Source organism: Desmodus rotundus, chromosome 2 (assembly GCF_022682495.2).
Source record: "Desmodus rotundus isolate HL8 chromosome 2, HLdesRot8A.1, whole genome shotgun sequence".
Classification (NCBI taxonomy): Eukaryota; Metazoa; Chordata; class Mammalia; order Chiroptera; family Phyllostomidae; genus Desmodus; species Desmodus rotundus.
Window position 1 is genome coordinate 8,692,188 of NC_071388.1, and position 62,903 is coordinate 8,755,090.

The following is a 62,903-nucleotide window of genomic DNA, read 5'->3' on the forward strand; positions in this document are numbered from 1 at the left end:
TGATTGTAAAGAATTGGCTCAAGGCATTGTGGGTGCTGGCAAGTCTGAAATGTGCAGGCCAGGTCAGCAGGCAGAAAATCCTGGTAAGAGGTGAGGTTGCCATGGTCTGCTGGTAGAATTCCACAGCGGATCTCAGTCTGTTTTCTTGTCAGGCCTTCACCTGATTGGATGAGGCCCACCCACATTACAGAGGGTAATCTGCTTTACTCAAAGTCTACTGATTTACATGTTAATCGCATCTAAGAAATACCTTCACCACAGTGTGTAGATTTGTGCTTAACAACACGACTGGCCCTGACTGGTGTAGTTCAGTAGATTGGGCTTTGTCCTGCAAAGCAAAAGGTCACCCGTTCGATTTCCAGTCAGGGCACATGCCTGGGTTGCCAGCCAGGTCCCCGGTGGGGGCCATGTGAGAGGCAACCACACATTGATGTTTCTCTCCCTCTCTTTCTCCCTCCCTTCCCCTCTCTCTAAATAAATAAAAAAAATAAATAAAATCTTAAATTTTTTTTAAAAAGTAGGTGATTTAAAAAAAGAAGAAAACACATAAATACAGTTTAAAAAGAAAACAATACAACTGGACACTCTAGCTCAACCAGGTTAACACAACCCTGACCATCCCGGTTCGTAGCTCAGGAAACATCACCTGCCCTCGCACAGCTGGGGCTGCCCAGGGCCAGCTGCACGCACTTTTGTCACTTCACGGTCTGGCTTATCGCGCTTCCTTCAACCTGTCTGAGCCGGCCAGCAGCCTCCCGAGAAGTGGGAAGCGCTGGCATCTGGCTCCGTCAGTCCGGACCCCCAGCCTGCTTTCGTTGTGCGGTTGCGCGTCTCCATCGCGACTCGCTGCATCCTGTCGCTGGCTATCGTGTTTCAATGGTTCACTGACCTAGTGAAGAAATTCTCTCTCTTTACACCCATCAGAATCTTTATTCAGCCTTAAAAGGGAGGGGAATTCTAACCCATGCACAACATGGATGAACCCCGAGGACAGCATGCCAAGTAAAATAAGCCGGTCACAGAAGGACAGACGCGGCGTGATTCCCCTCAGAGGAGGCGCCTGGAGACAGAGAGCAGAACTGTGACAACCCGGGCCTGGGGGAGAGGGAGGGCGGGGGAGGGCCTGCTCCCCGGGCGCTCGGCCTGCTCGGTGGGGGAGCTCCGCAGCCGGCCGCGCGGCGCTGTGAGCGCGCTCAAGGTCGCTGAGCTGTGAGCTTAGGAGCGGTCCCCGCGGCGAACTTCATGACACGCGTATTTTACCGCAGCTGTGTCACGTAGCTTCCCAATGTCCGGGGATTTTTCCCAGTTATCTTTCTGCTCTTCATTTGTAGTTCAGTCCCATTGCGGGTGGGAGGACAGGCCCTGTATGACTTAGATCCTTTCAATTCGCTGACGCTGGCTGGCTGGCTCTGTCCCGCTGTGGGTTATCACATTTCAACGGTTCACCAGCCTCATCAAGAAGTGTTCTCTTTGAAGAACTGGCTTTTAGCAAATGACAGATTCCCGTCATTTGGAGAATTCTTGGAGCGTACACTTTATTACAACATTTGAACAGTCCCTGGCTGCAGTGCGAGAGGCCCTGGAAGACCATACACAAACTGAATTCCAATCAGAAGAAAAGGCAGGCGAGTGGGCACTGACCGTGTAGCACCAGGTACGGGTACAGGATCTCACACCTTGTCAGGTCTCCATTACGAATAATAAGCAAGGGAGAGACGTCAGTGAGGGAAAGAAAACTCTAAGAAGAGGCCCTGTGACTTTACTAATGAAGAATCAGTTTGATGAACTTCACTCTTCTCTGCGGTTAAACTCTAACCAGCTGCTGCTCTCAAAGTGTGGTCCAGGGACAGAGGGCCCCCGAGACCCACTCAGGGAGTCTGCGTGGTCAACATCATTTTTGGACTAATACTAAGATGTCACTTGCCTTTCTCACGGTGGCATCTGCAACGCTGGCACAGATGCAGCGATGGGTGAAACCGCAGGCTCCTCTGCACAGATGGATCGAGGCCGTGACACCGAATTCTGCTGCTCGTCACTGTGTTCTCCACGACCAGCGCTCGCTGTGAAAAAGGGCAGTTGCCATAAGAACGTCCTTGTCAAAGCAGAATTTATTAATCTTTTTAAGTCTTTGACTACTGAGCATGCAACTTTTCAATGCTCTGTGCACAACAATGGGCAGGACTCATGGCGTGCTCTGCAGCCCCAGGTCCCGCGGCTGCCGGACGGAGCAGCCCCGGTGTGACTGAGTTGGCCTAGGTGTTGTTTTTCATGGAACACTTTTTTTTTTTTTACCCGAAAGAACAATGGACAAACTTCTGGTTATTCAGACTTGGGGATTTGGCAGGTATTTTCCTAAAAATGAACAAGTTTGTCACTTCAAAGAAACCAACACACAGTATTTGCTTTCAGTGACCCAATTTGAACTTTCAAGTGAAAACTAGGATTCTGGAGAACTTGTACCTGTTGCTGAACCTGATCACGGCCTAATACTTAAAGCCTTCTCTGACGAGGCAGGTGGTGACATGACAACTGTGGTTTTTTACTGTCTAGTGAAACGTGCCAACGTTTGGAATATCTGCATAACGTGGCAGATTAATATTTTCCAAATGGCCAAATGGCCCCGTTACAAAGTCATGTGTGGACAACAGAGCTATCTAAAGTGCTAGCAAAGACCAGGGGGTCTCAGTCTAACAGCACGTAATGTCACTGCTATGGTGTCACAGTTCACACTGCAACGAACCTTCAAGACACATCCACATGTCAGTTTGGGCGGAGGATGTACACAAACGCCCCTCCGTCTTCCTACTCCACTTCTCAGCAAGGCCAAATTTCTTCACAACAGACTGAACACAGACACAGATGCGAGAACCCAGCTGTCTGCCAGTAAGCTAGACATTAAACAGATTCCCCAAAATGTGAAACAAGGCCACTATCCTCACCAATTTTTTTGAAAATAATTATTTCTCATGAAATGTGTTATTTATGCCCTGGCCGGTTTGGCTCAGTTGGCTGGAGTGTTGTCCCATAAACTGAAAGACTGAGCATTCGATTCCCAGTCAGGGCACATGCCTGGGCCGCGGGTTCAGTCCCTAGGTTGCGTACGAGAGGCAAATGATCAATGTTTCTCTCCCTCTCATTCTCCCTTCCTTCCCCTCTCTCTAAAACCAATAAGCATGTCCTTGGGTGAGGATAAAAAACAAAAAGTTATTTGTATTGCCATAGAACAATATGGAATAGGTTTCTTAATGTAATTTTAAATAAATTAATATAGATCTTTAAAAACAATTTTGCCCTGCCTAGGGTGGCTCAGTGGATCAAGTGCTGGCCTGTGAACTGGAGGGTAACCGGTTCGACTCCCAGTCAGGGCACATGCCTGGGTTGTGGGCCAGGTCCCCAGTCAGTGGCATGCAAGAGGCAACCACACATTGATGTTTCTCTCCTTCTCTTTCTCCATCCTTCCCCTCTGTGTAAAAATAAATAGATATAATCTTTAAAAACCACTTCCCAGTTTTAATGTGTAACACTGTATGCTTTTGTCGACCCAAAGCCAGCTGTGAAATGTGACATGGCAGTCTCTGGAGAGTCAGGGTGGGGCAAAGGGCTCAGGTCGACTGCTGGGGGGAAATTTAAGTTTAAACTTCACAATTCTTCATATTTAGGAAATTCCTCACTTTATAAGTTTCATCTGAGCATTTCAGACGGTAGGAGGGGCAAGAAAACAGCTAAGGAAAACGAACCTGGTGGTGGAGAGACGGCCACCCCCTCATGCCCCCCGGGGTCCTCCCACTCAGAGCCAGTTTGGCACAACTTGCAAGCTCCTCCCAGTACTCCTGCCCATAGCTGCGTCTGCTCTTCATGGTGCTCTTTGACCTGATGGTAACATCTCAGCAGCTCCCGCATTCAATGAGCAAGTTCAGTGAGCTATCTGCCACATGCTGGTTACATGTATGAGACTCACGAGCCTGTCTTTGGGCTACATGATTTCCTGGTGCTGAGCCCCAAATCTGGCTGTGGCTGCCGTTCCCCGGCTGCATGTTGCTGCAGTACCTCCGTTGAAAGTGCAGCCAGTGGGGCCGTGTCTCCCACCCCAGTCTTGTTCAGGGACTTCACCGCAGACACTGGTCTCTTGAGAAACTGGAGGTTTGGCAATGAAGACTTGTGGGCCGCCTTCACCCTGGCCTGGTTCTTCACAGGCTCTTCTCAGCTGGGACACCTACTGTGCGCACTGGGTATTTTCTAGCAGCAGCCTCGTTTCCTCCTCTGCATAATCCTGAGATGTACCATTGTTCCCACTGAAGATGGAGGACACTGGACCCCAGGGAGGGGGACCGGCCCCATTCGACTTCATGTGGTAGGTGGCAAGGACAGACTTCCCATCCAGGACTTTGGAACGAAAGCCCAGGGCTCTTTTGATGACATCCACAATGGTCTCTTTTACACAGAAAAAGGAAATGGGCAGCATGTGAGATGGTCCCCAGCGATCCTCTCCTAGAGTTTATGTCTTTGTGGGATCCCTGCCCTTGAGTGTGGACAGAGCCTGTGGCTTGCTTGTAACCAATAGAATAGGCAAAAGTGATGGAATGTCACTTCTGGGACTACTTCATATAAGACGTAACTTCTGTCTTCCAGTCGGGCTCTAGTCTTTGGTGGCTTTGATGAAGCAAGCTGCCATGTCGTGAACTCTGCTATGGAGAGGTCCCAGTGGCAAGAAACTGAGCATAACCTTCTGTCAAAAGCCAGCAAGGAGCCGAGGCCTTCAGTCCATCTGCCACTGTGCACTGGATTATAAGCTCTGCCAGACAGGGTCCAAGTCTTACTTTTCTTTTACATTAATCTTCAGGGTTGTTCCAACTCCATACAGCCACAGGCAGAATCTGTGTGGCCCCACAGAACTGCGTCTTCCAGCCTGGGACAGGCTCGCTGGCGCCTTAGCAGAGTTCTCTGGGCCTTTCCCTGTGGCTTCTCTCAAAAGTGCTCTGCCCATCTGACTGCCCCACCTATGTGCCCAAATCCCCCACCAAAGAGAGTAGCCAGAATGCTGGTTACATACAAATGTTTTGTGTGTGTGTGTTTTTGTTTTTTTTGTTTTTTTTTTGTTTTTTTGTAAAGAAACCACCTGGTCTGCCATGAGTAGAGGCAAAGGCCACACACCTACCTAATTTTGATTTTTTTTTCCTAAATAGGGCCTCCCAAATGTGTGAGCATCAGAGCCACAAAACCTGGGGGTGATTACTGATGGTGCTTCAAGCCCTTCCTCTTTTTTTCTGGAGATAGCCCTGTGAAAAGAAGGAAAGACAGATCATGAAGGTACAGAGGTGAAGAAGACCAGAACACAGAGGCCAGATCTGATGGTGGGTGGGCAGGGCCTGGGCCAAATCTGCCTGTAACTTACACCACACTCTAGGGTGACTGCATACACCTATGTCTTCCCAGTTCCCAAACCCCTGCTGCCTCCCTTAATGGGAACCAGATGAAAGCTTCAGACCAGGGCAGAGACCAGGGTGAGGTGAGTGAGGACAGGGCCACTTAATGGCTGTGTGTGACCAGTGCAGTCACATAAGCTCCGCTCCTCAGAAGGGCCCCACACTTGGTGGGCATCTCCATTCTGCACTGGGCCCTGCACATTACATAGTGGGTCTGATTCACTGAGTTTTTGGTGTCACCTCCATCTTTCCACCCAGGCCAGTGGCTCACTGGACTCCCCCTCCTCAGGGCCTGATAGTACTCTCTGGAAAATGCGTTTCTGCAACACCATGCAGACTCTGCCTGTGAGTTCATGGGTTTATGCAGCCCTGAAGATTTATGAGGAATGTCTTCCTGGACTGTTTAGGACAGACCGACCCCAGGCACCCTCCAGCCGCACATTCCCATCCTGGCGAGCCTGACGAGGATCCCTTCTCCGAGCTGTGTATCAACTTGGTACAGCAATCCCACCTGGTGGGAATGTTCCTGCAAAAATGGCCAGTCTGACAAACCCTGTGTTTCTGTACTAGGGTAGGTGATGCTTCCCTTGACGCTTTGGAGAGCAATGCTACCGACGGGACCCGTAGGTGTACTGCGACTTTGAACGTCTTTGAAAGTCCACCTTGAAATACAAACCACACTTTCCCTGTCCCCCCAAAGGAGGCCACTTCACCTGCTGATAGGGCCTGCGCGGGTCACCTGGGGTACAGGTATACTGAAGGCAAAGCGCCAGACCAGGGAGGCGTGCCTGCAGCAGTGGCTGGAAACCGCACCCCCGGGACATACAGTGCCCGGGGCCAGGCCGGTCGCTGGGCAGAGACCGCGGCTTCGGGCACACGTGCGCACCCGCTGTGCGGTCCCCGCCCGCGCCCACGGGGAAGACGGCGGCGGCTGCCGCGGGCCTGCACACAAAGGAGGAGCGCGCAAGCCAAGCGGACTCCGAGCCGACACCTGCGCAGCCCGGCCTCCAAAGGTTTTTGAGAGCAGTCGGGGTCCGCCCAGGCCCACCTGCAGCAGGACGCGCGGAGTGGGGTCAGCACCTCTTCCCGCACGGTTCGTCCCACCCAAGCCCGCTCCACAAATCTTTCCCAGCCGCGGGAGAGCAAGCGGAGGGGGCGTGGCGCGCACCCAGGTCACGCCTTCAGCTGTACAGTCAGGAGGCGGGAAGCTCAGCCAGCTGGGGGCGGGGCCTTGCTCGGGCGCGAGGCGGGGGCGGGGCCGGTCCCCCGCCCGCCCCCGCCTTGCTCTCCACCCCCGGAACTCAAGCCACGCCCCGCGCCGCTGTGGCGCAGGGGCGGGGCGGGGCCCGGCCCCGGATGGCCCCGCCCCGTCTCTGAATATTGATGCTGCGCGCGTCGGCGTCGCCCTCCTCCCATTGAGCGAGGCTGTGTCGCGTGGCCCAGCGTCGGCGTGACGGTTGGACGCGGGCGCGGCACTGCGGGTCCCGATTGCTGCAGCCGCTTGTCAGTGTGATGAAGATTGGCACCCAGGTAAGCTGTCACTCAACCGCTCCGCCGCCGCCGCCGCTCCGCCGCCCCGTCCCTATCAATCACGCCGGCCCGCCGGCGCCGCGGCCGCCGCCCCGTCGCCACCGCCTAGGTCTCCGTGGCCCGCCGCCGCCTGGGAGGGCCGAGCTGGACCCGCCGCCCGGGGCAGGGGGCGGGGAGGGGGCGCGAGTGGGGGAGGGGAACCAAGGCCGCGGGGAGGGGCGCTGTCTGCTGGGCAGCCGCGGGGGCGCGCCCAGCTTGTTTCTCAGTGTGGGTTTACGGACGCGGAAATTTCTGGAAGGCTCTGCCGCCGCCGCTGCTGCTGTGCGGGGCCCGCTGTGAGGCGCGCGCTCCTAACCGTCCCTTAAGGAACGCGGCGCGCGCCCCTGCGCGGACGGAGGCGGGGCAGGAGTGGGGGACGCGCGGGCGGGGGCGGGGCCGAGCCAGGGGCGCGCAGGTGGGCGGGGCCGGCGTGAGGGCGCGGGGGCGCGCGGAGGCGGGGTCAGTTTACGAGCCGCCTGGGCCCCGTGGTTCAGCGGCGGTAGGGGTGCTCCGCGGGGTGCTAGGCGGGAAGATGGCGGGTGCGGCTGCTGGAGGGTTGAGCTCCGGCCAACACCCGCGCGCTTCAGGCAGTGGGGGTCTCGCTGGCCGTGCCGGGGTCGGCGAGGTGGAGCGGGGTCCGGTGGAACCCTGGAGGTGTGGACTCAAGGAGCCGGGCTGTGTGCCCCGGGCCAAGGTGCCTGTTTCGGAATTCGTTACGGAGATAGCGCTTATATTCAACAGCCAGTTTGAAATAGTGTGTACAAGTGTCGGACACGGTCAAGCGCTCGCCGGAATTTCACATTCCTTTAGAAAGAAGTGAGTCACTTCAGAAATATTAGGAAAAGTTGAGTCTGCTTTATTTCACACTGATAGCTCTGGAAATGCTCTCTGTTAAGTGGTTCTGCCACACCAGTTAGGTCTCCTTCGTGAGCTGTGACCCCCCAAATATTTCTTACATGCGTTGCTGGCATCGGAATCCGTGGTGAGGGCAGAAGGCAGACAGTTGGTGGGTGTGGGTTCGGGCGGGGGGAGCTGTCCGTAACCAGATGTGCGTTTGTGAGCTAGAGCGCGGCCGTGCAGCCACCCAGGATGTATCTGGCGTCAGGGGTGTAATTTAATAACTTAGAAGGTAAGAGTTAGTTTTCTGTGAAAGCTACTGGTTTTTTTCTTAGGAAGTGAGCACTTTCCACTTTAGGGTAAAGGAAACCCTCAGCTTTAGTTGGGTGTAACTTGTTTTTTTTCCTGACGTATCAAAAAAGGTAATATTTTGCACATTCAATATGTTCACACTATACATCATGTTTTAGTAAATTACATGTTTTACAGTATATTCTAAATATTACAAGGAAGAATTGAAGTGAAATGTAGAAATGTTTGCCGGCAGTTACTGGCGATGCACACACATCTGGTGGATTTGGAAGATGGCAGAGTGACTCACATCTATGTGCCTTTCGTCGCTTTTTCCTTAATTTACTGTGTGGAGAGTGGTACGTGCATCCTCCAGTTACAGTACTCGGTGGAACGCACAGTGTGCCATTGTGTGCTACAGACGGACGTGGTGCTTTTTCTTACGCAGCCGTGGAGGGAGCTGCTTGTTCAGAGGCTTGGAAGTTGGACGTGGGAATGGGTGAACCGAGGTCCAGGACTTGACAGATCAGGTTCTGGGCTTGTGATCTAGGTGCCAGAAGGTAGCATGGTGAATGATGCTGTGTGCAAACCTGTGTTGTTGGTTCCTGTCCTCTATTTACATTTGTCAGTGTAGTGCAACTGTAGAAAAGTACTACCAGAGCAGTAACATTCTAATTATGACTTTCACTTTTGTTGCAAATTGATAAACATTTTGAAACTGTTTAGATGAAAACCCTGAAACTGCTACTGATGCAAACCATTTGCCGTCAGGGGGGTCTTTCCTGTGTTCCATGTGGCCTCCGGGCTCTCCATGAAGATGCTTTAGATCCAGTGGGATTGAGAAGAGAACACAGTATACTGAAATGCAGTTATCAAAATATTGAGCCAAAATGGTGATAAAGTTTCTCGTGTTCCCTTTATTAGCTGAATTAGTAACAGACTGCATGCTGGCTCCAGTAATTAATTCCTTTGCAGTGGTGATAAGCAGAACTGACAATTTCAGATTTTCTGGAGCAACTGTAATGCTTTGTGAAGATTTTAGTGGATTCTCTTGGCGAAAAAGCCCCAGGTACTGCTGAAACCCCAGGATTCAATGTCTAACCTCATAATTGAGTGAGGACTAGATTTCAGCCAGAGGTTATTGCAAATAAAGATGTGATGTTTTTTCTCGGTCAGGTTCACAGACATCAAGTTCAGAACTTCTGCATCAGGAGTCAGATTGCTCTCAGCCCGTCCGTTAGTGGGAATATGTGTGTGTGCCCCTTTCCCCTTCCTCAGATAGTTGTGCCGATGGTAGTGGGGTGAGGAAATGGAAACAGAGCAGATAAGAACTTAGCAGTGTGGGGTTATGGGGTGGGGGTGAGGGCAGCTGCAGGAGCCATGTGGGGGTGCTGTCTTAGACCAGTGATTGTCAGCCTTTTTCGTGTGATGGCGCACATAAACCAAAAAGGACATTTTTTTGCCTATCTGACAAAAGCCAATAGGTATAATTTTGATTCATTCACACTGGGTGGCTTTTCTTATATTGGCTGTTGTCGTGTTTTAATTTGACAGTCCAAGCGAGAAGAGGTCAGTGACCCTGACTAAGTAGTCAGGTACTGCACGTGCTTGAAAAGTGCTTGCAGCTCCCCGGTTGACCACCGCTGTCTGAGATCACTGTGACGATCCCCAGCTGTGATGAGTTACTCTTCTTTCCGTTTTTACTGGCTGTTTAAGAAGACACTATTGGGGAGGAAAAATTGTCCTCTACCCTTCAAGTTCTTCTGGATGGCCTAATAATAATCAAATTAACAGAAGAAAGATTAGTAGGAGAAAAACACAGTAAAGTTTAGTAACATGTATACATTGGAGAGACCCAGGAACGCTGAGTAACTTGCCCAAATGGTGGAAGCTATCATCCTAGGTACCACCGGTCAGCTAGCGACAGACAGCAGATGATGGAGAGTCAGTCAGTTATGGGAGGTTACCAGGCAAAGCTCTGAAAACCTGGGTAAGGTGGTTATGCAGATTTAAGTCCCTGCCTTTTCCTCTGACAGTGTAGGGAGGCCGGGTACAGTGATGGAGATTGCCTTTACAAACCTAATTGTTTTTTAGGAAGGGTAACTTCTGGGTTTTCCGGGCTTCTCCCAGGTCTGCTGTTTCTTAAAATTAATTGGCTGAAAGTAATCAGTATCCCAAAGTGGCATATTTTGGGGCTGTAAACTCTGCTCCGCTTCAACACAGAAAGTGGAAATATAGTGTAGAAGAAGTTCAAACTGGGAAGCAGGCGTTGATTGACATGATCATTTGGTGGGAAGGCCTGGCTGCGAAGGCTGTCAGACGAGCCTGCCGCATCTGCCACGTTGCCCAGCCCACCGGAGTGTGCGCAGAGTAGTGCCAGCCGCCAGCGGCCCCTTGTGTTGGGCGCATGTTGCCCACCCCAACTACCCCACCCCCGCCAGCCAGTCTATTAACTGTTTCTGGGACGTTACCTCGGAGGCCAGGGGACCTGGGAAGGAGACTGAGCAGTTGCTTAACGCTGTGTAGGATTCCCTGTTGGAAAAGTTCAACAGCTTTTTCAAAATCTAGAAAACTGCTGATGTACCAGGTTGAGAGACAGGGCCTGTGTGAGCTAGCTAGCTGACATTTTGGATTCATTGTATTGTCTTGGATCTTTCTCTAAATGATAGGATCAGGTCCAGTTACCAGGCCCTGCCTTCCCTTTCCTTAGGGCAAGCTGCTCAGCGTGGAGTGATGGTACTCCTGTGTTGGGAGGTTGTTTCTGCTCAGGGTGATGTCATCACCCAAAAGGCAGGTGTCTTGCACTCGTCTGGTCCAGTAAAGCCATGTGAGGTGAGGTTGTGGGCATGTTTGCTGGGAATGCTGCTCTTCTTGTTTGCCACCTGTGACTGGCACAGAACGATAGTTTTAGTCAAGTCTCAGAATGGCAGGGAGTGGGCTGACTTGAAGTCCAGGGGTCTGGGGTCCATAAAGATAAGGGAAATTGGAAATCTAGAGGGATTGCTGGGACGACTACAGTGCTGAGCCTTGGGGCCAGTGGAGCTGCAGTTTGGGCCCTGGCAGGATCTGGCTGCCCACCTGGGGTCTTGGCCTTCTGGCTCTGTTGGACTGCAGCTCTGCCGCCTGCTCCAGCACACCGTCAGGTGCATCTTCCCTCCCCACTAACCATTAAAACCCCAGCTCTCCCACCTCTTCTTCCTGTCTCCCAGCACACCACAGGGAGAGTGCGACCGTGACCGAGCTCTCTTTCACTCCACCCTCCTGGGAGCTGCGCCTTGTCCTGTCCCAGGGGAGGGGTGGGCTCCTGCCATCTACACAGCTGCCCCCTTTCAGCGGGGTCTGCAGTGGGGCGGGGTCACTCAGAAGAGACTGTGGATTGGTAGGTACTGTGATTGCAGTTTCCAGAACAGTCTCAATGAGACCTTGTTAATCCGTCAATAAATGTTATATTTTGTCTAAGACATTTTATCAAGGTTTGTACTTTCTGCATTAAAAAATTAGGAATTTTGTATTTCTCTAAATTCAGTTGTGTATTTATATATACTTTTTAAAAAACAAACATTTATTTCAGCAGAATTTGCTGCAGCACAAGTGGAAATGCCCCTGCAACCCTTCGGGGCAGCGGGAAGTAAAGGGCGCTGTTGACACCCAGGGCTGGCGGCGCCTGTGCTGTGTGCTGTGTGTGGAGGCCGTCCTGCGTGGTGTGAGATTTTAGCGGCATTCTTGGTCCGTGCCCATGAGATGCCGGTGAGGCACCAGCCCCGGCTGCAGCATCATAAAGGTCTTCCATTGTTGCCCAGTCTGTCCTGGGAGACAGAATTCACCCCTTGGTTCATCTAGAACAGCCTTTCCCAAAATGTATGGGGTGGAACCAGAGTCTCACGGGACGTGCATACACTTTTATGTATTAATCAGTTGAGCTATTTTGTATTTTTAGTCAGCATCATTATGTGTTTTCATATATTTACATAATCCAGGCACATATGTTTTTCATTTTAAATATTTCAGGTAGCTTCACGATTTTGTGGTGGTTTTTCTGATTGTTTTATATCCACCCCTGATGTTGCAGAGCCTTTTGAGCCTCTGGTTTTTGATAACTTTCTGTGTTTATTTTACCTGCTGGCCCAGCAAGCTTAGTCAGACCCCAGGGGACGTGGGTAGGGTGGTGTCGACGCCCGGCCCACGTCTGAGGTGCAGTCCCCCAGCACAGACAGTGCCCTAGGAAGAAAGACTGTGTGAGGGACCCTTGCCTCAAAGGAGTGGGGCCGACATTTTTCATCAAATGTATTCCTTGACCCTAACACGTGCCTCATGAAAGGGTCGAGCGTCAGCTTTTAATGACTGTCGATGACAGTCAAGGACTTAAAAACAGAGCTGTGGTGTGGATTGAAAGTCTACTACCTGTGACAGGCCGTCTGGCTCAGAATTTCCTGAAACAGGTCCTAACCATTAAAACCCCTGTGCTCAGCATCTGCTGTGTCATTAGTGAACATATGTGGACCTTTGGCTTGGAACCATGTTTTTTGGAAGGTTTTTGTTTTAACAGAATGTAGTATCTATGATTTTATTTGAATATGAAACTTCAAGTGGTACTTCCCCGAACCTTGTTTGAAAAATAAAGTGACTTCTTGGCACACGTTGTCCTCGGAGTGCGTCATGGGGTGAGGGGTGTGAAGGAAGCCAGGCCAGGAGGTAGGGGACAGGTGGATGGCAGCTCACTGAGCTGTAGTGACCAACAGTTCAGTGTCCTGAAAGGTATCTTGGAAAAGACCTCTTTTTTTGAGTGTGCAATTTTGATAGTTTTCTTGGGACTCTTGAGAGCATTCTTTATTAATAATATTTGCAGGTTTAGTTTGGAAAATGATCCATTAAATGTTTTGAGGAAAGATTAGTAACCACAAAGAAACTGGGGATGTAGTTTGCCAGTGTCTCTTGACTCCTGCTGTGTGCCCAGTCCTTTCCTGGCTTCATGGCACCCTTACAGATGGGAACGCTGCAGTGACCCTGGAATTTCCTGCACTTCGGCAGTGGAGCTGGTCAGGCCCGTGAGGTAAAGCAGCTTTGAGATCAGCAGGGGGAATCTGGGGGAATTTGTAACCCTGCTGAGAAGGAAAGCCCTTGCTAGGTGTAGCACCTCCGGAGGAGGGAGCCGCTTTACTGCATCCGGCAAGTCTGTAGATTAAATGAAATATGCAAGACTCATGTCCCCAAAACTGAGCAAATTTTTGATGGGTAAAAGCAAGAACATATCTCTCTGGACAGCTATATTTTAGGCCAGGGTTTGGCGAATGACAGGCCGCTAGCCCAAGTGCAACAAGAGCCATTCACGATAAATTGTAAAGGAAAAAATGTACGACAGAGACAGTATGGGGCCCACAAAGCCTAAAATACTCACCAGCTGGCCTTTACACAAAAGTTTGCTGACCCCACAGTCAGTTCTCAGCTGAAACAAGTCCAGGTCAGTCTGGATAAATGGAATCAAACACAATAAGTCTGTTGGGGAAATATGAGTAATAAAGGGGAAGGTAGGGCGTTGTCCCTTAGTAGGCTGTGTCTTGCTGTGACTGGTATGTACTGACACCTGTGTAAAAATAGGGCCTATGTCGGTAGCTCTTGAATTGTAAGTAGAATCATAGAGGAATCCATGTGAGTGAATGCTAAAAGCTGTGTCTAGAAATCTTTGCTTTTATGACCAGTTCTCATGGCTTCATTGCTCCCTTGTTTTCCCCTTTTGGTGGCGTCTGAGCCCTCAGGAGCTCTGCTTTGCTGGTGAAGTTAGCGTGTAGTTGAACACTTTGTTATGGGTACCACCTTGTCAGAAGCAGTTGTTCTGAGACCCAGATGCTACCCGGAAAGCAAAGAGGGCTCCTTCCTCAGGGGCTCTTCTTTGGGCCACCCTTAGGGCCCGAGGAGCACAGTGTGAATAGGCCGCTGGAGAGCAGGCCCCCGCTGGGCTGAGAGGAACTGGGGGCTGTAGGGCCAGAGGCCAGAGAAAGGGGCTGCACCTCAGTAGGGCTGGGCCAAGGCTGCCTCATTGGTCTTTGGGTTATCAGGACTTCTTTTTTTCTTTCTAAAATCCTCTCTCATACTTTTGTCTTCACATCTCTTTCGAAGGTGAAAATTAAAGTGCAAAGAAAGCATTTGCATATTGTCTCTTTGTAGCTGTATTCTCGATAGGGTGCCATTACCCGAAGTGTACAGACTAGTCAGATAGTATGTTCAAAAACAGCTACGGTAAGATGCTTTGCTAAATCTGATGCTGTCTCCCATTAAAAGGAGGCATCATAACACCACCGTATGACCATATAGAGTATTGAAGGTATATGTATGTATGTGTCTATTTATGGTATTACACAGGTTACCTGGCAATAATTGGGAGTGAAGCATTATAGCTAAGTGAAACCCACAGATAATAAAGTTGAACCTTTAAATGCCCTGAAATTCATTTTAAGGTTAAAAAAAAAGTTCTCGGATGATCCTGGAGATTGCCTCCCTGATGACTGCGTGCTCCCTGCCTGCACGGAGCCGTGAAATGAGTGAGTCTCAGTCCCCGGCATGGAAGAGTGCGCAGCCGGGGGCACGAGGAGGGGAAGTTTGCATTTCATGGACAGAGCAGGGATTGCTGAGGAGATCGGCCCGGGTATCAGTGTTAGTTTTAGGCAGTGTGAGAGTCAATCCCAGAAGACTGAAGATATTTTCCCCTGGAATACCAGAGGGGAAGATGGAGCAATGGAGAACTTAAATCATTTCCACAAAAGGGAGATAAGGAGAAAAGAAAACAAGGAAGCTTGCTTGGTATATTAAAAAACAACTAAGTGTGAACAAGCCCACATTTCTCAGTAATCACAATTTGTGTTAAAGGGCTAAATCTCCTAGGTGGTAAGAACTCCAGATTTAGTAAAAAAGAAAGAAATCTAGCTAAATTCGGTAGGTAAGTGATACATCCAAAACTAACACGAGGGTAGGGAACGAAGGGCTGGGAACCTGTAAGCCCTAACAGAGAGAGCAGGCTTAGCAATATTAGTATCAGATAAAACGAGACGCAAGGTGGAATGCATTGCAGAAATACTTCAGACTACCCAAAGGTGTAGTTAACCATCAGAAACTAATGTAAGGAATTGTGGAAATACAGAAAATAAAGGCTGATGGGAAAGGGGAAGTCGACGGCTCTGCACACAGGGTCAGGTGCTACTGTAACCCCGAGCAAGCCACAAACCACGTAGCACAGAGGTGAAGGGGTGTGGGGCAGGGGTCCTGGGCCTGGCTCTGGTGGGGTTGGGCCAGGTCACTCTTGTCGGGGAGCCATCCCCTGCACTGTAGAATGTTCAGCAGCATCAGTGGCCTCTACTCACTAGATACCAGTAGCTGTCCCTTCACCTCTTTGTGATAACCAGAAATGTTTCTGGACATTGCCAATGTCCCCTGGGGGCCACACTCAGTTCTTGTTGAGAACTACTGATAGAAAGGATTTAAATAATATGGTTGATGGGTATGTACAGAAATTTGTGCCCAACAAACAAGATATAGATTCTCTTCAATTACATTGGACATTTAACAAAACCAGCTACATAGAAAAATCCCATTTCAAAAAGTAAGTTCTATAGGCCAGATTCTTAGAACACAATGCAACCTAGTTAGAACCAAAGAGTGAGTGGATAGCTAAAAATATCTACCTGCAAATGTTAACCCCCTCTTATATCTCTTAGATTAAAGAGGAGACTGAAAACTATTTTCAGACTCTATGAATGAATGACAGAGCACTGTATACCACAGCCCATGGGATGAGGCAAAAAAGGTTACCAGGAAGCAGGAAGTGTCTCAGCTGCGTTCCTTACAGAACGAGAAAGGTGATGAAGCTTTCAGCTCCAGATACCAGGAAAATAAAATGGAAGGAAATTGTAGTAGTCTGTAGTAAGGACCGTTTCTGCTTTTGCAAATTTGATTATGAAGAAACGAGAACACAATATTTATAAAGGGTATGTAACTACAGATAAAATTTTACAGAGAAGAACACACCATGTGTAAGTTGATGGCAATAATTTGAAGAGCTGTGGATGGTTTTTGAGGAAAACATAAATGACCAGAATTGGCCTTGAAGGTGGAAAGTCTGTACAGATCAGTAACTTTAGATACAGTTGAGAAAGTTGTCAAAGATTTATCTCTTCAAAAAGGCACTAGGCACTGATGTGTTAGATCAGACTTTTCTTGGCACACATAATGCCTGCACTGTATAAGTTGTAGCAACCATTCGCTGAACAAAAAAATTATTGAGCGCCTGTTGTATACCAAACAGGGTCCCTACCTGCCAGGAAGCAGTACAGGTTAATCAAAGATACATCCAAATACGTGGAAGGTAACAACTGCATAGTCAGGACTGTAAATGGGAGGGCGTACTGTGCTCTGAACTCTGGGTCACAGGTTAGGGATAGCCTTCCTAAAATGCGTATGACTGTCAAGGATACAGGAATGGGCGAGAGGACGAGGAGGAAGAAGGCCATTCCAGACAGAAGTGGGATAGTGTATTAAGAAGTGTGTTGTGGGGTGGGGGTGGTATAGGGCTCCAAAGAACCTGGAAGGGCCTAATGTGGGGGTTATGTGGTGGTGGGGCGGGAGGGAGGAGGACAGGTAAGGGCCCAATCATGCCAGGCAGCCATTGGCTGTGTTAATTTTTATGATCTGTGTCTGGTAGGCAGTAGGAATCCCCTGGAGGGTTTTAAATGGGTGTATCATGATCAGATGTAGGTTTCCAGAGGATCCCTTTGAAGACTTGGGAATACGGCCATCCCCACGGTAGGGGACTGGCCGAATAAGCCATGGCAAGCCTACACCTTAGAGTCCTCACTCTGCAGCTTTAAACAGGAATCGAGGTGGCCACTAACCTGCTATGAAGCATCTTTAGGATACAGTAAGTGGAAAAAGTAAGGCTCACAGCCGTGAGTAGAGTGTGCACGTTTATCTAAGAGAGGCGTATGAATATTTGCTTACAATAAAAAAGGAAGGTTAAACTAGACTAGTTAAAATGGGGTTCCGTATTGGAGAGGAAAGGGACAGGGTCATAACTGGGTTTCTGAACACATCTTCTGTTCATAGAACCACATGAATGTCTTACATAGTTTTTAAATAAAATTAAATCAAAATGGTGGGGGGGGGCACTAGTACCTAAAAATTAAAAGCAAAATGAGTCAAAAGAACCTAATGATACTGAGTTGGGAACTACACAGAGAATTATTCCAGGTGACCTCAGAACAAATTGGATCGTCCATCCACCCTGGTGGGTAAGTCCTAAAGACGAAAGAACTGCAAAGAAATCTTAACCAGGTTTTAGCGCTCATCTTGTTAGTAATAATGTTCACATCATCATTTTGAAATTATATATATATGAACCTTGTGTGATAGATAAGTCATTATGTTACTATCTTTAGGAAACCTGATTTTCAGGGTAAGAAAAAATGTACAAATATGAAATCAAAGCAGTTAATACTCTGTAATCCCAAGTTTGAATTGGAGCTCTCTGTGTTAACTTGGGTTTTTGAAATTTTTTATGAGAAATCTTTTATTTCTGTCAATTGAAAAGGCCTAGAAACAGTGACCAATCAGTAGCAGCGAGCATACGCAGCACCCTGTCCCCCCCTCCCCCTGCAGTCTTTTGCCACTGTAAGGGACCAGAGCCTTTTGGATGGATGGCAGAGTCAGGGTTTGGTGCAGTAAATGAAGATAAGCCTGGAGTGGCTCATGTTACCGGAAAGCAAGAAAGCTGTGAAGAATTACTAGGATGGTAAAGGCTCTAGGGGGTAACTGACGGTGTTTGCATTGGCCAAAGACGGGATAATTTGGAACATAAATAAATATAACTGTACTTATTTTTAAAATGTTCAAACCCGTGAGGTCATAATGCTAAAACAACCTTACTGGTCACTGTTGGGGAGGGCGAGGGAACCAGCACAGTGTTGTGAGAATTGGTAAGTGGAGGGAAAGAAGCAAGTCTTAAGATAAGAAACCCCATTATTGGGGCTGCAAGGTGGAGAATGGGCTTGGGTGGAGAGCATGTGGGTGGGGAAGAGCAACCACGGGAGACAGGTCTGGGGCATCGTGGGAGTTCAGAAAATGGAGATGTGATGGGGGAGCTTCACTCCCTCTTTAGAGAGGTGATTGCTTCATTTGCTACATCATACATATTTTTTATTTTTTATTTTATTTTAGAGAGAAGGGAAGGGAGGGAGAAAGAGAGGAAGAGAAACATTAATGTGAGAAAGAACATCAATTGGTTGCCTTCTGCAAGCGCCCTGACTAGGAGTGGAGCATGGAGCCCACAACCCAGGCATGTGCCCTCACCAGGAATCAAACCTGCGACCTTTAGGTTTGCGGGATGATGCCTAACCAGCTGAGCCATGCTGTCCAGGGCTATGTTATATATTTCTTGCACATGGTGATGGAGCATGAAGGAGGAATCCCTTTCCTTTTCAGTAATTTGTGTTTCCATATTTTGGAGATGCCTATCTTCCAGACCTTATCAGGAGACGCCACTTCTATACACAAGAACCAGGCCGTCATTCTCCTTAGACTTGTTAATGTTTGCAGAGCAGAGTTACATGTGTGTGCAGTGTTGAATGTTACATTTTTGCCATGATTGAAAGTCATTTGTGGTGTTTACTTGATGCGTCGCTTTCATCCATTCTTTTAAATAGTGTTTCCCATTTTGAATGACACCATAATTCGTAGATTGAATTGATGAAATTAACGTTTGTAGGAATCGAAGTTGAACAGATTGTCAAATACTGTCCTGATTTTCTTACAAGTTCCACAATTATCTTAGAAACAGCGTTAGTGTCTTCTCCAAGCGTGTGAAAGAAACAGCAGGGCTTCAGAGCCAGAGTGACCTCATAAAGGCGCCTTCGCTGCTTTGTGCCTCTGTTTCTCGTCAGTAATCTGAGGACGGTGCTACAAAGCATCTGCTAGAGCGTTCTGGGTACTACCAGTGGGAACCCAAATACTCTGCTAGTGGCATGAAACCACCACTTAATGATGCTCTCCAATTTGTGGGCCAGGAATTTGGAGAGGGTGCAGTGGAAGCACCAGTGTCTGCGTCACAATGTGTGGGTCCCCAGCTAGACAGAAGCAGAGGCTGGGGGTGGCTTGATGGCTGAGAGCGAGGCTTTGGGGGGAATTTGCTCAAATTTGGAAGTTGATGCTGGCTGTCAGCTGGGACTCGACCAGAGCACCTCTACGTGGGCTCTCCATGAGACCCGGGCTTCCTCACAGCACGGGCAGGGGAACCTCACAGCACGAGAGCCCTTCTGCGTAGTCTGACTTCTTACCTGTGGGCTCAGGGTTTCAGAAGCGAATGTCCCAGCACAGACGGCAGAGGCTGCTTCTCGCTTCTGACACAGCCCAGGAGTCGCACCCCGTCTCTCCCCTGCATTCCTGAGGTTCCAGGTGCGGCACTAAGGTCAGCTCCTGTTTAAAAACCCCTCATGTAGGCCTTGACCTACATAGCAGATTCAGGGTATCTTGAAATGGTCTATTTCTTAAATCTTTTTAAAAAGATTTTATTTATTGATTTTTAGAGAGAAATGGGAAGAAGAAAAAGGGAGAGAAACATCACTTGGTTGCCTCTCACACACCCGAAATGGGGAACCTGGCCTACAATGCAGGCCTGGGCCCCGACTGGGCATCGGACCAGCGACCTTTCAGTCTGTGGGACAGCGCCCAGCGCACTGGGCCATACCAGTCAGGGCTATGTAGCTATTCATGGACCGTGATTCCTCCGTACACATTTTAAAATAGTTCTTTTGAGTTTCTAAAAAACATAAAAATGTTCATTGGGATTGCAGCTACAAGGCCCACAGATAAGGACGTACCAAGAAAAATTGGTGGACTGGCCAGAACCTGTTAGGACTGCAGGCCCCGGTGAGGCTGATAGGTGGGCTTAGTCCCCGCAGACCGGGGGCATTGACCGCCCCTCAGGCTCCCAGGCAGCACCATGCCAGTGAGACGGTGCTGGCCATAGTGGGGGCCGTAAAACACCTGGGGGCTGGCTAGCCGCGAGGACAGGAGCCCCGCAGTGAGGCCATCAAATGTGACGCGGGTGCAGAGACACAGGACATCAGACGTGATGCGGGTGCAGGCGAGCACCGTGGCTCGGGGCAGGCAGGCCCGGCCCCCCAGAGGCGCCCGCTGTCCGCACTAACGGGTCAGGACTCCTTCAGCCCCCGCCTAAAGGCATTCGCCGTTGTGTTCGCTGCTCCCCCACACTTAGAGCCCTGCGCTCAGACCACCTTCGGTGAGTCTGTGTGCGCTGGATGGAGGGCACGGTGACGCCCAGCGGGCTGTGGGTCCTGCGGACTGTGCGTCACTCGGCAGATCCCTGGGCGCCTTTCTGTGCTGCCGCTGGGCTTACCCCACCCCCCCACCGTGCCGACAGTTGACCCGGGCCCTGTGACTGACTCCGCCGTCCTCTACGGATAGAAAACCGTCGTAACACCTAGCTTTTCTCGCCACATTTAATGTCCTTTCAAATGAGACTTTTGAGCACAGAAAAGATTATTTGAGGTTATTTTAAAATCAAAAAGGCTACAAAGTTACAGGCCAGTTTTTTATACTTTTGTGTAGAATTTACAGATTTTTAAAATTCTGTTCATAAATTTAGTGTATTTTAACTAAACTCCACTTCTAAGTCAGCCTTTCATCGACTCAAGGTGATCAGACTAAACATACCATTTTTAATGATTAGTCCCATTCACAACTTACACATTTGGAGCTATAGTTTTAAGGTTAGTAGATTTAATTGTCTTTTCTTTTTTTTTTAGAGATTTTATTTATGTAATTTTAGAGAGGGGAAGGGAAGGAGAGAGAGAGGGAGAGAAACTTCAATGTGTGGTTGCTTCTTGTGTGCCTCCTACTGGGGACCTGGCCCACGACCCAGTCCTGTGCCCTGGCTGGGAATCAAACCCGTGACCGTTTGCTTCACAGTCCAGTGCTCAATCCACTGAGCCACACCAGATGGGGTTAGTGGATCTGATTTTCATTTAGTCACTTTATATATCTGCCTACGCAAGTAAAACCTCAGGTAGGTCTAATAATTTAAATGAATGTCGTGTTCTCACACCTTCCAGTCCTGTCCCCCAGACGGCGAGCTTTGCGTTCAGCGGCTTGGTCTGTTCACTGCTGTAATCCGGGGACCTAGAATTGCGCCTGACAGTTGATGACCTTGCATAAATGAGGAAATGTCTGTAATTTTTGTTAATTTCTCTCCTATAACCTTTTCACTAAAAAAGAACTCATGTCTAAAATCAATAATGCAAGTATACATTTTAAATTAAAATCAAGGCTAAGCTTTAAGATTAATTTGCTAAGTTTTCTTAACTATTACAAGCACCTTGAATGTCAAGTAGGTTATTCTGAAGCCGAATACCAAAATATTAACATCTAAATCTTCCACAGGGTTTAGTGATACCATTAAGGCACTCAGTCATCTTGGACAAGTATAAGGGGACCCACACTGGCCAGAGAGTTGTGGCAGGGAGGAGAGATGAGGCCCTGCCAACTTCAGGGCCTTCCCCTGCCCTCTGCCCCACACACTGCACCCTCTTTTCTAGCCTCTGTGGGCTTAGCCAGCTGCAGCCTTCCCAGATTCATCCATATGGTCTGAGCAGGAAAGACTTCACCACCAGATGGGATTCAACCAGTCTGTTTATATCTGATCCATTTCTGATAAACTACTCTTATACTTAGAGTCAGCTTGGACTAGAAAGTTGAAAAATATTTGAAATGTCAGCCTCTCAGATTTGGCCCATGTTTCATATTTTTGTCTGCCTTTAAGGTCGCAACACGAACGCTACATTCTCTGGTTGACTTGAGAAGGCTGTGACATTTTGTCACGACTGACTGCGTGTGGTCTCGCTGCTTTCCAAACCAGTCAAGCAGTCTGTGAGTCCTAGGACTCCTGCAGAGTTCCAAGTTTTACTGCATCTTTGTTGGCAATGTGGTTGTTTTAAATTTAGTAATTGCTGGATGGAAAGTATATTATTTTAAAATTAGCCCTGGTGGGTGTGGCTCAGTGGGTTGAGTGCTGACCTGTGAACTGAAGGTCACCGGTTCGATTCCCCATCAGGGCACATGCCTGGGTTGCGGGCCAGGTCCCCCGTTGGGGGCATGCGAGAGGCAACCACATTGATGTTTCTCTCCCTTTCTTTCTCCTTCCCTTCCCTTCTCTAAAAAGTAAATAAGCCATGGCTGGTGTGGCTCAGTGGATTAAATGTTGGCCTGCAAACCAAAGGGTCACCGGTTCAGTTCCCAGTCTAGGGCACATGCCTGGGTTGCCCGCCAGGTCCCCAGTAGTAATGCACATGCCAGGGGTGCATTAGAGGAAACCACACACTAATGTTTCTGTCCCTCTCTTTTTCCCTCCCTTCCCCTCTCTCTAAAAATAAATACATAAAATCTTTTCAGAAAAGTAAAATCTTTTTTAAAATTAGTATTTCTTTAATTACTAGTAAGTTTTCATATTTCTGTGCATAAAGATTGGAAAGTTGTACTTCTTTGTATTAGTCTGGCTAGAACTCTTGAAAGGGCACCAGTGACAACTTCAACAAGTTGTATATCCTTTTTTAATTGAGCGAAACTTGTAGAAACAAAATGGACAAAAACTGTCTGATCCTTGAACACCATGGTATTTATAATAAGTACATTGGGTTGGCAATTCTTGGACTTGGATTTTAGAGCCCCAGGTGATGTTAAGAAATTAAGACACTTATTTGAGTTTCAACATAATAGGTACTTATTTTTCTAGGTAATGGGGGTAAGAAATAAGGATTGATTGTTTCTAAGTCTTAGTTAGCCTTTGGTTTTTACATGTTGCCCCATAAAACAGATTTTGACAAAGGACGATGAGACAGTTGACCGTCAGTCATCCTCGGGTCAGAGGCTCTCGGTGGTTTTTCCGCTGGTGATAGGTGTCACTTGGCCACTCAGGTTCTGTCCTGGGCCAGCAGTCTGAGGACCTGTGGCTGAGCAGACTGACAGAGGCCTCCTTGATCAGAGCAGAGCGCCACCTCCTTAGCCCGAGCAGTCTGCTGGGGTGAGCGCTGAGACCTGTTCGCCGGCCTGCCTGCAGGTGCCAGGTGATGTTACCACAAAATGTGGTATGTCATTTTGCTCGAGCAGGACTTGGAAAGCTCTACAAATTGTGAGTGTTGAATTTGCAGATGGCTCTTCCCTGTGGTGGCGCTGGCTGCCTGTCCACTCCACCCCTTGCAGCCGGTTCTGAGCAGATGGCGCCATCTGCTGATAACTCCTGTCGGCTTCTTTGGGGTCCCTGTAGGAATATTGGTCACCTTGGTACTCTGCCCCCTATGTTTACCAACCAATATAAATACGTTAGTCATATAAAATTGCCTTTAAAAAAAATCCTCACATGGTGTTCCATTGTAGAGAAAGCACATATTTTCAAAGCTTTTGACACAAATTTCAAAATTTTCCTTTAGAACAGTTGCACCAATTTATATCAGATATCGAAGTTTTAACCAGTTTTGATAGAAAGACTGTTAATTTACACGTTTTTGAAATAAAAAACCGATTTCAAAATTTTGAGACACACAAAGTTAAAAGTGGAACAGCGATCCCCCCACCTCCACTCAGCAGGTGCTGACTTTGGCCACAATTTGTGTGTGTGCCCTTTTGGACCATTTAAAGTAAACGGTGGGTACCGTGACCGTACCCCTGAATACCTCAGCCCTTGCTCCTCACAACAAAGATGTTGCCATGAGCGTACAGCATTAGCCCACCATCGCCACGCTCAGTCTCTCGTGCTGGCCCGTGTCAGCCTGAGATCCCATCTCCCCTGGGCTGCCTAAGCTTTCTTTCACAGCTGCTGTTTGTTAACCCAAGATCCCATGCTGCATTGGTGGCTGTTTTTTCCGTCTCTTTCAGCTCAGAAGAGTTCCCTCACCTTTTTGTTTCGATTTGGGGGCACCTCCTAGGACTGGGCAGGTCTGCCCAGAAGTTCTCTTCTGTGCCCCTTTTGGGGGGCCCCTCACGTTCACTTGCCTCATTGCTGTCGATGTGACTTTTCACCTTTTGGTTGATGTGTTTGCTGCCAGGTCTCCACTGTAGAGTTACTGTTTTCCCTTGTAATTGGCAGCCAATATCTTGTGGCAGGCCTTCTGGGACCATGTGTCTTTCCGGTTTCTCACCGTGCTTTCGCTGGCTGGTATGGCCATCCGCAATACTTCTTGCCGGGAGCAGTAATTACTGTGCTGGTCGCCAAATGGTGACGATCGAATTCTATCCTCTACCTATTGTGGGAACTCTGCTGTGATTTAGAGCCCCCGACCTCCCCCATTTACTCATTCGTTCATGTGTTGCTGTCAGCATGGACTCGCGGGTTTTTCCTGTACTCCCAGCTCCCATCGTATCTTGTTGCTCAGGTTGTCCCAGACTCAGCCGGTGAGGGCGCCTGCAAGCCGGCTCGTCTGTCCTTTTGACAATCCCCATAATTTTCTGAGCACCAGTTTCAGGCACATCTTGTATTTGACCTGACCCAGCCCTAGAATCAAACCAGCCATTTCTCTGAAGAGTCTTGATTCTTTTCATTGAGAATGATATTTGTCAGCCAATAAATAGATGCTAAGTGCTCACTGCTGCTGGGTGTCATTGCCTCCAGGCCATCTCAGTGGACACAGCAGGGAAAGTATGTGTTTTCATGCATGTGTCTACGTACGTGCATGTATGTTTGCATGTACATATGTGAGATACACGGGTCTACATTATTTCTCTTTGTTTGTGTATGTTAAAAACTATGAATTCATACCGACAACTCTTGTTTCCAACTGGTGGGTGGGGCGAGCCACAGGGAAGACTTGGGGAAGGTGGTGTGGATGACGATGTGTGTGCACCAGCTGGCCACGCTCGGAGAAGGCCAGAGTGCGCAGAACTACCAGGCTGGGCAAGAAGTCGACCTGCTGCAGGAGCTACAGATGACCATCCCTTTAACTGTGTCCACACTTAGAGCGGAGGAGGGACTGGTCAGGGTTGGGGGGCTGCTATGGAAGGGCAGGGGCGGGCAAAGGTCGGCCCTGGGACTTGATCTGCAAGGGCGGTTTGAACCTGATTTGCACTTTGGAAAGGAGAACGGAGGGAAGGAGGATAAGAAAGAATAAAGGCCACAAGAGCTCCTGCCCTGATCAAGGTGTGGACTGTGGTATGGGGCAGATTGGGGCACTCTGGGGTCACTGCCTGGGGACACTGCCTGGGGACACGGGCAGATCGGGGTACTGGGAGGAGGGCCAGGTTTTGGTGAAGGCAGAGACTTAATTTCAGGCTTACAGCTGTGTGTGGGGGCATGTCTCTCAAGATTGGGAGTCTCAGAGGGCAAAGAGGGCAATGTCCTGATGACTGCACACGGGCCCCTCCCTGGCAGTGGGGATTCCAAGTCCTGCTGCCCCACGTGGGGCAAAGATGTAATGGCCACTTCAACAAGAGGGTATCTGCAGACTGAGACAGAGGAGCCAACTCCAGGGGCCGTAATGGAATTATAATACGGTACTTACTTACAGGAAGACTGGGTGGGGCTGGAGCAGACGGGACCCAGCATTTTGTGCAAATTATCCGCCCCCACCCCCCAGCACTCCTGTTACTGCGCTGTTTCATACTGTAACTCAGGTGCTCGTGGTTGACGGGACAAGGGGACAAAGGATGCAGTAGCACCAGGGCCATCCCTCCTGATGGTCGATACTGTCACCAGTTTGATGTCAGTGGTCATCCTGGCCATCACCAACAAAAGGACTTATGGTTACTTTTAGAGACCCCAGGGGATCACTAACTAGAGGGCTTTGATGTGCTCACTAGAGGCGGTGAGGTGGGCCCAGGCCACAGCATGGGAGGACACAGATGGAGATGGTCCTGGTTCACAGGTACATCTTGCACCAGGTTCTCTCGGCTCCGCTCAGCATGGGGCTGTGCTCAGCCTCTCTTTTCCTTCTCCCTCAGCCTCAGGATCATGGCTGACCCCTCCTTGGTTCTCTTCCAGTGGCACGAGTGGCATCACTTGATTCTACTCTTGTCCTGCTGACTGCTGCTCCTCATTCTGTGCTGGATCCCCAGCCTTCTTACCCTTCTCTTTCTTCCTGGTGGTCTCAGCAGTTTGGTGGCTTTATTTACTGCCTTAGGGTCCTGGGGTTGCCTGACCAAGTCCCACTGACTGGGTGAATGGAAACAACAGGAATGGATTTTCTCAGGGTCCTGGCAGCCAGAACCCAAAATCAAGAGGTCATCGGGGCCATGCTCCCTCTGAAGGCTCGGGCCTTCTGCCGCCTGGCGGCCAGGTGTTCTTGGCTTGTAGCAGAATCGCTCCAGTCTCTGTCTCCGATTCACATAGCGATCCGCTCAGTGTGTCTCAGATCTTCCCCTCTTAAAGACACGTGAGTCCCATGACCTAGGCCCTCCCTTCAATCCCAGACGGTCTCATCTCGAGATTCTTAATAATTACATCTGTGAAGATCCTCTTCCAGATCATGTCCCATTCACAGGCACGGGGGGTTAGGATTTGGGCATATCTTACACGATACAGTTCAACCCCCTCTACACATACTAACCACACCCTGATAATTACTGACCTTATATTTCTGGCCCAGACTCATTTGTTCAGAATTTCCTCTTGGATTTCTGGGAAGCAACTCACACCTAGAATGTCCTCACTCCTGCTTTCTCTTCCAGGCCACAGGACCTGCTCCTCACCATTTGCTTCTCACTGGGACATGTGGCTCGGCTCTGCCAGTTGCTCAGGTGGGAATGCTGGACCCTTCCCTGTGCCCACACCCAACCCCAGGCCACTTGCAAACCCTGTGCTCATGCCCCCCCCCTTGTCCACACCCCCCCATCTTCTGTGTGTTCCCCAGTCACACAGCCTCTCCTTAACAGTCGGGGGGCCCTCCTAGGATATGAAGTCACCCTTCTGCTCAGACCTTCCCAGAAACACCCACAGTCTTCACTGTGGCCCACGGGAGTCTGTGAACTGGTCCCGTGTCTCCTCTTCCCTTCCCTTCCCTTCCCCCTTCGCCACTCTGCTCAGCTATATCAGCTGTTCCTGCAGGCATTGCTGGTCCCACTGCCTCCAGGTGTCAACAGGCAGCTGACTCCTCCCCCTGTCCCATGTTTCTCCCAGGCACTCACTGTCAGTGGCCCTGCCCTGGGTCATTCTGTCCCCACCTGGTTTTCCTCCTCTCCGCTCCTCCTAACATTTTTACCCATGTGTTTTGACAGGGAAACGAACCATGGTTCCCTTCCCTGTGTCACACGCAGATGTTGCTCAGCCTCCCTGAGCACACCTTTGTCATTCCTGTCTGTGCTCCAGCCTCCCTGTCCCAGCAGTTCCCGAGTCAGGTGCTTGGGGTCTCAGTGCCCATGCCTTCTCAGAGAGCCTGCCCTGGCACACATCGGGGTCCTCACTCACCTCCGTCAGGACACCAGGACACCGTGGGAGCCTCCCGGCCTTCCTCATGCTTGTGGTCCCGCAGCCCTGGCCTTGTCTGCCCAGGAAAGCAGGGCCCCCCTACAGCAGTGTCCCGCATGTGTAGACACTCACTAGACATTTGGGCGAGTGAAGGAACACATCCAAGTGGCCGAAAAATGTGATAGCAAGTCGGGCCCCTTGCGTGCAAGAGCAACAAGCACGTGATTGCCAAGTACGTGGGTGGTGCTGAGTAGGATTTGGCTTCTAGCACCAAGTTAAGGGTTTTTTCCTCCACGTAAAATAGGTATTTAAAAAATTAGTCCTGGCTGGTGTGGCTCAGTGGATTGACTGCCAGTCTGTGAACCAAAAGTCACTGGTTCAATTCCCAGTCAGGGCATATGCCTGGGTTGCGGGTGGGTCCCCAGTTGGGGGCACACAAGAGGCAACCGATCGATGTATCTCTCGCACATCGATGTTTCTCTACCTCTCTTTCTCCCTCCCTTCCCCTCTCTCTAAAAATAAATAAATTTAAAAAAATTATATGGATGCTGTGGAGTAGGGGGACAAAAGATGCACTGCAATTATTAACTGACGCTTTTCTGCTTTTGTTTTCCAGACACCATTTGCTTGTGACTCAAGATGATTTGATGTTTTATAATAAACTCATTAACCATGATGGCTACACAGACATTAAGCATAGACAGCTATCAAGATGGGCAACAAGTGAGAGCTCGAGTTACCTGTGTTTTAATTACAGTCAGTTGACCTGGCACTAAAACACAAGCAATGCTTTGTCTATTAATCGTTTAATTTCCCTGAGGTTGCAGGTTCAGCTTTAGTGTATTGTGAATTTATTTTATGTTGTTCAAATTATTTCCTAAGTGATACCAAGACCGGTAGTAATTTTGACTCCCTTAAATCGTACTGTCGTGGGAATTTTCCATTTTAATTTCCGTGTTAGCAAGTATTGTCGCTCTTAAAGAAAAGCTGGGTGTTCCCTGACCAGTGTGGCTCAGTGGGTTGGGTGTCGTCCCACAAAGTGAAAGATGGCAGGTTCGATTCCCAGTCAGGGCACGTGCCTGGGTTTTGGGCTCTGTGATCCATCCCTGGTCCGGGCTCTTGCTGAAGGCAACCAATTGATGTTTCTCTGTCACATCAATGCTTTTCTCCCTTTCTTTCTCCCTCTATTCCTCTCTCTCTAAAAATATGTAAAATCTTTTTAAAAAATACAGAAAGAAAAGCTGGGTGTTGTTGATAACCACGGGTTCCCACGTGGACAGTTCCAGTCTGAGTGGGAATTGTGTGGTTTCGTAATCCCAGGTGTGAGCGGCTGGGGGATGTCCTGATGTGTAAGTGGGGAGAGGGAGACATCCATTTGTTGTTCCTCTTGTCTATGTGCTCACTGGCTGAGTCTTGTCCGTGCGCTGAGCAGGGATCGAGCCCACAGCCCTGACGGACTGGGATGATGCTCTGACCTGCCCGAGTGCCCTGCCAGGGCGTGGGCGGCTTTCTTGGCAGTTCTCCCACTGTCAGATCACGTTTCCTTCGAAGCCACTCAGGTGTTTAGTGTTCTGTGACCTGAAGGAACTGGGGGGGGGGGCTCGAGGAGGGGCTCGCTGAGTCCTGTGCAGCCTCCCTTGGGACACCTGAGGTCACGAGAAAGTCCTGGGTGCTCCCAGTGGGGGCCATTCCCCCTCTTCCTTGGAGTCTGGGAGCCGATTTCCACGGAAGACATTCAGCCCCGCCTTTGCTCCCTGCCATCCCCACCCCCATCCCCACCCCCACCCCCACAGTCAGCAGACAGGAACAGAACGCCAGTGCCAGGAGCTCTCCTCTCACCCTCCTTGAGGGTTTTGGTGTGCACAGACAGCTAATCAAATCCCAGTAGGGTCGACTCACCCGCAAGAGATCACAGCCCCCACTGGTGAGGCTCTAGCTGGGTTCCAGGTGGGCGGTTAGGACCTCAGGCTATGCCCCCGAGCCTTGGAGGCGCTCGTGTCTTTCCTGGATGGCCAGTTGTGCGCTGCTTCCAGTTTGCTTGCTCTTGCAGTGATTTCGTTTTTGTAGGCTTTGAAAAAAATGTTAAGTGTTTTTTGCTGCTTACAGGAATTGAGATAGAGAATTCTGTTCCAGCCTGCTCTTTCACCTGCAAGTCCTTTGGGTTTCCTAAGTGACTGTGTTTCTCCAGTACAGATGTGATGATGATTCCCCCTCTTCCCTTGCCAGGGCCTCCCCTGAGAGCCCCCTCCCCCCCTTGCCTCAGATTCCAGGCCCACCCCACAGCCCCTCTAGTGCACTGCACTTACCCCACCCCACCTCACCCGCCTGCCTGTCCCACTCCTGAGCACCTCTCTGCCCTGTGGCCCTGGACCTTCCCTTCACTCTCTTCCCGTGGGCAGCAGCTTGGCCAGCTCCTTCCTGCCCTGCAGCTCTTTGCCTAAGTCTTTGCCTTTCTGCGAGCACTCCCCTGCCTGCCCTAGTCACTGCTGCAGCTCCCTCCGATCTTTTTTTCCTTCCTAGCAGTGATCACCTTCTGACATTCTGTTACGTGATAGCCTTCCGTCTGCTCCTGTCTGCCCTCCTCCCTGCCTGTGCCCTGATGCAGCCGAGCACCTGAGCACCCAGTGCAGTGCTGGGCACAGCAGGAGTGGTGGGCTGGTGGGGGGTTCACCACCTGATTTTTATAGCCAAGCACTTGCTCACAACATGGGAAACTCCTTGAGAATGTTGTTTTAAATAAGTACTTACTACCATTCAGTATTGATACACCAGATTTAGGTAGCCTCTGAAGTTGACCATTTAGATGTCCCTTTTTTCACAGTCATTAAAAAAGAAACCTTGAAATACATACCATAAGGCCTTTTTATAATACTGTCAGATTTCCCTGCAGAAAGACTTTGTTTGAGTGGGCTCGAGTTGCTTTAGTGCTTTGTTTTGCTTCTTTTAAGAGAGAGACACACACACACAATTTCCCAAGTACACTGCATCTTTTGAAGGTTGCAGAACAGAAGTGTCCTCCTTATCAGACTGTTGGAGAGCCTGGGTCTGAGGATCCCTGGGCTGCAGCCCCGGGGTATCAAGGTGGGGTTCATGACCGGGCTCTCCCATCTCCTGGGGATGATTCCCCGGCCCCAGCTCACCCAACAGGCTGCTTCCTCGAGGCCTGTCAGCTGGGATTAGGCAGGAATGGGAGGTAACCTGCTCGTGGATGATTACTAGTTTACTGTGGCAATTTTTTTGTAAACTGAATTCTTTACGCTTAAGGATTTAAATACTTTTTACCTAACTTACCAACAACACAGCTAGTTTAAAGCAATTTAAATGATAATGTTTTAAAGACTTCCTGTTATACTTAATACTGTTGTTTTAAACACAGAAAGCTGGTTTTTATTTTCAAGATACAGTGACTTTTAAAAAAAAATTTATAGTTTATGTGTTACTGAAGTCTGGGGGGGTAGATAGGGGAGAATTTCAGCCCCGTCGCAGACCTGTAGCGTGTTGGGTGAGAGTTGTTTCTGTTGACTAGGTGAGAAGAGCTTGGACAACTTTGTTATTCTTCTCTTACTGTGATGTTTTCAGCGTGAGGCTGCACCACGGGCAGGACAGAGTGAGACCGCATATGGACCAGTTCCCGTCAGTAATGTGTGCTGGCTGTGACTTGGAAAATCATAAGCATTTCACAGATCAGTTCTCTTTGTTTCTAAATGACTTGGAGATTTGATCTTTAACCACTTTACAAACATTAAACTAAAGAGGAGTTTGTGGGTAGCATCCGTTTGTATTGTTGCCAGTCACATAGCTGGCAGTTTACCACTCCCCCTCGCCTGTCGCACTCCTGCTTGAGAATAGAACATTTAGTAGTAGTTTGTTTCCTGTTTAGTAACAAAAATTATCCTCCTTTCACAGATGCAAGTAGTAACAGAGTTGAAAACGGAGCAAGACCCCAACTGCTCTGAACCCGATGTGGAAGGAGTGAGCCCTCCCCCCGTGGGGTCCCAGACACCGATGGACGCAGACAAGCAGGCCATTTATAGGTAGTGGAGAGTCGGGAAGCGCGTGGGCTGGGGGGTGGTCATGAGAGTAGAAGACTTTGTTGGAGGGACATTGGAGCTGTGGGCCAGGCAGAATGAGAGGTGACGTGCTGCCTAGTGGTGAGAAGATACTTTCAGATTCAGATGTTATTCTACATTTTAGTTTACCTTGCAAAACATAATTTCCAGGCCCAGGCGATTTTACTGGAGAATTCTACCAAAATTACAAAGAAAAAAAGCAGCAAGTCTATACAGTCTCGTCCAGAAAGTAGAAGATGAAGGAAGGAATGCTTCCCAATTCACTTCACAAATTGAGCATCGCTCTGGTACAAAAGCAATAGAAAAAATATATACAGACAAGTCTTCCTCATGAATTTGGACATAAAAATCATCAATAAAATATTAGCAATTGAATCCAGCAACAAAAAGCAGTAGAATAACATTAGACTGATAAATAGTGTCCGAGTGGAGCTTACCCCTAGACTAGATAGTTCGCTGGTCAGAGACCAAGCAGGGTGGCCCACAGCGCCGTCGCGTCGAGTGGTGCAGGAAAGCACTTGGCAGCAGCAGCAGCTAATTATTGTTAAAAACTGCCAGCCAAAGGGAGCTTTGAAACCGGTGCAGGGGAACTACAAAAGCCCGCAGCTCCCGTCAGACTGGACGGTGAGAGACTGACAGACTGACTGCGGCCCCCTAGGACTGGGGACGAGGCAGAGCTGTCCCCCCGACCCTCTCACTCAGCATGTAAAGGACGTCCTAGCCAGTCTTACATAGCCAGCCTTACATCGTACATAAAAATGTACTCAAAAGGGACCAGAGAACTAAACGTCAATTTCAAAACTGTAAACCTGGCACATCTATTATGATGGAATATTATCTGGCCATAAAGACGAATGAGGCACTGATACCTGTTAACAGCATCAGTGAGCCTTGAAAACATTACACTAAGTGAAAGACGCCAGATGCAAAAGGTCACATGTTATATGAAATGTCTAGAATTGGCAAATCTAGAGAGACCAAAAGCAGATTAGTGGTTGGTCTGTGGCTGGGGCTTGTGGGTAAAATGGAGAGTGGCTGCCAGTGGCTACGGGGTTTCTTTTAGGGATGACAAAATGTTCTAAATTGACTGGTGATGGTTGCACAACTCTGTGAGTGTACTAAAAATTATTGGATTGTACACTTTGAGTGGATGAATGATACGCTGTGTGAATTTTATCTCAATGAAGCCGATAGGTCAAATAATGCCTACATACATACATACCAAAACATGCAAATGTAGAGCATCCATATTTTCTTTTCTTTTCCCCCAGGCATCCACTATTTCCATTATTAGCTTTGTTGTTTGAAAAATGTGAGCAATCCACGCAGGGCTCAGAAGGCACAACTTCTGCCAGTTTCGACGTGGACATTGAAAATTTTGTAAGGAAGCAAGAGAAGGAAGGAAAACCCTTCTTTTGCGAAGACCCAGAAACTGACAATTTAGTGAGTAAAATAAATATTTTATTTCTTCCAAATTTGAAATCTGGTCAATAAATTTTAAACTTCGAGTTAGAACTTCATACCATTTGTAGTTCTGCTAAAGGGGAGAATACTACACTTCATGAGATAACTCGTTTGTATGTGTGTGAGACTTGAATGTCTTCTAGCCTTCTCTCTAGCTGCCCCTTCCCTTGGTGATTAAGCTGGTTTCAGCCGGCATCCCAAATGGACCAGAGGACCCAGTTCTCTGCTGAACACTTGGGAAGGTTCACTGGGGTTGGCGTGCTCCCCTGCCCTGCTTCTCAGGCCATGTGTCTGTGCCCCACATCAGTCCTTGGCTTTTCCTTGATCGTGGACATGTGACTTTACAAGCTAGCTCTGTCTTGAGGCTCACACTGGTTTGTGGTGGGTGACAAAATCCACGAAGAATTGGGGAGGCCCACCAGCACAGAGCAGGGAGAGGCTTAACAAAGGTCTCCGAGGCCCCTCACTACCCGCCATGGCCTTTCTGTCTGGAGCCAGACTGTCTCACATCAGCGCCCCACTCCCAGGTCCAGTGCTCTAAGATGCAGGGTTCTCGGTGCTTTCTGAAGGAAACGGAGAATTCTTTGGAGGTAACGTCGCTGCTGCATCCGCGGGGAGCAGTGCCATTCAGTACTGTGGGGCACTGTCAGCGGTGTCTGGGGCCCTCACTGGACTCCCATTAAAGCCTGCTAGCTCCCAGACCAAAGCTTCATCAGGCCCTGGTCAGCAGAAAAGGGACTTTGGAAATCTTTTTCTTGAATAAATTGTCCGGGTCTTAATTCTTGCTGTTGTTTTTTAAGTTTCTTGTTCCACATTTAACCCTTATAGCCTAATAGATTTTATAGGTGAGTTGTTTGACTTCGAGTTTGTCTCCTCATGTTGGAAATGGGGCTGACAGTGCCTGCCCTTTTGGGGTTAGGGCCAGACGCTCTGTCTGCCTCTGAATCTCTATCACACAGCCAGCCACCAGTGAGTGGGGAGCAGGAGTAGCCCAGTGGTCCTGGGCTGGCAGGGACCAAGGGTCTCCTGACCGGTGTGAGAGCACCAGGCCTAGAGGGCTTGATGCTCGGTATTCCTCACTATCGACGGACTGACTGGTTCATTCCACGTGTTCTCACATTCCTATGCCAAGGTCACAGCCAAAGTAGCTGAGCTTTGGGGTGTGAATACACAGGCAGGTGCTGCTCGTGGTAATGGTTTTATTATCAGTGTTAGTTATAATTATCTACTGCTGTGGGACAAACTTCCCTCAAAACTTAGTCAGTTAATATAAAATCATGAAACTTAGAAAAATCATAAGAGAACATTTTTAGGATCGAGGGCTAATCTAGGGCTAGGCAAACAGTACTTAGACTTGACACCAAAAGCACGATCCAGAAATTTTATCAGAGTGAAGAGCCACCTATGAGGGCGTCTGGGTCCACCCTCATTCATAGACGGAGAAACGGGAACAGACAGTTGGTATCGTGCCTGAGGGGCTGGAGGCAGGAGTGAAACTGGCTGAGGCCCGGCGGGTCCTGCCACCGTGCTTGCCGAGGTCAGCACTGGCATTGTGTGCATCAGAGGGAGCCGAAATGCCAAACCACAGGTCAGCAGTGCTGGGCCAACTTGTCCTTCTGCACAGTACCTAATGTTGTTCCACTCCGTCCCTGGCAGTACCGGTGGCGGTGGCCACACAGGGTTCAAGCCAATAACCGAGAGTAACGCGCTGTGTAGTTAATTATAACTTAATGTCATGCTACCTTTTCTTGTCTGAAAGTCTTCATTTTCTCTGCTTCTAGATGGTAAAAGCAATCCAGGTTTTGCGTATTCATCTTCTTGAGCTGGAAAAGGTTAATGAACTCTGCAAAGATTTCTGCAGTCGATATATTGCTTGTCTAAAAACGAAAATGAACAGTGAAACTCTCCTGAGTGGAGAACCTGGAAGCCCGTATTCCCCTGTCCAGTCCCAGGTATTTATGTTCGGGTCCCGCCCTACTTCCTGCGTGCTGTCACATCTGCGAGGATGAACTGTGTCGGTCCCGAGACCACCAGCCCTGTCAGCATAGTGAGGCTGTCGCAGCAGCTCTCCTGCTCAGACGCCCTCCAGGTCCCCGACCTGAGCCTGGGCTGAGCATGGATCCCTGAGACAGCCCCTCTGGCCTCAGGCAGTGAGTGCGGTGAGGCCCTGATCTGTGTGCGGGACCCCGAGTCCCGCGGTTCTGGAGCTCCATCCACTTCGTCTTTTCACAGTACATTTTTAAAAATTGTGGGAATATACACATATCACAAAATTTACCCTCCTTACCACGTTTAAGTGTACAGTACAGTGGTACTAAGCACATGGGTGTGCAGACATCTCCACTATCCACTTCCAGAACTTTCCGTCTTCCCACACTGAAACTCCTCTAGGGCCCTTATGTAAGGGGAAGCATTTGCCCTTTTGTATTTGGATTGCTTCACCAGGGGAATGACCTCAGGGTTCCTGCATGTTGGAGCCCTGTTGGATTGGAGCCCTGTGGTAGGCTGTGGGCCGTTAACGTGGGTGCAGTCTGCGTCTCCCTGATGGCCGACGGTGGTGACCGCTTCCCATGTACTTATTTCCCATCCGCATGTCCTCTTCGGTAGAAGGTCTTCTCACATCTTTTGCCCAGTTTCTAACTGGATTATTTGTAAACTGTTGACTTTTGAGAGTAGTCTAGGTACTACTCTCAAATGTACTAGGTACCTTGGTACTAGGTACTAGGTACTAGTCCTTTATTGGATATACAGTTTGCAAATATTTTCTCCAAGTCTGTAGCTTATTTTTCTATACTCTTAACAAGGTCTTTAGAAGAGCACGCATTTCCCCCCAGTCTTTATTTTATTTTATATATTTAATTATTATAATAATTTAAAAAAAAGATTTTATCTGTTTTCAAAGAGAGGAAAAGGGAGGGAGCGAGGGAGAGAAGCATAAGTGCGAGAGAGAAGCATTGCTCGGTTGCCTCGCACACGGGGACCTGGCTCACAACCCAGGCATGTGCCCTGACTGGGAGTCTAACCGGCTGCCCTTCACTTTGTGGGACGGTGCCCAACCCATGGAGCCATGGCGGTCAGGGCTGTTTACTTACTTTTAATTTTTATTTCCCAGCCACCCACCCCTCTCCATTTTAGCGACCATCAGCTTGTTGTCTGTATCCGTGCGTCTGTTTCTGGTTTTGTTGTTGTTTATTCATTTGTCCTTTTAGGTTACTCCCATGGTGTTTGTCATATTTTTACTCACCATGATACCCCCAGGTCCGTTTTTGTTATCTTTGACTGCTGAACTTTGGCAAGATTTTGTTATTTTTATTGCTGAATAACATTCCATTGCATATATAAACCACACCTTTTTTTATCATTCATGTGTTGACGGACGCTTGGTTGCTTCTGTGTCTTGGCTATTGTAAGTAATGCTGCAGTGAACACAAGAGTGACGGTATCTTTTTGAATCAGCATTGCTCTTTCATGGGCTAAATACCCAGAAGTGAAGTTGCTGAATCATATGGCAGTTCTATTTTTGATTTTTTGAGAGTCTCCATGCTGTTTTCCACAGGGGCCGCTCCAATTTACATTCCCAGCAACAGGGCTTGAGGGTTCCCTTTCTCCGCATCCTCGCCAGCTCTCGTTCTTTGTTGATTGACTGACAGGTGTGAGGTGATACCTCATTGTGGTTTTAATGTGCATATCCCTGATGCGTAGTGATGCTGAGCATCCTTTCATATGTCTGTTATCCATATGTCTTCTTTAGAAAAATGTCTACTCCGGTCCTCTGCCTGTATTTTAATCGGGTTGTGTTTTGTGTGTGTGTTAAGTTGTGTGAATGCCTTATATATTTTGGATATTAATCCCCTTATCGGATGTAGCGTTTGTGAGTATCTTCTACTGTTTGGTAGGTTGTCTTTGTGTTTTGTTGAAGAAAGCCATCAGGTTTTCTTCCTGTGGACAATCTTTTTAGTTTGATGTAGTCCCATTTGTTTATTTTTTCCCTTCAGGAGATATAGCCGCAAAGCCATTACTGAGGTCAGTGTCCCAGAGCTTACTACCTGTTTCTTCCAGGAGTCTTATGGTTTCAAGTCTTACATCTAATTCTTCAATCTGTTTTGAGATTGTTTTTGTAAAGGGTCTAAGTAAGCGGTCCCATTTAAATTTTTTTGCATGTACTGTCCAGTTTTTCCAACAACAGTTATTGAAGAGACTGCCTCTACCCTATTTTATATGCTTGCCCCCTTTGTTGTAGATTAACTGACCGTATGAGCGAGGATTTATATTTTTTAATATTGATAATTCCTATTTATCAACTTTGCTTTTTATTAGTTGTGATTTTGGTGTCAAGTCTAAGAACTCTTTGCCTAGCCCTCTGTCCCAAAGATTTTCTCTCATTTTTTTTTTCTAAAAGTTTTATATTTTACATTTAAATCCATGATTGGTTTTGAGTTAACTTTTGTATAAAGTGTGAGGTTTGTCCAGTTGCTCCAGTGCCATTTGTTAAAGAGGCCCCTTCCCCCACTGAATGGTGTTTGCACCTCCGTGAGAAGTCAGCTGCGAGTACTTCTAGGGTTACTTCTGCCCCACTGGTCTGTGTGTCTGTGCCATCTAGTCTTGATTACTGTAGCTGTGTACTAAGTCTCAAACTTGGGTGGACTGAATCCTCTCACTTTATTCCCTTTTAAAATATCCTTTCTCAAAATGTTTTAGCTATTTTTAGTTCCTTTGCCTTGTCATATAAATTTTGGAGTAATCTTGTCTGTATCTACAAAAAATGTTACTGAGATTTTGATAGGAATTGCACTGAACGTGTCCGTCATTCTGGGGAGAATTGACATCTTGGCTGTGCTAACTCTTCAGCGCGTGCACACGATGTGCCTGCCTCCCCGTTTGTTTACTCTCCTGTGATTTCCTTCGTTAGTGTTTTAGCGTTCAACGTGAGTCCTGCACGTGTGTTTTTAGAATTACACCTAAGTATTTTATTTTTTTGAGCAATTATAAATGGTATTATATTTTTTCAACTGCATTGTCCATGATATTTTATAGAAATACAGTTGGTTTTTAATATTTATCTTGTATCCTGTGGCCTTGCCGAGTTCACTTGTTACTTCTAGGAGGTCCTTTATGTAGATTCCTCGGGGCTTCCTGCCTGCTCAAGCATACCATCTACGAATAGGACAGTTCCATTCCTTCCTTGGCGATCTGTACACTTTTAATTTTCTTTTCTTGCCTTATTAGCTAGAACATCCAGTACCTTCTCAAATAGGATTGGTGAGAGCCGGCATCCTTTGCTTGTTCCCAATCTTATGAGGAAAACAAAATGTTCAGCCTTTCACTATTAATTTTAATTTTAATGGTAGTTTTTTTTCCTTAGATGCTCTTTATCAAGTTGCGAAAGTTCCCCTCTATTCCTATTTTTCTGAGTTTTTATTACATTGAATTTTGTCAAATGCATGGATTGATAGGATTATGTGATTTTTTTCCTCTTTTACCTGTTAACATGGTAGATTACATTGAGGTTTTGAATACTGAACATGCCTTGGGTTCCTGGGATAAAATGTCCTTGGTCATAGCATGTAATTCTTTTTAAGTGGATTCCTGAATTCGGTTTGACAGTATTTTGTTAAGCATCTTTGTGTCTATGTTGAGGGATGCTGGTCTGTAGGTATCTTTTCTGGTACGGTCTTAGTCTAGGTTTGGTGTCAGGAAGTACAAGCTTCAGCAAACAAGTTGGAGAGTATTCCCTCCTCTTCTGTTTTTTTTTTTTGGAGGGATTAGAACTGGTATTAATTGTTCTCTAAATGTTTGATGAAATTCTCCAGTGACACCAACTGGACTGGAGATTTCTTTTTTGGAGGTTTCTAAATTATGAATGTAGTTTCCTTAATAGTCATAGGGCATCCAAATTGTCTGCATCAGCCAGATTTTGTCTGCTGTGTCAAAGTGCCGTGCCGAGTGCACGGTGTTCCTTCTCCTTCCGACACCTGCCAGGTCTGCCATGGCCTCCCGGCTTCTGTTGTTGGTAACTGTTTCTCCCCTTTTTTCTGTCTCCCCTTTTTTCTGTCAGTGTTACTAGAGGTTTGTCAATGTGTCAGTCTTATTAAAGAACTTGTTCTTTTTCTGTTTTCCGTTTCGCTGTTGTCTGCCTCGATCTTTATTGTTCCCTGCCTTTTGCTTGCTTTGATTTTATTTTGTTCCTCTTTTTTTTAGGTTTTTGATGTGTGAGCTTGGGTTATTGATTTGATGGCTTAGCTGTATTCTAACCACGTTAATGTAGCCTGCTTTGCATGGGCCTGCCAAAGCTTGCAGAGTAACCGCCCTGGGGGGATAGCCTCTGTGCTACTTATCTGCCCAGATACCTGGGTGCCTGCGCGTGCCAGGCCCTAGGCTAGATGCCGGGTGTGGGAATCCCTTCCCTCACCATCGAGCCAGCCATCAGTCAGTGGGTAAATTCGCCTGTTTGGTTCTAATGTCAGATGAGTAGTCTCTCCAACGCGGCGTTCACACATGTTTACGTGGAGCATACTGTGGGCCAGGCCAAGGCCAGTACTCCACACGCATGCACACACAGAGAGGCGGGGCTCGGAGGTGTGTGTGCTGACACCAGCGGGGTACAGAGCTGTGCGAGCCCGGGGTGGCTCCCTGTCTCCACACAGAACCTCCCAAACCTGTGGCACTGTTCTGACAGCGCTCATCTTGTCAGGGAGGCGTTGTTTCTCGGAAAATCAGGAGCCCGAGCCAAATCGAGTGGAGAAGGTGCGCGATGAGATGAGGTGATCTCGGCGTCCCTAGTCACAGCCTGCAGGACTGTAAGGTGTGGCTGGTCTGCGATGAGGTGAAGGTAGTCTTTCCGAGCTTAGTATTATTGACTGTCACATCTGATACTCAGTCAGGCTCGTCTCCCCTGGTTTCCAGATGCGTAGAGCTGCCTCCGAGAAAGCTTGCCAGCTGACTGTGGTCTTTGCCTCAAGCGTCTCCTTTGGCAATGATGCCACTTGTTTGGAACTTTTCAACCTGGGTGTTCTGTTTCCTAATAGCCGCCCCCCTGTGTGTTCTGACTTACAGCAGATTCAAAGCGCCATCACAGGCACTCTCAGCCCCCAAGGAATCGTGGTGCCTGCATCTGCGCTGCAGCAGGGGAACGTAACCATGGCAACGGTGGCAGGTATGGCGATGGATGGAGGGACACCTTTCCCTGAGTTGTGCAGAAAAACTCCTTCATAGTAGAATGGAGATACACATAAATATATATAACTTTTAATTAATGCCAGTTCCCTAATAGGAGTCCCAAAATCTAGACCTCTTTGAATGCTTGTTTCTTGTTAATTCTCAGTGACAAATACTTTATACATATTGTCTTTTCCTACCAAAAAGTGTTAGGAAGAAAGGTTTTATATAGGAGTTGAAATTGTATAGCAAAAACCACTTATAATTTTCAAGTAACAGTTTTTAATTGTTCTCTTAGCAGTACCTGGGAGATATTAAATTGTGTCATAATTGATGACAAGCAGATACAAATGCATCTTAGTCTTGGTTTAACTTGTGCAGTAAAAACCATCACAGGAGGGGGACGGATTCTCGAGGTCTCTGGTACACCTAGAACATTGCAAGTACAAGGCCATCGTGAAAGTATAAGGAAGGGAGAAATGTACACTAAAAAACCCATGTCATGGCACGAAGGGAAACCTCCACAGGAAACAAAGCACACTCGATCAGAGAGAGAACTGTAATAGAAATACCTGTCATCTGACACCTTTGGCCAAGTCCTTTGATATGTGCTAATTGTGGGGACAAGGACAAAATGTAGGTGAGCAAAGGCGTGGAAGTGCAGGTCCCTGAGCTGGCCACCCCCTGTGAGCTGTCTGTGAGGCCTGCCGGGGCGTCCGTCAGCATGGTGCCACCTGGGAGCTACTTGTACTGGGAGTTCGTTTTGGTAATTTGCAGTGACGGGTTGGCTAACAAAGCATCGATCATTTGAAATGATGTAAAAAGCTCATCAGCCCTGGCCAGTGTGGCTCAGTTGGTTGGAGCATCATCTTGTAACCGAAACGTTGCAGGTTCGATTCCCAGTCAGGGCACGTAACTAGGTTTCAGGTTCCATCCCCAATCTAGGTGTTTGCGATTCCTAGTCCAGGCGTGTACAGGAGGCAACCTGTCGATGCTTCTCTCTCATATCAATGTTTCTCTCTTTCTTTCTCTGTCCCTATCTCTCTCTAAAAACAATGGAGAAAAAAATGGATGAGGATAAAAAAAAAAAGTTCATCAAACTAGAGATTTCATTCATTTCATAGTATAGTGAAAAGACTGGTTTTAAATTGTTGAGACTTAAATGTAATTTTTTTCTTCTTTTCGAGGTGGCACGGTTTATCAGCCTGTCACAGTTGTCACTCCACAAGGCCAAGTAGTGACACAGGCGTTGTCACCCGGGACGATCAGGATCCAGAACTCCCAGGTGTGTGTGCCTTCCCTCTGGCAGGACGGGGCGGTGGGGGCTGCACAGGCATGGGCGTAGAGGTGCGGCCAGGCTGCGGCCGTTGCCTCAGCGTGAAGCCCTTACCGCACTGGCTGTCATGCAGCGCCTCCAGTTAACCCGAATGTGGTGTTTTGTTTCTCTTTCACTCTTGTCTCTCTAACTGTAAAAAAGTCACCAAGTTCAAAAAAGTCTAAGGAAGCAGGAAAAAAGTCACCCATTACCCTTCCCATGGAGCAACCCCTGTTGTCCAGTCGTGCACTTGGCTCTGAGCCAGGAGCCTTGAGGCCACGGGGCCCACTCCCCTCCACCCCCAGGTCACAGCAGATCCTCAGGCAGATTTTCATGCCACGACCGGCTGGCCCACACCTCCAGCGTGAGAGTGTTGGCCGGGCTGTGGCCTGTGCTCTCTGAAAGGCTCTCCACAGCCTTCCTGGTGTGCGCCTGCTGAGCCAGAGCAGGGTTCAGGGTGCCTGGGGCACTTGCTTAGTGTCCCCCCAACACCCTAGGGAGAAACCTGAGAGAGGGCTCCCCCTTGCCCTCTCTTTGCTGCCCCCTGGGGGCCCTGCTTCAAGACTGGTCTGCTGCTACCCACTCCCCACTTCCCACTGATGGCCCAGCAGCTCCCAGAGCACGGAGCAGCTTCAAGGGCAGCAGCGACAGAGCTGAAAATGTGATGACATGCCATGACCTTAGGATGGTCCTGTCCTCTGTGTCTTTGGTAAAATGTGATTGGACTTCGTGGTCCCCCAGACCCCTCTGAGTTTTGGACATGCACGCACACACTTCTACGTTTAGCCGGGTTTAAATCAGAAGGATGGTGTTTCTGTTCCCGTTCTCATTCAAGAGCGTTGATTCCTCCCATGTGTCATCGCCTTGCCTTTCGCCTGCGCAGATGTTTTCTGCATCTCTGCGGCCCAGCCTTGGGGATGTGGGTGTGTGCTTCTCCCCAAGCTAGTCACTGTCTGGTTTTCCCCTTCGCTCAGTGTCCCTGGTACCGATGGCCAAACCCTCCAGTATTCTCAGTGATGCCTCATGCACCAGCTGTGTCACACATCAGGGCCAGTCTCGTCCCAGAGCTTTTGGCCCTCCTGGTCTCCCATGTGCAGGCTGCTCTCTGCCCAGGCCCTGCATGGGGATGTCCTTGGACTTCCCTTTGTTGTCCCCCTGAGGACACCCGTCTGTTGGAGCCCCCGTTTGCTGCTTTCTTGGCCTGGGAAGTACATTGTGTTGAGACTTGATTTTGGTCCCATACTTGATAGCCATCTGTGTGCACGTGCAGCTCCAGGTAAGGCGCACTTCTGCCGCGCAGGGCAGCATCCGTCTGTGGTGACCACTGTGACACCATCTCGGTAGGCGCACCGGGAGTGAGAGGCTGCACCTGGGCAGCGTGCCGGGGCCTAGCAGGGCCTGTACCACGGTCTTTTCCAGGTTTGCGTGAGACACTTACCTAGGGAGTGTTGTGCGCATCCCTTCCTGTCGAAATGGAGCTACAGAAAGCGTTCCCTGCTTTTCTCGGGTGAGGGAGGCTCGGTTTCCAGTGGCTGCCGAGGCCCCTGCAGAGGCTGGCTCCTCAGCCTTCGCTTTGGGGCCCCTTGATCAGCACTTCGTGTGTTGCTGTTTCCTTCCCCGCTGTTCAGCTGGCGTGGCCTCCTCTACCTGGGGATCCTTTCAGCTCCCCTGTCCGTTCTCAGTGGTTGCTTAAAATCTCTTTGATGCTAGGAACTCAGGTATCATCACATCCATTCCTAGAGGAAGCAAGATGGTGAATGAGACATGGGACTCATCTGTCTGCAGGTGAACTCAGGGGCCTTCTCAGCATCCATCCCATCCGCCTTGCCAGACGGGGGCCGCTGCCCAGCCGAGACACCATGGTGGTGATAGTTACAAGGCGGAAGGAACCAAAGTCTGGGTCCATGTGTGTGCCTCTGCTGTCGACAAGTTGTTTATCGCTAAGATCCATGGTTATGTTCTTCACCAGAAGTCGTGAACGACTCAGACACGTCATAATTTTCTGTGCTTTCTAACATCAGCTTTCCGTTGTTCAAAAGCTTCAGCTGCAGTTAAACCAAGACATGAGCATCTTGCATCAAGACGACGGCTCCTCCAAGAACAAGAGGGGTGTCCTGCCGAAGCATGCCACCAGCGTGATGCGGTCCTGGCTCTTCCAGCACATAGGGGTAAGAGCGTGGCGGCCTCGGGGTTGGCGGCGCCCTCCGCCGGGCTTGCTCTCTGGCTTTTCTAGAAAAAAGTGGCTTGCGCATGCCTGTAGGCCTGGCTTTCACTACCTGTATTTTGTTAACTGTCTGGGGGTGTTGAGTGTGGGACAAAAAGGAGGGTTACCAAAAAATGGAGGACATCAGTTCAAGGAACTTAAATGAGATGAGGGGACCCCTGATGAAGAGGGAGTCAGTTCAGCTCATATTAGTCTTAGTGCGCTTGTGGAGGAAGCTGCCAGAGAAGGGTGACTGGGCGAGGCGAGGTTAACTAGAGCAGTGGGCAGAGAAGAGGCGCGTGTGGACAAAACCTTGAATGTAGTGAAGGGTTCTGACTCGGATTTTTGAGGAAGATGTGCTTGAAGACCCCAAGACAGAGGGGAGAGAGTGGGGCATGTGGACAGAGGGCCCGGCAGAGGCTTGTGGAACCCGAGAGGCTGTTGGGCCAGGAGGGAGCACCACTCACCCCCCATCTGTCTGAGTGCCCAGTTTCCTCCCGGGGTTGTGGCCATGTCTTCTCTGCAAAGTTGTCTTGTCTTGGGAAGCACGCACTTGTCCATGATTTAACGGGACACTCACTCTTTACCAGGCTGAGCCCCTCAGTGCTCGTACCCCTGACCTCAGGGAAGGCCTGCAACGCAGAGTAGCTTTCAGAGGTGGCTCTCAGGGTAGCGGCCAGGGTCAGGACCGACTGGGATGGCTGTCAGAGGAGTGGATGGGAACAGAGGCAGGAAGGTGGATGCTCCCTGCTGAGTTATAGCCGTGCTTGAGCAGGGGGAAGAGCCCGTGGGGGTGCAGGAGGGACAGGTGGAAAGGAGGTCTAACGGGAGGCTGCCCTGCAGCCTTGTGAACCAGCTCACGGCCAGGTGCTTCCACTCGTGGTCACTTTTCTCTGAGTGCAGTGGCCTCCTGTTCCTTCAGCAGCACTGGCCCCCAGGCTGTCCCTGAGAGCTGGGCTGGCACCAGATCTGGCACTTCACTTGGCTGCTGTCATAGCCCACTTGTGTCTTCAGCTGCTGGCTGCTTCCTCGCCCCCCATCTTCTTCATCTCCGTCCTGGTGCTATTGGTGTCGGCGGAGGTGTTGTCAGGCCCATGTCTCCCCATGCTCATCCTCTGCCTTCACCCTGTCACCCAGGCACCTCTCTGCACCGTGGCCCCGACTGTGAGCCCCAAGACCAGCACCCAGTCTCAGTCATCTCGTCTCCCTCTGGGTTTGTCCCTTGTCCCTGTCTCATGCAACACTGTCCTCTAACTGGCATCGGGCTCCTTCTCTGAAGGGCAGGGGCCTGATGGCTGTGATGTCACTGAGCAGTCCTGGGAGGAGAGGGGACCCTCCCTTCCTGAGGTGAAGACCCTGAAGGCTCTGAGCTCCCCTCCCTAAGCGCTGGCCCCAGCTGCTCCCCTCGCTGGTGTCTGTTTTCTGTCGGGCCGTTCCCACCAGCAGGACATGGCAGCAGGTATTAGGAGAAGGGACAGTGTAACCCTGTCTGTAAGTTTGTCCTATGAAGATGCACAAGAGAATGAGAGGTTTTATGGATAAAGTGGTACAGTGATGTTCATTACCCTAAGGGGCCATGAGTTAGTATGTGAGTTAGAGCCTATCAGCTTGACAGAATATCATACAGCTCGTTAGCCTGGTAAACGGGCACTAGGAGGCTTCAGGTAGATGGTAGTAAGTGAAAAAGAAGATGTTTTTAAGTATGTTGTGAGTATGGTAACCAATAAATGTAATCATGATGTAATGTTAGAATATATACAAATAAGTGGTGGGATTGGTTTTCCTGCTCAATTTCCTTTAGTGTTTCAATAATTTCTAAAACAATAACCTCCTCATTGGTTCAAGTGAAATGCCCCTTTTTTCTCCTAAGAAGCCTACGCTCATCCCTAGAATCAAATTGAGCCACCACCAGTCAGCTTGAGGAAACAGAGAGCCTGATGCTGCTCCATTGTCACCATCAGGCACAGTGACTTTTCCAACGTCCTGGGTGCTCACTTAAAGTAAAAACTGACCCCCCCCCCCCCCCCCGCCGGCTTCCTCGGTGCCATTCATGTCTGGGGTCCCGGCCAGTGCTGAATGGATTTCCGTGCACGTAGGTGTCAGAGGAAATGTCTCGCTGGTTTCTGCATGTGGACAGTAATCAGTCTGGGGAAATTGTTCATTGCCAGAAATGGAAACTATTTTCCTTTGGTGCTTCTGTGAATTTTGAGAGTTACATCTGTTTTAATTCTCTTTTTTTAAAGGTGAAATGATTTAATCATACATGAAAGAAAGGAATCTAACAGATGCCCCCACCCGTTTGGGTTCTTTGTCAGCAGCACATGTGAACCTAGTGGAGATTGTTCCTGAAAAGCCTTAGAGCATGTCACCGCATCCCACGGCGCTCTCTCCTTGAGGTCCCCACGTAGAGACCTGTCACCTGAAGTGACGGCATGGCACAGCGTGCCTAGCCCCTTTCCTGCGGCCTTGTGGAGCCAGCTGGAGCGTGGGGGGAGTTTGTAAACTGTCCGCGCCTCGGCTTCCTCCTCTGTGAAGCTGGGGTGCCTGGCCCAGGGGTGGTGGCAAGGAACCAGTGAACTGCTGGAGGACATGCAGAGGAGACAGAGGTGCGCTGTGCCCACTGTGCCTGCGGTTGCATGAGGCCGAGCCCCACCTTTACCCACTTTAAATGGGTGCAGTTTATGGTTCATAAATTACTCCTCAGTCAAGTTGATGCAAAAGCAATAGATGTGTCAGTGGCTTAGGACAGCACTCAGGTGACAGACGGGACTTGGCGGTGTCAGCATTGCCATCTCGGAGCCTCAGGCCGTCAGTCCACCCACCTTCACCTGGGCTGTAACCAGCCGCTGCCGCACCGGGGCGCTCCTGGGCGGCCGGGGGAAGTACTTCGTTCTGCTTGGTGCTTCTAAAAAAGTTGTGAGACCAAAGTTAGGTTTTCACTGAAAGCAGTATCGACTGGTACTTGTCAGTTACTTACCGATGGCTGCTCCAAATGCCGCTGCTTGACCTAGAAAACCCCAAGCTCCCCTTTAAAGACAGAAGTTCACGGCAACCCTCTTTTTGCTTCAGCACCCCTACCCGACAGAAGATGAGAAAAAACAGATCGCCGCCCAGACGAGTCTGACGCTGCTGCAAGTGAACAACTGGTAAGGCCGCTGCCTCCCACGCCGTGCCCTGCCCACGCCGTGCCGTAGGGCCCTTGAGAAAACTGGCGTTACTACCAGCAGCGTTTGGCTGGGAAGAGGAGTTCTTCTAACGAGCAGTACTCAGTTATCTGAGCGCTGGAGCCGGTGGCAGACACTCAGGAATGAGTCCACATACACTTTCACTTACATTTTTCACGATCCGCGCCTCACTGTGAGCTTTCTGCTTACATCCTACTTGCCTGACTAGAAATGTGCTATTGTGTTACTATCACCAAGTCCCCCCTTCATTCAGAAATGTGTTTTCATGGCTGAGCTTCCGGCAGTGGACAGCCAGGATGAGGCATCCTGACCTCTGGTGGCCCCTCTGCAGCTCTTCCACCTTTCCAAACCTTGCGTCCCTTTGTCAGCTGTGACTGGGGGAGGCAGCTCCTCCACCATCCGTGTGGCGGTCCTGCCCCACAGCAGGAGATGCCCAGGATGACAGTTACTTCGTTAATGAGCCATCCTGCTCTGGTCCTGGGTCACACGTGGCTGGCGACACCTGCACCCTGACCACGTGCGTGTTCTCCCTTCGGTAAGAGCTGTTCACGTCACTAAGTGGTGCCAAGGTCTAGGGTGCTCTCAGATTTTGTCAGCCCTTTGTCTCAGGTTTATTTACTTGTTATTCAGACATATAAAGTGATTTCAGCTTATGAAGTTGACATGCAGAAAAGAAAGCACAAATTCTAGCACTTGTGTACGTGGTCATATTCTTATTTTAACTGTTAAAACTTAAACTTGAAGGTCAGTTAAGTTCCAATATAATGATAAAATCTTCTAATTTTGCAGTTTTATATGCAGGAGGTATGCTTTTGCATTACATTAAATATTTCTCTTATCCCGCATTTGAGCCATTTTTTTGAGGGGAGTAGCAATAATAGACTATACTATATGGATTATTCCTTATTAAATATTTTAATTAGAGTATTAACAGAAATCTAAAGGTTTCAGGTGTATTGCTGCTTTGATGTTTGTAATGTCGTGCGTGTACTGGTTGTTTTCATCCAGTCTTGTGTTGAACCTTCCTGTTTTCATTTAGTCGTGATAGTGATTGGTTGGTTAAGATGAATGGCAGACACAGAATTCCTTCTCTCAGTATTCTGATGCCTGGTCACTGTTCAGTCCTCTCCTTCCTTTTCCTTGTTTATTGACTTCCTCGTGTTCCCCAACTGGCCACTCTGTGGTGTTCAGAGAGTTGTCTTATCTAGAAGGTTTAACATCAACTCTTAATTTTTAAAAATGCTAACAGTGTAACGACATGGCTTTTGCAAATTTGAAAAAATTTTAAATCTTTTAATAGTTATAGCTCTTTGTGACTTTTTCTTTACTTCTTTTATGTTCACAAAAATTACATCATGGACTGAGATTAAACATACCCATGATTAGCTGAAGAAGTGGATCCTGGAAAGTAGCAGCAGGCTTCCATCCAAGGCGCCGCTGGCATCGGGGACAGCAGGCTTCCGTGAGGTGGTCTGTCCCTGGCTGCGCGTGTGCTACCGGGACTGGAGACTGACGCCGAGCGAAGCTCCACGGTGTCAGCCTATCATTTACATTACTAGATGTGTCCAAATGCAGTTTGACGTGTTCTTGAATCTTAGGGTTTACTTTGTTTTTTCAATCCTCACTCAAGGTCATGCTTAGTGATTTTAGAGAGGGAAACATGGATGTGAGAGAGAAGCATTGATCGGTTGCCTTCCATACACGCCCTGACCGAGGGTTGAACCTACAGCCTATATACGTGCTCTGACGGGGAAACAGACCCACAGCCTTTCAGTTTATGGGCTGATGCTCCAACCGACTGAGCCGCCTGGCCAGAGCAAATCTTAGGGTTTTAAAATTAGCCCTGGCTCCTGTAGCTAGGTGGATTGAGTGCCGACCTGTGAACTGAGAGGTTGCCAGTTCGATTCCCAGTGAGGGCACATGCCTGGGTTGTGGGCCAGGTCCCCAGTTGGGGGCAAGCAAGAGACAACAGATCTGTGTACCTCTTGCACATTGATATTTCTCTCCCTCCCTTTCCCTCACTCTAAAAGTAAATAAATAAAATCTTAAAAAATAAAATTAAGCAACCTTAAGGACTTCTTGGTCAAGATGGAGGTGTAGGTAAACACGGCTTGTTGCCTTTCGCAACCACAGCAAAATTACAACTGAAATATAGAACACTCAGAACCATCAGAAAATCGAGCTGTAGGGAATTCCGACAACTAAGGAATTAAAGAAACCACGTTCATCCAGACAGGTAGGAGGGACGGAGGGGCAGAGACGCAGAGACCTGGAAGGGGCTGCTCCCAAACCTACGTGTAGTGGATATGAAAGGGAGGGATATCTCAGAGGGAGCAAAGGATCCTGCCCCCACACCAGACCAATCAGCCCAGGGTTCCAGTGCCAGGAAGATAAGTCCCCATAACTTCTGGCTGCGAAAACCAGTGAGGGTTGGGTCAGTGGAAGAAACTGCAGGATTCTCAGGCCTCTTAAAGGGCCTTGCACGACACACAGATTTACTTAGACTCACTCCCTCTGGGCTTCAGCACCAGGGCATACAGGGAAGAACCAAAGTGTCTGGCATCAGGGCAAGAGCTGGGGGACAGCTTCCTCCCAGACAGACCTGCAGCCAGTGACCATTGTACCTTTTCCAAGCCCTCCCCCACAGAGAGCCATAGTGCAGTGGCACCATATCTGAATCTCTATCAATCTGGCTGACGTGGTAAGCCCCGCCCTGATAATTACCTAAGGGTCTGTCCCATCCAATTTACAGGCCACCCAAGCAACCCTCCCATCCTGGTAACAGGCTTTCCAAGTGAAGGGCTGGGCTAGGCACAGACTTCAGACCTTCCTAAACCCACTCAAGCAACAGCTGAGCCCAGCCCCCATGCCTCTCGCTGAGTGGCCCTAGGCCAGGCATTAGCAGCAACCATCTGCAGATTGCTTTATAGCTTATGCCAAGGGAACACAGAACACAGGTGGAGGCTGACCTTGGCCTGCACCACCCAGGAAACCCCAGATCCTGCGCACCCAATGGACAGTTACAGATCACATTGGAGCACCACCCAACCTACTCCACAGGCCACAAAGGAAGGTGGTTGCTAGCAGGGGTCACAGCTAGTCCTACCAGTTGTCTGGACCGGGTAAATCCCTCCCATTGGCCTGCTGATGGCAATGAAGACTCATCTACAAGGGACAGAGTACTCAGCCCACATGGAGGGCACACCTCGAGTGCCCAGCTTGGGTGATAGGGGAGGCTGTGCCACTGGGCCCCTCAGACACCTCCTGCATTAGGCCACACTGCCAAGGTGCGGAGTCAAAGCAGCTCTGCCTAACACATAGAAACAAACACAGGGAGGCTGCAAAAATGAGGAGATAGAGAAACATGGCCCAAATGAAAGAACAAAACACAACTCCAGGAAATGGAGATAAGCAATCTACCAGATGCAGAGTTCAAAACACTGTTTATAAGGATTCTCCGGAAACTCAGTGGATACTTCAACAGCATAAAAAAGACCTAGGTAGAAATGAAGGATATACTAACAGAAATAAAGAACAATTTATGGGGAATCAACAGCAGAGTGGATGAAGCCAGGAATCAGATCAATGATTTGGAACATAAGGAAGAAAAAAACATCCAATCAGTACAGCAAGAAGAAAAAAGAATCCGAAAAATCGAGGGTAGTGTAAGGAGCCTCTGGGACAACTTCAAATGTTCCAACATTCACATCATAGGGGTGCCAGAAGGGGAAAAGAAGGCAAGAAATTGGAAATCTATTTGAAAAAATAATGAAAGAAAACTTCCCTAATTTGGTGAAGGAAACAGACATGCAAGTCCACGAAGCACAGAGAGTCCCAAACAAGATGGATGCAAAGAGGCCCACTCCAAAACATCATAATTAAAATGCCAAAGGTTGAAGATAAAGAGAATCTTAAAAGCAGCAAGAGAAAAGCAGTTAGTTATCTACAGGGGAGTTCCCATAAGACTCTCAGCTGATTTCTCAAAAAGAACTTTTAGAAGGAATTGGCAAGAAATATTCAGTTATGAAAAACAGGGACCTACAGTCAAGATTACTCTGCTCAGCAAAGCTGTCATTTAGAACCGAAGGGCAGATAAAGTGCTTCCCAGACAAGGTAAAGGTAAAGGAGTTCATCATCACCAAACCATTATTACGTGAAATGTTAAAGGGACTTAAGAAAAAGAAGATCAAAACTATGAACGATAAAATGGCAAAAATACCTATCTGTCAACAGTTAAATCTAAAAAACTAAGCAAACAAGAAGAACAGAGACAGAATCATGGACATGGAGAGGGTTTTGATGGTTGCCAGATGGGAGAGGGGTGTGGGGGAATGGGGGAAGAGGTGAGGGGATTGAGAAGTACAAATGGGTAGTAAGAGAATAGCCATGGGGATGTAAAGTACAGTGTAGGAAATGGAGTAGCCAAAGAACCTACACGCATGACCCATGGGCATGAACAAGGTGGGGGGATTACCTGAGGGAGGGGGGTGGCTAGGTGGAAGGGGGCAAAGAAGGAAAAACCAGGACAACTGTAACAGCATAATCATTGAAATATAATACTAAAAACTGAGAACTAGCTCATCGCTTGGAAATGCCTTTTGAAAAGCTCGGTGGTCAAGGCTGCAGTCACCCCTGAAGGCTCGGGGCTCATCCCCACTCCGTGCCCGCGGAGCAGGGCAGGCAGGTGGAGGCACACAGCCTCAGGCTTCGGGGGACACAGCTATGCTGCTTTGAGCTACCTCTCCCCTAGCGAAAACGTCACGTTCACAGTTTGGGCAGTATCATCGGCGTCACAATGCATATCCAATCCACAGACGTGGCCTAAGTCAGTTAAAGTGAAAAAAGGGTGACATGGAGGAGCTGGTCTTGATTCAGATGAGTTATTTTGAAAACCACATGCCCTGTTTTTTTGGACACTTAGATAATATGCTTGTCACCACTCTAAATACCTGTTGTGAAAAGGGAAGATGAGTTATTCTGATCATTTTCGTGTTTTTATTTTTTAAATATTTTATTTATTTATTTATTTTTAGACAGAGGGGAAGGGAGGGAGAAAGACGAGAGAAACAACAATGTGTGGTTGCCTCTCGCGTGCCCTCAACCGGGGACCCAGCCGGCAACCCAGGCATGTGCCCTGAATGGGAATCAAACCAGCTACCCTTTGGTTCACAAACCAGCACTCAATCCACTGAGCCACACCAGCCAGGGATCATGTTGTTTTAAAGCAGCTTGTTTCCTGGAAGGACTTTGTTGCTCCTCTGGGGGTCTTTAAAAAGGCCGTTTTGATGAAAGTTCTTCCTTTGTCGACCTCAATGCTCAGGTTCATCAATGCTAGAAGACGAATTCTTCAGCCGATGTTGGATTCTAGTTGTTCAGAAACCCCCAAAACAAAGAAGAAAACTGCTCAGAACAGACCAGTTCAGAGGTTTTGGCCCGACTCCATTGCGTCAGGAGTCACCCAGCCACCACCCAGCGAGCTCGCCATGTCGGAAGGTATGGGCCCAGGGCGCATGCAGGGGACACTGCAGGGTGGGTGGGGAACCCTAAGCACCATCGCTTCCTGGGAGTTTCAGGGACACGAACCAAGGTGTGTGCAGGTGTCTGTTTCTGCGTCTGAAGTGTGAGGACGTGCCGTCCCGTGTGCTAAGGGACTGAGAGGTTGCCCACACACAACACGTGCAACATGACCCACACCAAGACCCAGCATGGACAGTGCATTCTGCTGCCTTTCTTCTTTCTTTGCCCTCGCACGTGGGGCAGAGGGTGGCACTGTCACACACCTCCCCCACCCTGGCTCTTCTCCCTCTTTACCCCTTAGGCCCCAGGCCCTTGTCTGGCTTTGCTTACGCCCTTTGACCCGGCCCCCATCTGATGTGTTGATGCATATCTTTCTGTTTGGTGTGTGGGTGTTTTAAGTGTGTATGATGGTGTTACCATCTCACTGCTACTTTTTGTACTCTTTCTTTTTTTCCCACTCAGCAGCATAACTGTTATATGTCAAGAAAGTTTGGGCCATTATTTCTTCAAATAAATTTTCTCCCCCTGCCCTTTAGGGACTCCTGTTGCCTGTCTGTTAGGCAGTTAAAAGTCACACTGTTGCAGATGCTGTTTTAGGTTTTGGATTATTTTTTGTCTCGTGGTGGATCATTTCTCTTCCTACCTGCCGGCTTCCCCAGTCTCTTTCTTCTGTCATGTTGGATCTTCCTCTCATCCGACCCAGTGTGCTCCTTGTGTTAGACACGGTGGTTTTCACCCCCAGCAGTTGCCTGTGAGTCTTTCTGTCTCTCCTGGGGCTGCTGAAGTTTCGAAGCCATGGAGCACAGTTACAATGAGTGATTGATGCTGTTCTCTGCTGAGTCCATCCTTCGTCAGCTCTGGGTCTTGCTTTGGTGATTGAGTCTTTTTTTTTTTTTTTTAAGATTTTATTTATTTATTTTTAGGGAGAGGGGAAGAGAAGGACAAAGAGAGGGAGAGAAACATCAATGTGTGGTTTCCTCTGGCAAGCCCCCTATCGGGGACCTGGCCCACATGACTAGGAATCGAACCTGCCACGTTTTGGTTTGTAGGCAAGCACTCCATCCACTGAGCCACACCAGCCAGAACTGGTGATTGAGTCTTATTCCCAGCAGGCTCAGTCCCAGGCTGACCACCCCCCACAATCACAGGCGGCCTTGAGTGTTCTACCCAGTGTCCCACGTACTGGGCATGTCCACTCTGGCTCCTGAGCTCTGAATACTGCTCTGTACTCTGAGGTGGTCCTGGCCCCAGGTCATTCATACCCCTGCACGTGCATGCCACCTGTCCTCTGCCCAGTGCTGAAGGCATTCCAATGCCTGGGCCCCGCCCCTCACAGTGGGCGGTACATCAGGCTTATTTTGTTTCCATTTAACTCTTCTTGGCTCATGGTGTATGCATATTCACCTTTGGCTTTATCATGCGGGTTTTGATATGTAGTGATCCTAAATTCGTGTTCAGATAATTTATATTTTAAGTTGTTATTTTCTCTCTTAATCCAATAACTAGTTAGAAGGGTATTGTTTCTCCCTGCCCCTGTCCTCCCCTTCAGAAAAGGCAGTGCCTGTCTGTTGGGGAAAAGTTCAAACGAGATTATCCATTGAATATAAATCTCCCCTCCATCTGGGCATCCAGTCCTCTCCAGAGACGACCCTGATTTCCAGTGTCCTGTACGTGTTCCCAGTGCACACGAGGCCGGGTGTTCTGTGCACAGGCAAGAGTGACGAACCTCTCTTCCCAAATGTAACATTCACAGTGATGTCTCCTTGTGCTCTCGCCGCTTATTAATACACTGGAGACTCTTAGAGGTTAGCACGTGCGATGCCCCCTAGTTCCCAAGACAGACAGCGGTCAGCGCCTCCCAGGTTTTTCCTCTCCTTCCCCTTCCCAGCTGTTCTCTTCGCTTGACCTCATTCCCCTTGCTTTGTTTCCCCGGTTATGTCTGTGTGGGCCTGTCTCCTGTTCTCCAGTCTCTTTTGTCCTTCTTGTGGCTCTATTTCTGCCCTGACCCCTGAGACCTTCCGCAAGGCCTGAGGCCCATTCCAGAAGCAGTCTCCCCGATCCCTGTGGCGCATCCCCGGAACACACAGGGGTCTTCCCGGGAAGTCAGACAAGCAGATAGCACCCACTGGGTGACCGTGTGTTCCTCCACTGAGCACTAATGTAAACAGTGACCGCTGCGTTCTGCTGGTCTGCCACAGGAGCTGTCGTGACGATCACCACACCCGTGAGCATGAATGTGGACAGCCTCCAGTCCCTGTCCTCGGACGGTGCCACCCTGGCTGTGCAGCAGGTCATGATGGCGGAGCAGAGCGAGGACGAGTCCGTGGACAGCCCGGGAGCAGGCAGGGCCGCGCTCACCCCCGCCCACATCAGCGGGCTGGTCCTGGAGAACAGCGACTCCCTGCAGTAGGCCGTGGCCAGGACCCCAGCGGCCAGGACCCAGGGGGCGCCAGGACCCAGGGCAGCGGGCCTGGCTTTTTAATAGTTTGCACAGCAAACATTTTACACAGTTTTATTTCTGACCTGTTTTATATGTAGATATAGAAGAGTGCACTTTTGTATTTCATAGCGAGCTTCCAGAGCGTCTGTGCCGGTGCAGCGACTTCTTTCGAGTGTGTGTGCGCGCGTGCGTGTGGGTTTCCAAGGAATGTCTTTAAAGGTATAACGCTAAAAATGTGCTGGATGACGAACACCCCTGTGAGCCCCTGATTAGGTTAAGGATCAGTGCTGCCGTTTTGTAAAATTACGCAGTTTTAACTGAGTTCTGCAGTTAAAGCAGGTCCCATGGCCTGTCTGACTTGTGTGGCCCACGGGTCTGAAAGAAGCTTCTGCACCTGAAAGCCGCCAGTGCAGGGCGGCCAGGACACGACAGTAAACTGGCGCGACTCCGTGGTGGGCGCGTGGTGCCCCCAGGCCTTCGCATTCTCCCACAGTCCGGGAGCCTGGTTCGTTTGCTGTATATAGAAAGAAACGCCTATTTTTACCTTGCTGGACTTATTGGATAAAAAAGCTATTTTTATAAATTCCTTATGAATTGGATTACGACTATATTGAGGGTAAAATTTCTAGAGAAGAAACCATACATGCTTACTATTTCAATTTGGAGTATGATGAATTGACCAAATTTAATGAACCTGCCCCAAGATAGCTAGAGTAGTAATTACATTTACTGCTATGAAAGAAACGACTATTTAATGAAATTTTGCTATCTTCAAACTTTAGTGCATTTGTAAATGCGCAGATTGCATTTCCACTTAATGCAAACGTACATGCAAAGGCGTGTGCTAACTAGGACTTAGTTGAGTGAAGTGATAGGCGGTGGTCAGTTAAAGCTCTCCCCGGGTGTGTTTCAGTCTAATTTAAATTTGACTGCAGTTACGTGGTGACCGCGCCACGTTAGCTGTGTATTGTTCTAGGGTCTGTTAGTCAGCCATATGTTATGCATAGAATGTTTATTATAAACTAATATAAAATGTTCTCCATCCCATTGGCTCAGACCTGGGGTAAGTCGCAAACCTTCACCTTTGCTCCGTGATTAACAGAGGGAGAGCCATTAAGGGACAGGAGTGCGTGGGGCTGTGCTGACTGCGCGGTGCTCTCCTGCTGTTGGCTGCACGTGCGCTGTCGGTCCTGGGGCCCGTGTTTCCTCCTCATACGTGTGACTCTGGGGTTTCCAGAGCCTCCCCTCCTCGCCAGCACACGAGGTTTGGAATAATGTTAGGACTACCGTCTCCTGGTGACAAGATGAACCAAAATCAAAGACTGGGTTTTGCCTCCTGTGGTCGATTGGTTTTCACTTGTTTGTGTGCAGGCAGGGCTGTTGCTCAGAGAGAAAACGGGGCACCTTGTTTCAGAGAGTAGGTCTGCACGTAACCAGAACCGGGACTCTCGCCTTCCTAAAGGAGGGTCCCGTGGCTGAGAAGGACGCCATTCCTGAGACTCAGCAACAGCGGCTGGCCATGGACCGGGGTCCCCTTGAGAGGTATTCAGAGCTAGAACAGATTTTTTCTGGGACTGACTTTTCCTTAAAAATTGATTAATTAAAGTCAATCATAGGAAACTACTTCCTGGATAACCTAGAAGGCAGAGAGAAATAATAGGAATTTCTTTTTAAAAAGTATTTCAGGAGCTTTAAAAAGAAAAACTTGACTATCAGCTCTTTAGGGAGATAATACCATTTTTAAGCAGCTAGTGATTGCATTCCTTATTTATGAACAGTTTTTACTATTTTAAGTCTACACAACTTAAAAGGTCATTTTAGCTTTACTTAAATTCTAACTCTGCTGGACTTCTCAAACAAGGATTTGTGTTAGCCAGCCCTCTCCTCCTTCGCCCCGCCCTCCCTCCATCCCTCTGGGCCACCTGGCTCTTTGGTTTAGCGTGAAAACATTCAGAGGATATGGGCTCCTTATGGGTCAGTGCTTCTCCCCCCACCAGAAACCGTGCCCATGGGGGCAGCAGATTGTCAGCCAGGCTGCGCACGCTGCGTCAGTTTGGAGGTGGCTGCACCAGGGCTCGCGTTGGCCTGGACTCAGGCTTCTGGGCCCAGTGGCACAGCGTGCGCCTCTGCAGCCGAGGCTGGTGCTCTTAGGTCCTGAGTTCTCGGTCACTGTCTTTAGGGGACTAGGGCGAAGGCCACTCAGAGAGCATGCACCTGGGCAGAGCTAGCCTGCGGTTTCTTTAACCTCTCCCCCTAGTAACCGCCTGCCGTGGCTGTGTTGGTCCAGAAGACTGCTGCCCAGCACACAGGCTGTCAGTGTCCACCTTGTCAAAGCCCACTGTCCAGCCCTCCGGCGCCGAGAACCTGTGAAAGCACGCTTCTGCTGAGCTGTCATTGTGGACAGGCCGATGCTTTGCTCTTGTTACATTCCCCCCTTAGGCAGGGTGCTTTTGAGTGTGTCCGAGACCCCAGACAAGAATGTTGTCCAAGCTGCTCAGTGGTTGAGTAGGTGGCTGACAGCTCCAGCCGGTGGGCTGACCCTGCTTCCAGTGTTTTGGTTCCAGATGGTAAAATAAGTTTAAGCATTTACCCCCCGTGCAGAGGCCAGTGGGTGGGCCCCGCCTGTCTGCAGACCCCAGGGCGACGTTGCTCAGACCCCGCACCGAGGGCGTCAGGAGTCTGCTCCGTCACTGGTTGGGTGACTCGACCCTGACCTCTGTGAGACAGTGTCGGAGCACTTCTGTCCGTCAGACAGACTCAGGCGCGGAAGGTGCGACAGGCCCAGTGTTGGCTATTAGTGACAGAAGGGACTCAGTCAGCAACCCTCCTTTGTTTCAGTTATGTTTGGTCTATGAACTGACAATCTTTAAAACGTGAATACTGTAACAATATGTTTTCTTGGATTGTTGTCTTTAAAAGGGATTTTTGTGAAGCAATTGATTTATCAAAGCAAAAAAAATTAAAAATAGAAACACGGTTTATGGATGTTTTATTTTCTAAAGTTCGTGGCCCCGCAGGCTGCGTTCCCGTTTTAAATAACGTGTTCAGGCTGTTGGCGTGTTTGCTGGTGACAGTAGGGATCGCGGTGACCCCTGCACATTTAAAACTTAGGGCCATCCTGCACTGGAGCCATTTACATTTTCAAAATCTACAGTTACTTCAGTTAGTCATTGGTTTTCCAGAAAAAAATTAAATGTTTTATTTGCTTTTTATTGTATTTCATCATAAATCTTATGATTTTGATAGAAATGAGAAGGATGATTGATGAGCGAGTTACTGCCTTTCATGGCTCCCACTGGAAACTGCATGCCAGGCAGCCCTGGACCCCCTGGGACAGGCGACTGGCTCGCTGCAGAGGGGCGCTTCAGCACCCCTAAAACTGTACTCAGAGGCTCCCGTGAGTCAGCAGACTGCACATTTTTAAAACGTGCATCTGAAAGTGTGAATCTTGCTGCAGACGAGGGCTCGCAGCCGTGAGTGCATTGTTTCAGGAGGGCCCTGACGGGACAGAACACGGAGTCAGTGCCTTGTCACACCAACTCCTCAAGGTCAGAGGTGAGGGTGGACGTGAAATTCAGCCAGGTAAGGGACCAGCCCTCGACCTTCACCTCTAGACTCCAAGTGCTCCACTTGTAAACGCAAAGGAATTGGTTTGAGAGGTTTATTCTGGCTCAGAAGTACTGTTTTTGACAAATGAAACTTTATCTCCCTTGAGAAAGATGCGTTAATAAGTAATGATCCAGCAAACCCTGGAAATGAGAAGTGAATTTGCATCGAATGTTTGGCGCTTCACCCTTTTTGCTTTATACAGACATCCTGAGTGAGGGGTGTAATGTTCAGCCCGCGTGCATCGCTGTGTACACTCTGCTGTATACACACTCTAAGAAGAGATTCCTAGCACAAACTATGTTTGCCCTTTTTACAGTGAGATTCTCTTACCTTCTCTGAGATCGAAGATGGCCGCACCATTTTTAAACTGAAATTTGCACAGTTGCAGCCCACGAGACTCACAGAAGTGCACACTGCTCTGGGAGGCTCGCTGTCTCCAGGGCCCCGACCCAGGCCAGGCCCACCTCTGCGAGGGGTGGGCAGGGCACAGAAGGTCCTGTCTGCCCAGGGTCTCCAGCTCCGCCCCGGCCGGTCCATGAAGGATGCGGTAGTTTTGCCTAACTGAGGAGTTCTGTATTTCACATACAGAAAGCATTTGGAAAGCACTGCCTTGCACAGATGTTTCTGGTTTTTATATCATGATTTAAATGAACCTGACTTTTTAGCCCGTAAAAGCCAATAATGACTGTAATACAAAGAAGAAATTTTCTTACCCCAGCAGGTCTGAAAGGAGCATTTTAATGATGTTGATGGCTTAGACATCTTTAGAAAATGGGTAGTAGATAAAATCAGATATATTTAAAAAAATATTTAGCTGTAAACTCAATTTTGCCCTGATATCATCTCAACACAGCCATGCGTGTTCGGAAGTAGGCCATGAGGCCCTGGCTGGTTTATGTATGGGGTTTTGGGGTTTAGCGCAGCCCTGAGTTTTTGCAAACCAGAGGGTGTGTGTGTCGGAGAACAGCCAGCCCGCAGGGTTGCAGGAAAGGCTCGGCGGAGTGGAGCCAGGGAGGCTGAGACAGCAGCGTTTACCGGAGGAGGTGAGTGTGTGGAGTCCATGGGTTGGGGCCCCCAGCATGCACCTGTGGCTTTGAAGAGAGCGGTGTCAGAGAAGGGTCAGAGCAGAGGCCACATGCCGCGTCACAGGGTGACTTGGACGCCAGCAGAAGGTAGCACAGGAACTTACTTGATTGCCCTGGGGTGAAGACATTTTAAGACCCCAAGTGCAAAGATGATGAGACGGAACACTGGTGGTTTGGGCAGATCCGCAGAGAGGACTTCCGTTCAGTGAAGGCCGCATGGACTGTAGACAGGTGACGAGGTGAGAGAGGCCTTTCCCTCTTTCTTTTTTACATCTAATGCTGTCAGGGAGTTCGTAATTAGGGTTTAAGTGAAGATTCCTCCAAATCAACCAGAAAAAAACTAGAAATTGAGAGTAAGGTGGCAGGACATTCACTGGAAGGAAGACTCATGAGGCAGCAAGCACAGGAAGTGCCGGGCAGACATGGGAAGCACTTTAGCAGGCAGAGGTAAAGGGGGTGGCACTGGGTGTGCAAGTGGGAGCCTGCACTCTGCCGGGGGGCATGTCCTTGGGACTGCCTTTCCGGGCCCTGATGGCAGGGAGGGACGCAAGTCTCAGCCAGGGTGCACTCAGGGTTCGCGGCAGCATCTCCCCTTTTTGACATTGGGTGGCTTTTCCTTTGTTCTGCGTCTCCTGATTTGTGGTTGAATGCTGGCTGGTTTTTGAAGAGCAGTAGGGAGCACAGTAGGTAGTCCTCAGGCCCAGAGGCGGGCACACCCCCTGACAGGCGGCTGGTGTGGGGCCCGAGGCGGTCTGTTCGACCCATGGCTGGGTTTTGTTGCCCTGGTTACCCTCAGATCTCCCCAGCCCAAGGCCTCTGTGCTCCTGCCACGCCTCAGCTTCCAGCAAGTGCTGAGTTTGCCTGCGCCAGGGAGGCAGTCTCTCTGCTCTGGCCAGCTCCCACCCCCACCTCCACCCCCCACCAGCAGACCAGATGAGGCTCAGGTGGAGGCAGGTGTGTTCGTGGTTCAGCCTCAGTCACACGCAGGTCCTGTGTCCACAGGCTCAAGGGTAAGCTGCTCAGCAGTCTGCCCGCTCCTACCTCTGCTGCAGGCGATCTGGGTAGGGTCTAGGATGGGAGTATGCCTGGAATCTGGGCCAGAGCCTGGGTCTGAGAGGTAGTGGTTCTTACTGGGAGGTGATTGTACCTCCCCGGGTAGATTAAGACTTTGGCTTCATTTGAGGGAGGGGCTGGTGTGGCGGGTGGGGTGGCAGGCCTGTGTACCCTGGGGGGGGGGGTCTCTCCAGCTTCCTGCCCCACCCCCCAGCCTTCCCCTTTGCAGCTGCCTCCTCTTCCTGCACTGCCAAGGGGAGCCACCCTGTGTCCCCTCCCACTCCAAAGGGCTTGTCACTCTTAGAATTGAGTCACCTGGTAGCCTTGTGACCACAGCTCTCTGATCTTGAGAAGAGTTAAGATTTTGCATATTTTCCACCTTTTCTCATTGTTAAGGTGTAAGTCATGTTTTCGTGGCTTTCTGCATCCAAAGTAGAAGTGGAGCCACAATGGTGTGAAAAACAAGGCTTTAAGATAAATTAGGATGGAGGGAAAAGCAAAACCAGATGTATCGCAGTCCCATCGGTAAATGAGAAGCGCACAAAACACCGTTGTTGGAGGACGCCCCCATAGCAGGGCACAGGGGGGAGGGCCTCAGCAGCGATGGCGGCCTTGCCCAGACCCTGAGTGGGGTGCAGAACGAGCTCTGCACCAGCAGTCCCAAGTTCAGTGAAGATGGGGATCAGGCAGGGGAAGACTGGGCTTGGAGACCGTTTCTATTCAGAATGTAAGGGGTAGTTCGTCATCGTCGTCCACCTTAGTGCTGATTGACTCAAAGCCACTGCGATTCCTGCTGCTTTGTCCGGGAAGGCTGTTCTCTCTGCAGGTGCCCGGGGTCTTGTGGCAGGCGTCTTCCAAGATGGCCACAGCAGCATTTCCAGCCCCGTATGTTCTTCTGAGACTTTGTCCATCAAGTGAGGCCCCCCCGTCTTGAAACTGGGTAAGGTTTTGTTACCACTTTAACGTCAGAGCAGCGTGAGGTGGCTGTGACACTGGTGACTGAGAGGTTTACACGGAAGGTGGACCGCTTCCACTGAGCTCTTTCTTGGGACCATTGCCCGTGGGTCCCCGGCCACCGTGCGTTGGGGAAGCCCGGCTACATGCAGAGGCTGTGAGTGAGGTTCCAGCCAGAGCGGGCACCAACCCGCAGGCAGGCGAGAGTGAGCGAGTTCGCAGACGCTTCCCGCCGCGCTGGGGACGTTGGAGCAGGGACAGCTGTCCTGGGACGTGTGTGCTGCTCAGAGCACAGCCATGCGAGCACATGACAGCGGTCATTGCTTTCCGTCACCGTTTGGGGTAGCTTGTTAAGCACCCCCGTGTGCTTCACAGTGCTAGGGTGGGCCTGTTTTCCTTCCTCAGGTCAGCACCGGCCTCTCGGAAGCCCACCTGCGGACCCATGGAAGCACTCAGCCCAGTGAACCCCGATGCTGGCTCTAGATCCAGTCACTGTCCCTACCTTTGCTGTTGGGTGAAGGGGTGGCATCTCAAGAGGACTTGGGAGGGAGCGGGCCGCACACACACCATCTACTGCCGGGGCCCCACTACTAGGGCCCCACCGGAAAGCCAGACGCCCACGTCCTACAGGTGTGGTGCTGTCGTCAGCGCCAACGGCTCGCAAAACAGCTCTGCGCTCCAACTCATATCATCCCCAACTGCGTGCTCACGGTCCAGCCCCATCCGGGCCACCCATAGGCCAGTCCTGCCCGAGGTGCTCCTAGTACAGTGGGCAGGCAGACCTGAAGGAGACGCCCGCCCAGCCCCAGAAGGAAGGGCCTGATTGCTTTGAACTGAACCACAGAAGCCAGATTGAGTTAACGAGAAGACTGAACAATAAAACAATAACAGACCTGTCCTGTTACTAAAATGCTTAAGGAATGACTCGTGCAAACCAGCGTTCCTAGAATGAAGTCTCTGTAAGTACCAGCACCTGGGCCCCAACGATGGGTGTGCTGCGCAGCCTGAAGCACTTTGTCGTCTCAGGAAGGTTACGTGTGATCTGGCACTGCTGTTCTAGACACTGGTCCGGCCAGCCCTTCCTTTTAAACAGCACAAACAAGAACTCCATACTCCCCACTGAGCCCGGCACACTGACTTGCCCCACAGGAGGCTCCCGGGGGTCCAGGTCTGCAGGCTGCATGTTCCTGCCCCGCCCCAAGGTTGCTTCGGTCAACCCAGGCCATGCCCAGGCAGCAGGGAGTCCCCACCTGCCCCAGCCTAGTTACAACTGTGGGTGCAGGGCA

General features: G+C 49.4%; 1 protein-coding gene across 9 annotated transcripts; it reads left to right on the forward strand.

The window, feature by feature from the left end:
- Positions 1–6,838: 6,838 nt before the first annotated feature.
- PKNOX1 (PBX/knotted 1 homeobox 1) lies at positions 6,839–57,881 on the forward strand. Of its 9 annotated transcripts, none has more exons than XM_053917448.2 (12): positions 6,839–6,953; positions 26,832–26,900; positions 28,184–28,290; positions 31,474–31,601; positions 32,909–33,080; positions 34,883–35,053; positions 40,155–40,254; positions 41,444–41,541; positions 43,611–43,739; positions 46,844–46,920; positions 52,280–52,452; positions 54,675–57,881. In XM_053917448.2, the coding sequence occupies exons 3-12, from the start codon at positions 28,240–28,242 to the stop codon at positions 54,884–54,886; spliced, it is 1,311 nt and encodes a 436-aa protein (XP_053773423.1). In that variant the 5' UTR covers positions 6,839–6,953; positions 26,832–26,900; positions 28,184–28,239; the 3' UTR covers positions 54,887–57,881. The 9 variants fall into 9 exon arrangements, with proteins under 9 accessions (XP_053773423.1, XP_053773443.1, XP_053773452.1 ...); XM_053917468.2 differs by having other exon boundaries at positions 40,158–40,254; XM_045196189.3 differs by lacking the exon at positions 6,839–6,953 and adding an exon at positions 7,436–13,170.
- Positions 57,882–62,903: the final 5,022 nt, after the last annotated feature.

What these genes read in the sequence shown, in the direction of transcription:
- PKNOX1 (XM_053917448.2), top strand. Translation starts at nt 28,240, where the DNA reads ATGATGGCTACACAGACATTAAGCATAGACAGCTATCAAGATGGGCAA. An exon ending in ATTCCCCTGTCCAGTCCCAG is followed by an intron (nt 35,054 to 40,154) that starts GTATTTATGTTC and finishes TCTGACTTACAG; the next exon opens with CAGATTCAAAGCGCCATCAC. An exon ending in CTGCTGCAAGTGAACAACTG is followed by an intron (nt 46,921 to 52,279) that starts GTAAGGCCGCTG and finishes CTCAATGCTCAG; the next exon opens with GTTCATCAATGCTAGAAGAC.